We start from the raw sequence: 51,493 nt of genomic DNA, 5'->3' as shown, positions 1-51,493 counted from the left end.
AAGCCTCCACTTTGCATATCTGATATTGTTATTTTTTAAGGTAATAGGCTTCTTGACTAAACTTGTGTGAAGGGACAGCAAACAGGCAGTGCCTGGCTAGCCTATGTGGACGAGATGAGGAAATCTTGTTCTATCAGACACTCGCGCACGTGTGCACGCACTCACACAATTGAGGCACAATCTCTGTTAAATATTAACCAATACCAAAACCAAATCGGGAAAGATAGGTAGGAGCAAGCCCATGTAATGCTTTGTAGGTTAGCAGTAAAACCTTGAAATCAGCCCTTGCAGGAAGCCAGTGTAGAGAGGCTAGCACTGGAGTAATATGATCAAAGTTTTGGGTTCTAGTCAGGATTCTAGCAGCCGTGTTTAGCATTAACTGAAGATTACTTAGTGCTTTTTCCGGGTAGCCGGAAAGTAGAGCATTGCAGTAGTCTAACCTAGATGTGACAAAAGCATGGATACGTTTTTTCTGCATCATTTTTGGACAGAAAGTGTCTGATTTTTGCAATGTTACGTAGATAGAAAAAAGCTGTCCTTGAAACAGTCTTGATATGTTCGTCAAAAGAGAGATCAGGGTCCAGAGTAACGCAGAGGTCCTTCACGGTTTTATTTGAGACGACTGTACAACCATCAAGATTAATTGTCAGATTTAACAGAAGATCTCTTTGTTTCTTGGGACCTAGAAGCTTCTCTGTTTTGTCCGAGTTTAAAAGTAGAACATTTGCAGCCATCCACTTCCTTATGTCTGAAACACAGGCTTCCAGCGAGGATAATTTTGGGGTTTCACCATGTTTCATCGAAATGTACAGTTGTGTGTCATCTGCATAGCAGTGAAAGTTAACATTATGTTTCCGAATGACATCACCAAGAGGTAAAATATATAGGGAAAACAATAGTGGTCCTAAAACGGAACGTTGACGAGCACCGAAATTTACAGTTGATTTGTCAGAGGACAATCCATCCATAGAGACAAACTGATATCTTTCCGAGTCAGGTTTGTAGGCCTCCTTGCTCGCACGCGCTTTTTCAGTTTTGCCCACACATTTTCTATGGGTTTGAGGTCAGGGCATTGTGATGGCCACTCCAATACCTTGACTTTGTTGTCCTTAAGCCATTTTGCCACAACTTTGGACGTATGCTTGTGGTCATTGTCCATTAGGAAGACCCATTTGCGACCAAGCTTTAACGTCCTGACTAATGTCTTGAGATGTGGCTTCAATATATCCACATAATTGTGCTGCCTCATGATGCCATCTATTTTGAAAGTGCACCAGTCCCTCCTGCAGCAAAGCACCCCTAGAGCATGATACTGCCAACCCTGTGCTTCACGGCTGGGATGGTGTTCTTCGGCTTGCAAGCGTCCCCATTTTTCCTCCAAACATAACGATGGTCATTATGGCCAAACAGTTCTAGTTTTCCAAAAAAAGTAGGCTCTTTTTTGGGGGGGGGGGGGTTGGAGCAGTGGCTTCTTCCTTGCTGAGCGGCCTTTCAGGTTATGTCGATATAGGACTCGTTTTACTGTGGACATACAAACGTTTGTACCTGTTTCCTCCTGATATCTTCACAAGGTCCTTTGCTGTTGTTTTGGGATTGATTTGCACTTTTCGCACCAAAGTACATTCATCTCTGGGAGAGAGAACATGTCTCCTTCCTGAGCGGTATGACGGCTGTGTGGTCCCATGGTGTTTATACTTGTGTACTATTGTTTGTACAGATGATCGTGGTACTTTCAGGTGTTTGGAAATTGCTCCCAAGGATGAACCAGACTTGTGGAGGTCTACAATTTTTTTCCTGAGGTCTTGGCTGATTTCCTTTGATTTTCCCATGATGTCAAGCAAAGTTTGAAGGTAGGCCTTGAAATACATCCACAGGTACACCTCCAATTGACTCAAATTATGTCAAATAGCCTATCAGAAGCTTCTAAAGCCATGACATCATTTTCTGGAATTTTCCAAGCTGTTTAAAGGCACAGTCAACTTAATGTATGTAAACTTCTGACCCACTGGAATTGTGATACAGTGAATTATAAGTTAAATCATCTGTCTGTAAACATTGTTGGAAAAATTACTGTCACGCCCTGGCCTTAGTTATCTTTGTTTTCTTTATTATTTTAGTTAGGTCAGGGTGTGACATGGGGGATGTTTGTGTGTGTTTGTCTCGTCTAGGGTGTTTGTATTGTCTAGTTTTTTTTTGTAGAGTTCATGGGGTTGTGTTCAGTGTAGGTGTTTATGTAAGTCTATGGTTGCCTAGATTGGTTCTCAATTAGAGACAGCTGTCTATCGTTGTCTCTGATTGGGAGCCATATTTAGGCAGCCATAGTCATTAGGTAGGTTGTGGGTAATTGTCTATGTGTAAGTTGCCAGTGTCTGCACTTATTTGTTTTGTATAGCTTCACGGTCATCAGTTTGTTGTTTAGTTTGTTTTAGTGTTCTTCCTCTTTTTTAAATAAATACAGTATGTATTTATATCACGCTGCGCCTTGGTCCTCTCTTTCACCCGAAGACGATCGTGACAATTACTTGTGTCATGCACAAAGTAGATGTCCTAACCGACTTGCCAAAACTATAGTTTGTTAACAAGAAATTTGTGGAGTGGTTGAAAAACAAGTTTTAATGACTCCAACCTAAGTGTATGTATACTTCTGAGTACATCTGTGTCAATTTAGGTGTAGGAATGCAGCTCGTACTTTCATTTTATAGTGGATATCAAGGCGGATTTAGGCGGTCCATAGCAACCTACTCACCTGAGTTTTGCTGAGCACATTATTTGCCTGGAATAGCCTAGGCTTACATGACATTTTATGGAATTTCTAAATTTTGAATATGACTAGGCCTATAGTTAACTTTATTTCACATTCATTACTTTGTAAGTACGTTTTCATGGTAGGCTATTTAAAGCTCTGAGCACATCATGGACATCAATAGGAAGTGGCAGGAGATGACTTTCAGCAGATTGCCAACTACAACTATACTTGAAAGGGCACGCAACTCAAACTGACAGCAGCGCGCTAAATGAAACAATTTTGACAGGTACGTTTCTACTACATCTGAATTATCGAAGTGTGCCTATTCGATGGTAACACTTTAGACTATTAGACTATGCTACTTTAAATATGTCCATTCCTTTTTGCGACGTTCAATGTGTTTGCATCACATTTTCAACTCTACGGATATGTTTTATTTTTTTAATGTTGCCCTAAATAAGAAATGTTTATGTGCGCTCTAGGCAACAGCTGGTAGATACTGGTAGGCTGATCTACAAGAATAAATAATTATAGATAAGAGAGATTTTTATTTGTCAAAGCTGTCAAGAGTCGATTATCATGTCACCAGAATCAGACTCTCGATGTTTAGGCTGTTGGAAAGGATCATCAAGATCACCGTGCACTTTCAACACCCTGTGAAGTTCATTATAAATGATTTCATTAATAAACTGCATGGTTTCCCAAGTCGTAGAGGGAGGACTACACAATATATCATAGCGTGACTTCAATTTTACTTCGATATTATGGTTATTATATCAATATTTGCTCATAAAGGCGTTTCCACCGCCGTTTGTTGCATAAGTCATTTTATCAATAGCAAAAGATCTCAGTATTTCGAACGAACAAACAGTCGCAGCCGTCATGTTTTTTTATATATGGGAAGACTTCACTCGCATAAAAACTGGATGGATACGTGGTTATTGAGCCGATATTGAACAAAGATATTTCTCTCCTGTCACACTGTAAGATATTACTTATTTGTTTTATTTTATCTTGATTGACAATTGATCAACTAAATTTGACCAGTTGTTTAAACATTGACAACGACTATTATTACAATAAGATTAAATTGCATGTTTTGCTCCATTATGCCTTCTTGAGTCTTAGGTGTACTACACTATACGCGTGTGTTTGAGTGTAGATAGGCCTACATTCAAGTGTTATATTTGGGTGCGTACTGACTCTCTTCTAGTCCACTATACAAACTACATTTGTTATCTGTAATAGCCTACGGCACAACTGTCGTAATGTCACGTTGACACTGCCAATGTCATACTATATATGTAATTTCAAATCCTATCATTCCCTGTAAAATATGATGACCCTTTCCCATTAGAAGTGACAACACCAGTGACAGTTTATTTCTGATACAAATACTAGTGACTGTTAATGTCAGGTGTCATTATTTCTGAGAAAAAAATGTCTGTGTAATCGACAGATCTTTATTCAGTCAAGCTCTAAAACAGAATATAATAAAATAGCAAATGAACTGAACAGAGTAGGCACATGCAGGTAAAACAGTATTTAGGCTAAGCTCTAATTAAGCATTTAATAAGTAAGTAGCCTTGAGCCGGAACGGCTCATAGGTATGGGTAACAGTCTATTTAGCTATCATGCCACTCCTTGCCACCCCTGTCACGCTAAACATTTTTGGCATATGACAAAGAGTACAAGGAGTGGAATGTTAGCTATATCCTGTTTCTGTATGGTTGATTTTGCAAAGACGCGCACTTTTGGATGTTCAATGTTTTGGAAAATGAAACCTTGAAACTGCTTTTTATCTATCTGAATATTTTCTTCACTCTGTCCGGAAACAAGATCTAATAGTGGCTGAGACCATACTATTTAAGAATATCAAGATATTTATCGGTTTCCTCAAATACCCGAGGGGATATGTCATTACCACCAAGTCATACAATTAGCTTTTTTAGTTTGAAAGGAAATTACAGAAATATAACATTTAATATGAATTGTATTTTTTAATGTATTTTTTTACTATTTCGAATTTTTCTTAATTATATGCATTCATCATTGTCATGTCTAAATGTCCATAAATGCCTTGATGATGCTCAGAAACATGTATTTACCACATCAAAATCGTAATATGTTACATTACTTTAGAAATTATCTTAAGAACTAGCATATAAGGTTCACATATGGGAAAAATCATAAATATCAATTGTAATTTAATACACCTTTGCCTCAAAAATATGTACCATTGTGGTAATGGCAGAGTGTAGTGGAAATTATATTTCATATAAAACAAATGATGAAAAATACCATTAAACATTTTAATATAATGTTTGTACATGTTTAATTTGATTGAAGATATATTCATTCCATCCAATTCCATCCATCCAATTCATACCAAAGATTTTTTATGGGGTTGAGGTCAGGGCTCTGTGCAGGCCAGTCAAGTTCTTCCACACCGATCTCAACAAACCATTTCTGTATGGATCTGGCTTTGTGCATGGGGGTATTGTCATGCTGAAACAGTAAAGGGCCTTCCCTAAAACTGTTGCTACAACGTTGGAAGCACAGAATAATCTAGAATGTCATTGTATGCTGTAGCGTTAAGATTTCCTTTCACTAGAACTAATGGGCCTAGCACAAACCATGAAAAACAGCCCCAGACCATTATTCATTCTCTACAAAACGTAGGAAGATGATTTTTATGCGCTACACGCTTCAGCACTCAGCAGTTCCGTTCTGTGAGCTTGTGCGGCCTACCACTTCCTGGATGAGCCGTTGTTGCTCCTAGGCGTTTCCACTTCACAATAACAGCACTTACAGTTGACCGGGGCAGCTTTTGACGAACTGACTTTTTGGAAAGATGGCATCCTATGACGGTGCCATGTTGAAAGTCATTGAGCTCTTCAGTGTGGACCATTCTACTGCCAATATTTGTCTATGGAGATTGCATAGCTGTGTGCTCGATTTTATACACCTTTCAGCAACGGTGTGGCTGAAATAGCCGAATCCGCTAATTTGAAGGGGTATCCACATACGTTTGTATATGTAGTGTACGTCCTTGTCCTCTCCTTGTTTGATTTATGGGACATCTTATAGAAACATTTAAAATAAACAATTAAAGTAAGTACTAATCATTGTAAGTCACATAAATAGACATCAAAATCACTCAATCACCCGAACATAATATAACATTTAATGGTCTTATTTAGCAAATAAGTGTTCATTTTGTAATTTGTTTGTGTTTTCATGTCTTAAGGTAAGTAAAAATGTATAAACTAATACATTTTGTCATTACCACCACATTCTGTCCTTACCATCACAGTTCATTATGTGGTGGTAATGATGTGTGGTGGGAATGACATTTTAACAGTATTTGGTCATAAATAGCAGGGATTATAGCATGCTAACTCCAGTTGAACAGCTAGAATACAATGTATCCTAAATACACATAATTAAAACATAATTTAAAAAATCTAACATCATTTGATGAAATTATAGCCTATTTGGTAATGAAGTACAATATTTTACTTATTTTATTTTCTGTCATTTCCTGACAGCAAAATTGGAATTCCCCTCCATATGCTCCACTGTCACTATTCATAGCCATGGTGACCAAGTACAATAACTTTTGAAAAGGTTATTATTATGTAATGTGCTTGTCGTGGTGGTAATGACACAATACTTTGAGATGACTGTGTTTTGTGTACAAAAAAGTATCAAATAGAAAATGGCTTATGCACATCTAATATGTATATAGTTTCCATTTATTTGACTCTTTTTTTTAAACAGGTGCATTCAATATTTTGTAATTATCAAGACTTTTGTAAGTGTAATACATAGAATAATGTCAAAAGTCTGGATGTGAGACAGGACAAAAACAGTGAAAAACAGTTTAATCCAGACATGAAATGCTTTAGAAAATAAAAACATTTTGAAAGCTGAAAAAACAGTTTACGGTTATTTTAGTCTCTACTTAATGTATGTGAAATAAAACATGTAAATTAAAATGTTATCTTAAAAATCTAACCCTGCGACACAAAAAGGCCCGTGTTTGCAAAATCACCCAAATACTGTTTGAAGAAAAATAAACTGAATGTCAAACCAATATCAAATCATGTGAAACAAGTGTAACATAGTAGCCTAAGGAAGTAAATATTATTATTATTATTATATATTTTTATTCACAAGTAGTTGAATATTGGAATGTAGGCTTATTTGGAAATACACTTAAAGTATTAGCATATATTTGAAAATACATATTGCCTGTTTTGGTATTCGAAATAATCTATTTGAACATATTTTCAAATAGAAGGCCATCATAGGAAGTTAATTGAAAATACTTTCAAATACTTCCAATAGAAGCAGTGGTTTTGTGCCACATTATTTGAAATGACTCAAATACATAGAAAATAAGTATTTCAAAAGCAAATAATAATAAAATACCCATGTATTTCAACCCAGGTCTGAAACACATGACTGACTAGTGTCTTATTGGTCTGATCTGTTCTTTAGTGACATCGATCTGTGTCTGACTGTGTCCATGATGCGCTGCCTCGTTCAGAAGAAAACATGCCTCATCATTTTATCTTCACTGCTACTGTTCCCCCTCCTCCGCTATTGGACTCGAAGGGCCACCACCACTGTTGACGTCGGACCAGGTCAGAGCTACAAGGCACAGAAGGTTCTGAAGGAGAGGCTGCAAAATGTCCAGAATAGTTATGACAATATCCCATATGTCCTGAAGGAAAGTGTGGCAGGGTGAGTTCATATGGGCAAATGGTATAACACATGTATAACACATTCATAAATGGCGAAAATGACAGTCAAAAAATAAAAAATACAAAACAAGGTTTTGAAGTGTGTCCTAAATCTAGAAGATATAAGAGAACTCGGGAAATAAATAAATACATATATATATATATATAGTGGGGCAAAAAAGTATTTAGTCAGCCACCAATTGTGCAAGTTCTCCCACTTAAAAAGATGAGAGAGGCCTGTAATTTTCATCATAGGCACACTTCAACTATGACAGACAAAATGAGAAAAAAAATTCCAGAAAATCACATTGTAGGATTTTAAATGAATTTATTTGCAAATTATGGTGGAAAATAAGTATTTGGTCACCTACAAACAAGCAAGATTTCTGGCTCTCACAGACCTGTAACTTCTTCTTTAAGAGGCTCCTCTGTCCTCCACTCGTTACCTGTATTAATGGCACCTGTTTGAACTTGTTATCAGTATAAAAGACACCTGTCCACAACCTCAAACAGTCACACTCCAAACTCCACCATGGCCAAGACCAAAGAGCTGTCAAAGGACACCAGAAACAAAATTGTAGACCTGCACCAGGCTGGGAAGACTGAATCTGCAATAGGTAAGCAGCTTGGTTTGAAGAAATCAACTGTGGGAGCAATTATTAGGAAATGGAAGACATACAAGACCACTGATAATCTCCCTCGATCTGGGGCTCCACGCAAGATCTCACCCCGTGGGGTCAAAATGATCACAAGAACGGTGAGCAAAAATCCCAGAACCACACGGGGGGACCTAGTGAATGACCTGCAGAGAGCTGGGACCAAAGTAACAAAGCCTTCCATCAGTAACACACTACGCCGCCAGGGACTCAAACCCTGCAGTGCCAGACGTGTCGCCCTGCTTAAGCCAGTACATGTCCAGGCCCGTCTGAAGTTTGCTAGAGAGCATTTGGATGATCCAGAAGAAGATTGGGAGAATGTCATATGGTCAGATGAAACCAAAATAGAACTTTTTGGTAAAAACTTAACTCGTCGTGTTTGGAGGACAAAGAATGCTGAGTTGCATCCAAAGAACACCATACCTACTGTGAAGCATGGGGGTGGAAACATCATGCTTTGGGGCTGTTTTTCTGCAAAGGGACCAGGACGACTGATCCGTGTAAAGGAAAGAATGAATGGGGCCATGTATCGTGAGATTTTGAGTGAAAACCTCCTTCCATCAGCAAGGGCATTGAAGATGAAACGTGGCTGGGTCTTTCAGCATGACAATGATCCCAAACACACCGCCCGGGCAACGAAGGAGTGGCTTCGTAAGAAGCATTTCAAGGTCCTGGAGTGGCCTAGCCAGTTTCCAGATCTCAACCCCATAGAAAATCTTTGGAGGGAGTTGAAAGTCCGTGTTGCCCAGCAACATCCCCAAAACATCACTGCTCTAGAGAAGATCTGCATGGAGGAATGGGCCAAAATACCAGCAACAGTGTGTGTGAACCTTGTGAAGACTTACAGAAAACGTTTGACCTCTGTCATTGCCAACAAAGGGTATATAACAAAGTATTGAGATAAACTTTTGTTATTGACCAAATACTTATTTTCCACCATAATTTGCAAATAAATTCATTAAAAATCCTACAATGTGATTTTCTGGATTTTTTTTTCTCATTTTGTCTGTCATAGTTGAAGTGTACCTATGATGAAAATTACAGGCCTCTCTCATCTTTTTAAGTGGGAGAACTTGCACAATTGGTGGCTGACTAAATACTTTTTTGCCCCACTGTATATATGCATATATATATATATATATGCATTTACATTTTTTACACATATTTAACTCGTTTTTCGGGGTAGGCACAAAACTGCCTTCATACTTCCATTACTTGTTTTAAACGGGTACTTGTTTTCTTCAGAGTCGTGTGACACTTATGGGGGTCATAAAGCGGAGAACTGCATCGTGTTCGTGAGAATCTCCCCTTTCCATAGTGGTGTCCCATTAGTTTGCAGGCCAAAACATTCGGACGCTACAGACGTTTTCGCGAGAGGACTGATTTTCGGGATGGTCTGACAAACACCCTCTAGCGCTGCCACCTTTCATCGCAGATGCGGAAGTGCGACATCGGCGGATGTGGTAGATTGAGACGCATCCAATGCAAATAACAAAAAACAGATATCTCTAGATAAAACTGACGTATATTTGTATATATTTTGTTATTATGTAACTTAGTTATTTAGTCAATCGACTATAGGTGGTTAATATATAGTTCCATGGGGGGGCAATTCCATTTGAATTCGGTCAACTGAAATTCCAGGTCCAATTACAAGGTCCAATTTCCTCATTGCGTTTCTGATTTCGAGCTACTTCCTGATTCGACTCAATCAAATCAACCTGCATGGTTTCCATTGCACTAATAGTGACTTATTTTGTCCCATACTCTTACCAACCGTCCACAACGTTCTTCATTAATCTCAATCAGGCGTCTGGCACTGAACGAGTGTGTGTGTGAGGCAGATAAGAAGCCTGCCATCGACCTGCCTTTTGCCCAAGTGCTGTTCCCCCGTGTCTGGGCCCAGGATGACTTCCACACAGCCTTCCAGGAGGCAGAGCTGGCTCAGGTGAAAAGTCGCAGGCAGCAGGAGTACAACAGCTTCCAGCAGAGGTAACTGTACAGTACACAGAAGTGTTGTGCTTTGCTTTGCAGTGCATTGGAATTTAGTGATTTGCTTTGCTGTGCACCTTGCGACTATATACTGCAACTCCCCACTGTTTTCAAGTTATGGGCCCACCCTTCTTTCTCTTCTCTCCATCAATTGAGGCCAACATCCAACATAAAATATGTGACGTACATGACGTGTTTACAATGCTGCTTTTAGTTTTAATGCACCATATTGCTGGAACAAAATTCAAAATACATTTCAACTTGATGTGTGTATGTGTGTGTGTGTGTGTGTGTGTGTGTGTGTGTGTGTGTGTGTTGTGTGTATACAGGGCGCATTTGTAAAGGAGACCTTGGTCTCAATATGTCTTCCTGTTAAAATAAAGGTACAAAATAAAAAGTACATTACACCATCATACTTTAGCTTGAGTTTATTTCTAGTCTGGCTAACTTCTCCATGTTGGCTGCAGGTACCAGACTCCCGCAGACCTCCTTGTTATAGCAGAAGCCAACAGTCCCCTGCAGTACCCTACCCAGGGGGTGGAGGTTCGCCCTCTCAAGACTATCGTTATCCCTGGTAAGACTAAACAAAGTAGTTATTCCACTGAAAAGATTTACACACTGGGCAGAAGGGATTTTTGCAGCTTTGTTGTAAATATGACCTTTGCCCCAACCATAACTGTAGAACAGTTAAAACTAAACTAACCTTATGACTGAAGGTGGAATTCTCTTCTCTTTTTTAAGGGTTGGGTCTGAAAGAAAAGAATAGACAACTTCATACAGTAAGTTTATCTCCATTTATAATACTACATTGAACAAAAACATAAACGCAACATGCAACAATTACAAAAATCTTACTGAGTTACAGTTCACATAAGGAAATCAGTCAATTTGAATAAATAAATTAGGCAATAATCTATGGTTCTCACATGACTGGGAATACAGATATGCATCAGTTAGTCACAGATACCTTGAAAAAAAGGTAGGGTGCGTGGAACAGAAAACCAGTCAGTATCTGGTCTGACCACAATTGTGACTCACCACCTGGATGTGGTCCTTTGTAGCAACATTTGAAATGGTGTTTTTTACATTGGATAAAAGTAGAGACTCAGAGCTGCAAAATGGTATGTCATACACTGCATTTTTAAAGAACAATGGGAAAGTAATTCTGCTTTGAAAGTTGATGAACTTGTGAACTCACTTTTGAGAAAATGGCCTTTGGATGTTTTGGTATCTAGTGAAGAGCTCTTCTATGTTCATACCCTATTAAGCTCTAGCCCCACCCATTACGTTTCACTCTCGGAGCGTTCAGAGCGCACACTTGAGGCTCTGGCCGATTGTTTGTTTACCTCTGGATAACATGAAAACAGCCTAACCAGCTCTGCTGCCAACAATTTAATTATGCTTTTTTGCCAACGTTTACTGACACTGGCTGTATTCAACAGGTGTTGTACACTTTATCTTAAGACATGTAGCTAGTCAGCTAGGTAAACAATAAACCTAGCTTGGTAAACAACGTGTAAGATCATACACGTCACATAATGTTAGCTAATGAGCCTTCCAGCTAACGTTTGCTAGTTAAACAACAATGAACATAGTGCCAAATCATGTCGTTACTACCCTGCATGAATCTGCTGGGAGCTAACCAACCGGGTTCAATGTTAACTAGCTAACATTAAGCTCTAACTAGCCAAGCAAACGGTTCTGGGATACGAATGATAATGTTATACACATAACGTTAGCTAGGGAGCCAGCCAGCTAACGTTAGCTTGAAATGAAACAGCTTTCTGCCAAGATTAGAAATGTGTAATATCTGAAAATGTAGCTAGCTAGACTATCTTACATACATCATCATGTATGATGGACGCATCTCCCTGTCACGGATGCCATGCCACGGTTGCTCTTAGTTTGAAGATGTAATCCGGAGACAGGTGTTTTCTCCATCTCTTTAGCTATCATACACTAATTCCACTGATTTCGATCCTCCAGAAAGTGGAGGGCAACACTTATGCAGCTCCACTACACTATACATTTAAAAAAGCTGTGTTTTACAGGATTACCAACACAGACTGACCAACTCAAATAGACAGAAGCCTTCTATATGGCAGACCAATCTGAACTCCTCTCTCGGCATGTCTAGCCCACTCATTATCTCAGCCAATCATGGCTAGCGGGAAGGTTGCTGGCTTTTTCTGTGGCTTAACAAAAGAGGCTCGTAATTGAACAATTTTATTCGTACTTACAGATGGCATATAAGTTTGTTATTAAGGCACATGAAAGTTCACATGTTCCAGAAGGCATTTCTGCCAAACAATGCATTTGATTAAAAAAATAAACGTTCAAATGGCTCTCCTGTGAAATCGTGACTTGCCACATATGCCTAGTTTCATGAAATGAGGAACAATTTGCCTCTTGCAGCACGACACTTCTCCTTTACATAGAGTTGATCAAGCTGTTGATTGTGGCCTGTGGAATGTTGTCCCACTTCTCTTCAATGTCTGTGCGAAGTGGCTGAATATTGGCGAGAACTGGAACATGCTGTCGTACATGTTGAACCAGAGCATCCCAAACGTGCTCAATGGGTGCCATCATGTCTGGTGAGTATTCAGGCCAATGAAGAACTGGGACATTTTCAGCTTCCAGGACTTGTGTACAGATCTCTTCTACATGTGGCCGTGCATTACCATGCTGAAACATGAAACATGAGGTGACGAATGGCACAACAATGTGCCTCAGGATATCGTCACGCTGTGCATTCAAATTTACATAGATAAAATTAAACTTTGTGCATATGGAACATTTCTGGGATCTTTTATTTCAGCTCATGCAACATGGGACCAACACTTTACATGTTGCGTTTATATGTTTGTTTCAGTATATGTTTGTTGTAGTGGCAGGTAATCTAGCGGTTAGAGCGTTTAGCCAGTAACCGAAAGGTTGTTTGTTGTCGGCTCAGGGAGTCGAACCATCTTGTCGGCTCAGGGAGTCAAACCATCTGTCTATGTGCCCTTGAGCAAGGCACTTAACCTGTAAGTCGCTCTGGACAAGAGTGTCTGCTAAAATATAAAATGTTGATTCATGTTTAACATAAAGGGATCTACAGTAATTTTGTGACCATTGTAATTGCCCCAAGCAGACTCGTTTTTTGAATGAAACTGAATCCTCCCTATCATGTCCTATAGGTGAATCTGACTGCTACCCTGGGGACATTTGATGTGTTAGCCACCGTAGACGGGGTCTCCATTAGAGGACAGGGAGTGATGCACATGACTTTGTCCAGTAGACTCCTCTCCACTCTGAACAGACAGCTACAGTTTGTCACCTACACCAACACCTTGTTCCACCCTAGGACGGCTGATACAGGTTGGTCAGCCCCTCTGTGTGTGTCTAGTCCTGAGTCCTGATACTGCAATACAGAGTTTTGAAAACTAACTTTTTAGTGCCTGCAGCTGTACAGGAGCTGTATGCCATACTATACAATACAACTTTATTGTCCATTTAGTAACAGCAAACAACAGAAATGTGTATTTTGTGCCGTTCTCAACCCCCGCCACTCAATTCCCCATTATCATGCCACTCCCTGTCATTCCACTCCCTGTCATTCCACTCCTTTTCCACTCCCACTCCTTTTTACTTCAGTACGTCAACACAGAGATACACAACACTTCATTTCCTGCATGTCTCAAATTCTTTATAAACCTGTCTATTATTCCCTGGAAGGGGCACACAACTGGCCTACACTATAATTACACAGTCCGTGTTTAGGGAAGAGAGCATGAGAGAAAAAGCAACTGGAGAAAAATAAGTGGTTGCTGGTATTTGACATTCCATGTTACAATGTAGGTGTGGTAGACTATAGACTACAGCTTGTTTGCTGAACGAGTCTTTGAGTCTAGAGAGCGATTCTAAGTAAGTTTAGCTGTTTGGGGAAAGAGATGTTAGCACAGAGGCAGAGCAGTGTTTTGTGTACAACAACAACCGTGTTGTCACTATCCATATGTTAACGTGGATGTTATAAAAATAACAAGTATCTGTAAAACTGTTAAACAAGTTTGATCTCTTATTGCCCATTAGGCATTGAATGTAAAGTGAAGTACATTTTTGTTTTGTTCATTTGATTATATTTTATCAAATTAACTATACTGTACTGTGATATACTTGAGATATTAGAGTGATGAAATGTGTTTCTCTGCTCTATTCCAGTGCAGTTTGAGACTGATGGACACCAGTCCGTTTTTACCATAAAGGTTGGACATGCTGTTATTCCCAAGCTCTATCACTCAGGTTACACTGGAGGTACGTACTGTATGGGTTGTTAATTTGGCATTTGACCACTGTACAGTTATTTGTATCTGTACAGTTATCGTAGGGATCCAAGGTCCTAAATTTTGCAATGTTGTTTAAGGCCCAGTGAAGTCAAAATTCATTTTTTCCTGTGTTTTGTATCAAATTGTATAACAGCTCATGCAAGTGTGAACAAATTTGATCAGTTTTATTTCTTGATAGTTGCTGGTTGAAAATTCAATCTACACAGGAGTTTCGGGCTTTCCATGGTGACATCACCATGCTGTAAATTGGTTAAAAGAGTTCCAAATCTCTCTACCAATGACAGCTAGTGTTCAGTTTTGCTCTCCCCACTCAGACCACTCACAGACAGTCCTAGCAAAATTCTTGCTTGAGAAATATATTTTTTTGCTAAAAAAGCTATTTTGGCCCATTTGATAGGAAATCTATTACGTTAAAGTACTTATAGGACAATTCCACCCCAAAACTAACTTTTGGTATTTGTTTTATTAGTCCATTGTTGACATAGTCCCAAAATGTTTTGCTTGTCAGCAATAAAGTTTTCAAGATATGTAACTTTCAAAATATAGAAGTCATCACGTACGGCTCCCGAGTGGCGCAGCGGGCTAAGGCACTGCATCTCAGTGCAAGAGGCGTCACTACAAACCTTGGTTCAATTCCAGGCTGTATCATAACCGGCCGAGATTGGGAGTTCCATAGGGCGGTGCACAATTGGCCCAGCATCGTTAGGGTTTGGTCGGGGTAGGCCGTCATTGTAAATAAGAATTTGTTCTTAACTGACTTGCCTAGTTAAATAAAAAAAGTATGCATTTTGCATCATATGGGGGATGATTTCTGTATTATGAAAGTAACTGAAGTTAAGTATAAGTATGAATATTCATAATTGGGTACGAACACGCCTTTCCTTTTTCCTCAGAATACAGCATAAGCTCACTTGTCACCATAGCTACCAAGACATTTCTGCGTTATGACAAACTGCAGGATCTGATTGACAGCATACGGGAGTTCTACCCCACCGTCGCCATAGTGATAGCAGATGACAACGAGCACCCCCAGCCAGTGATAGGTCCACACATTGAACATTACATTATGCCGTTTGGGAAGGTAAGCAAACTTTATTTTAGGAAGTGTAGCTCCTGTTTCATCACAGCAATCGTCTTCAGTTCTGGTCTTGGGGGACCCACAAGTTGTCCTTTTGTTCCAGCCCAGTATTTCATTTACTTGTGATTCCCTCCTGATACTCTGAGGGTCTCCATGTCCAGGATTTAAGAACACCTTGGCTATCAAATGTTCGGCTATCGCCAAATTGGTAATTAAGTCTTTGTCCTGTCTGTCCACCTCTGTGCAGGGTTGGTTTGCAGGGAGGAATCTGGCTGTCTCTCAGGTGACCACCAAGTATGTGCTGTGGGTGGACGATGACTTCCTCTTCACCTCCAACACCAGGCTGGAGAATATGGTGGAGATCCTGGAGAAGACCAACCTGGACATGGTGTGTGTTTGTGTGTGTGTGTTTGCGTGTGTGTGCTCATAGATCTGGACCTGGTGAGTGATGAGGGTGAGGCCTCTCTGAATGACTAAAACCAGGGTAGAATCAGGTTAGAACCATAGTAGAACCTGGGGTGGAATTGGGGGGTGGGGGGGGGGGTCGCGCATGGGAACCGAGTTCTCAAAGTGAAAGTCATATTGACATGTACTGTACGTATAATGTTTTTGAGGCTGGATTAAAATGTTTGTGGTGAGTTCCCAAAGTGGTTTCATACAGTAGCCTAGGCTAGGGGGGTGACTTTCTATCCACGCCAAACTTGGTACAAAACCACGCCCACGAGTAACCTAGCAACATTCAAAACTGCATGAGAGCGCTGACTGGATGGTCGAAGAGCCTCATCCTGGCAGGTGAAAATGTGATCGAAGTCCAAAGTTATTTACGATGTTTTAGCTTTGAATTTGGCCCAATATTACTGGATAAAGTAGAAGCATAATTCATGTGTGGTAACTGTTGTTTACTGGCTTGCAAAACTTCCTTGCATAACTTGATTTTAGCAAGGAAAGGCTTGCTTGCAAAACATGATTTTAGGAGATCAAATATCTACATTTTAAATATCAAGGCTGTAACACAACAAAATTAGGAAAAACTCTAAGGGTGTGAATGCTTTCTGAAGGCTGTCACGCCCTATGTTTCCTGTATTATTTTTGTCAGGTCAGGGTGTGACAAGGGTGGATATGATTGTTCTGTATTGTCTAGGGTTTTTGTATGTCTAGGTGTGTAGTCTAGGCATATGTAGGTCTATGGTGGCCTAGATTGGTTCCCAATCAGAGGCAGCTGTTTATCGTTGTCTCTGATTGGGGATCCTATTTAGGTTGCCATTTTCCAGTTTGGTTTGTGGGTTATTGTCTATGTGATGTTGCATGTCTACACTCGTGTCATTTAGCGTTCACGGTCGTTTTGTTATTTTGTATAGTTTGTTCAGTCTTCTTCGTTATTAAAAAGAAGATGTATTATCATCACGCTACGCCTTGGTCTCCTCACTACGACGATCGTGACAAAGGCGCTGTAGTTATGGTGGGAGAATCAGTTAGTCAGGAAATACTGCTTTTGAGCCGGAAGTGTTGTAATCTAGAGCTGTGCAAACTTGAGCAACTTGTTTGGTCTGTTTTTTGACAACTTGCCAGTTGTGGTTTAGTTTTCCACTTTGACATAAAAAGAGGGTTTTCTACCAACTCGGTTCCTGTACCAACTCGGTTCCTGTACCAACTCGGTTCCTGTACCAACTCGGTTCCTGTACCAACTCGGTTCCTGTACCAACTCGGTTCCTGTACCAACTCGGTTCCTGTACCAACTCGGTTCCTGTACCAACTCGGTTCCTGTACCTTTGGAATGTAGATCTTCTGGTTTTGAAGTGGTTAAACAAACCAGAAGTTCAGCTGGTTAATCAGGTCAACGGTCTATGATGGGTGCAACGGCTGTGCGCGTGTGTGTGTGTGTGTGTGTGGTGTGTGTGGTGTGTGGTGTGTGGTGTGTGGTGTGTGGTGTGTGTGTGTGTGTGTGTGTGTGTGTGTGTGTGTGTGTGTGTGTGTGTGTGTGTGTGTGTGTGTGTGTGTGTGTGTGTGTGTGTGTGTGTGTGTGTGTGTGTGTGTGTGTGTGTGTGTGTGTGTGTGTGTGTGAGATCACAGGTGGTAGGTGCTGTGAGGGAAGCTACACTGACACCCTGAACTGGATGATTTTACGTTGTGGCAACTCATTTGTGGTGACTCGTATTATCTTCCCACTCATTTAGTTATTTTTGTGTCTGTTACCCCAGGTGGGTGGTGCTGTGAGAGAAGCTACAGGCTACACTGCTACTTACCGCCACACCATCTCAGTGGAGGAAGGGGGTGAGGAGGGGGACTGTATACACATCAGAAATGGATACCATCATGTCATTGAGGGCTTTCCTAACTGTGTCCTAGCCGACGCTGTTATCAACTTCTTCATGGGGAGGACAGACAAGATGCAACAAGTGGGATTCGATCCTCGTCTGAACCGTGTGGCTCATCTAGGTGAGTGTCTTTGTCTCATCACTAGAGCCCAGAGGTTTTCCTTATTTCTGATCAAAATATTGCTTTTATTTTAATTGTAACACAAATCAAAGGGACAGCAAAATACCAACATACTTTAGGTGTAATACCCCCAGGGGTGTGTGCTTAGTCCCCTCCTGTGCTCCCTGTTCACCCACAACTTCCTGGCCACGCACAACTCCAACACCATCTTATGTTTGCTGACAACAAAACGGCATTAGGCCTGATCACAGACGACGATGAAACCACCTATTTGAGAGGAGGTCAGAGACCTGGCAGTGTGGTGCCAGGACAACAACCTCTCCCTCAATGTCAGCAAGACAAAGGAGCTGATCACGGACTACAGGAAAAGGAGGGCCGAGCACGCCCCCATCCACATCGACAGGTCTGTAGTGGAACGGGTCGAGAGCTTCATGTTCCTCAGTTTCCACATCCCTAAAGAATTAACATGGTCCACACACATGTGGGGTGGCAGGTAGCCTAGTGGTTAGAGCGTTGGACTAGTAACCGAAAGGTTGCAAGATCGAATCCCTGAGCTGACAAGGTACAAATCTGTCATTCTGCCCCTGAACAAGGCAGTTAACCCACTGTTCCTAGGCCGTCATTGAAAATAAGAATTTGTTCTTAACTGACTTGCCTAGTTAAATAAAGGTTAAAATAAAAAACACACACACACACCAACACTGTTGTGAAGAAGGCACGACAACACCTCTGCCACCTCAGAAATCTGAAAGGATGTGGCATGGGCCCTCGTATCATCAAGAAGTTCTACAGCTGCACCATTGAGAACACCTTGACTGGCTGCATCACCACTAGGTATATATCAATGATGTCGCTCTTGCTGCTGGTAGTTCTCGGATCCACCTCTACGCAGACGACACCATTCTGTTACATCTGGCCCTTCTTTGGCCACTGTGCTAACAAACCTCCAAACGAGCTTCAATGCCATACTTCCGTGGCCTCCAACTGCTTTTAAATGCTAGTAAAACTAAATGCATGCTCTTCAACCGATCGCTGCCCACACCCACCTGCCCGACTAGCATCACTACTCTGGACGGTTTGGACTTAGAATATGTGCACAACTACAAATACCTAGGTGTCTGGTTAGACTGTAAACTCTCCTTCCAGACTCACATTAAGCATCTCCAATCCAAAATTAAATCTACACCTCGGCTTCCTATTTTGCATGCTGTATAAGATCTGTATAAGATCAATTGTAAATGTTCAGCATTTTGCCCAAGGTGTAAAACGGGGATGGGCACACTGATGCATATGTTTTTGTCCTGCCCTGAACTAAGCAATTATTGGAAAGACATTATTCAGATCTTATCACAGGAGAGACATTATTCAGATCTTATCACAGGTCACTAATATGATGGTACAGGTTAGGCATTATATTGCCACTCAGCAGGGAGGTAGGATTCAGCCCATGAGTAAACCTATAACTGATTAACTGTGGCTGGAGAGGAAGGAGGTAAAAGGTCTCATTTCTTACATGTACTCTAGGCTTCAAGCTCTGTAGGGAAACGATGAACCTCCGAAAGCTTGCACGAAGTGGCATGATGACCTTGGTCTCATTGTTGAGGATGAGAAATGGGGAAAACTCTTTTTAGATGCTCAGCGTCTTTCATCTAACACAAGGCACAAGTTGATGCAATTCAATATTTTACATAGAGTCTACTTTACACCAGATAGAGACTGTATAAGATCAATTGTAAATGTTCAGCATTTTGCCCAAGGTATTAAACGGGGATGGGCACACTGATGCATATGTTTTTGTCCTGCCCTGAACTAAGCAATTATTGGAAAGACATTATTCAGATCCTATCACAGGAGAGACATTATTCAGATCTTATCACAGGTCACTAATATGACTACCACTAGATCCTTCCCTTATTCTTCTTGGAGATGATTCTGTTCTACCAGTTAATATTGGTAGCAAAACCAGATTCATTAAATTGTCAGTCATTGCAGCCAATAAATGTACAGCTATTACATGGAAGAGTGACACTCCACCAAGCAAGCAGATGTGGCTAAAAGAACTTCCTATATTCCATCTGAAAGAATAACATACAATTTACGTAATAAACCCTTTGAATTTACTGATGTCTGGGGCGACTTTCAGTAGTTTCTAGAGACGTCACCTTAGCTGCCTCATTACTACTTTCTTCATTCATGTATTATTATTTGTTTTTGCGTTGAATAATTTATTTTCTAGCATGGAATGTGAAGGTCATTCTGTTTCTTTTTGTTGTTAATCAGTGAAGCTAATACCGGGAGGAGGTAGTTCATGTGTTGGTGAGGGAAGGGTTTTGTGCCCCCGTGAGGGAAGGGTTTTGTGCCCCCATGTAGCATGGTGTTTTGTGTAGGTGGAAGGAATAACGGGGCATTATGTGTCATATTTTGCTGATTTGTAAAATTGTTAAAAAATATATATATATATTGAAAAAAAAAAAAGTTTTTTAAAGTTAATGTAATTCCTAAAATATACACTACTGGTCAAAAGTTTTAGAACAACTACTCATTCAAGGGTTTTTCTTTATTTTTACTATTTTCTACATTGCAGAATAATAGTGAAGACATCAAAACTATGAAATAACACATATGGAATCATGTAGTAACCAAAAAAGTGTTAAACAAATCAAAATATACCCTGGAGACGAGAAGCAAGTACAGGGAGTGACCATTTGATGAAACAGTGGACATATAACAAAACAAGAACAGCGTCAGGACAGGGGGAACAAAACGACATTACGACAATAATGCTGACACGGGGAACAAAAATGAGGAACAGACAGATGTAGAGGGAGAAATCAACAACGTGAAGGAGTCCAGGTGAGTCCAATGAGTGTAGTTGCAGGTGTGGGTACTGAAGGGCAGCCTGGCGAACCTCGAGCACCAGAGTGGGGAAGCGGGAGCAGGCACGACCGTATCCCCCCCCCCCAGGGTGGGCCAGCCTGACGGGCGCCCAACAATCCGGCTGAGGCATGGGAGCCCGGCGGGCCGGCTGAGGCATGATGTGCGATGAGGCATGGAAACCTCTTGAGCCAGCTAAGGCGTGGAAGCCCAACAAGCCAGCTGAAGCATGGGAGCCCGGCGGGCCGGCTGAGGCACCGTCGGTTCCATCGGCAGTGGCACCCGGACCGACGTCACCAACGAAACAAAAACCTCCCTGATGCTTCAAATATTGATGTCAGCATTCTGTAAGGACAGACGCTGGAGACGAGGCAAAGATACCTCTCGAGCCAGCTAAGGCATGGAAGCCCGACAAGCCAGCTGAGGCACCCCCGGTTCCATCGGCGGTGGCACCCAGGCCTGACGTCACCACCAAAATCAAAAAACAAGAACTGGTGAGTTACCAGCCTCAGAAATTGCTTCACAATAAATGCTTCACAGAGTTCAAGTAACAGATACATCTCAACATCAACTGTTCAGAAGAGACTGTGTGAATCAGGCCTTCATGGTTGAATTGCTGCAAAGAAACCACTACTAAAGGACACCAATAAGAAGGGACTTGCTTGGGCCAAGAAACACAAGCAATGGACATTAGACTGGTGGAAATTTGTCCTTTGGTCTTGAGATTTTTGGTTCCAACCGCCGTGTCTTTGTGAGACAGGGTGTGGGTGAATGGATGATCTCCGCATGTGTATTTCCCACCGTAAAGCATGGAGGAGGAGGTGTTATGGTGTGGGAGTGCTTTGCTGTTGACACTGTCGGTGATTTATTTTGAATTCAAGGCACACTTAACCAGCATGGCTACCACAGCATTCTGCAGCGATCCCATCTGGTTTGGGCTTAGTGGGACTATCAACAGGACAATGACCCAACACACCTCCTGGCTGTGTAAGGGCTATTTTACCAAGAAGGAGAGTGATGGAGGGCTGCATCAGATGAATTGGCCTCCACAATCCCCTGACCTCAATCAAATTGACATGGTTTGAGATGTGCTCAGCATATGTGGGAACTCCTTCAAGACTGTTGGAAAAGCATTCCAGATGAAGCTGGTTGAGATAAGGCCAAGTTTGCAAAGCTGTCATCAAGGCAAAGGGTGACTGTTTGAAGAATCTCAAATTGAAAATATATTTTGATTTGTTTAACACTTTTTTGGTTATGTCACGATCGTCTATAGGAGAGAGAGATGACCAAGGCGCAGCGTGTGCAAAATACATATTTTTATTATAAGAAGGAAAACGAAACAAACCAACAAACAGACGAACGTGAAGCTATTAAGGAACTAGTGCACACATGCAACATAGAACATAGACAATTACCCACAAACACATGATGCCCATGGCTGCCTTAAATATGGCTCCCAATTAGAGACAATAAACCACAGCTGTCTCTAATTGAGAACCAATCTAGGCAGCCATCGACATACAAACACCTAGACAAGACATTTCCCCATTAAACCTACAAACCCCTAGACAACCCAAAACACATACTTCCCCATGTCACACCCTGACCTAACTAAAATAATAATGAAAACAAAGATAACTAAGGCCAGGGTGTGACAGGTTACTACATGATTCCATATGTGTTATTTCATAGTTTTGATGTCTTCACTATTATTCTACAATGTAGAAAACAGTAAAAAAAAAAACTTGAATGAGTAGGTGTTCTGAAACGTAGTGTACTAAAGTATAAATCACTTAAAATTGCTTATATGAAGCAAAGCAGACAGAACCATTTTCTTGTTTTAAAAATGTATGGATAGCCAGGGGCACACTCCAAAACTCAGACATTATTTACAAAAGATACATTTGTGTTTAGTGAGACCGCCAGGACAGAGGCAGTAGGGATGACCACGTGTTCTGTTGATAAGTGAGTGAATTTGACAATTTCCCTGTCCTGCTAAGCAATCAAAATTAACGAGTACTTTGTATGGAGTAAAAAATACAATATTTTATTTAGGAATGTAGAGAAGTAAAATATTTCAAAAATATAAATAGTAAAGTAAATTACAGATACCCCCAAAAACGACTTAAGTAGTACTTTAATGTATTTTTTACTTAAGTACTTTACACTACTGCTAAAATGTATTGAGTCAATAAGTGATGAACCCCTTTGTTATGGCAAGCCTAAATAAGTTCAGGAGTGTGCTTAACAAATCGTATTAGTTGCATGGACTCATTCTATGTTTAATAATAGTGGTAAACGTGATTTTTCAATGACTACCTCATCTCTGTACCCCACTCATACTAGTATCTGTAAGGTCCCTCAATCTAGTAGTGAATTTCAAGCACAGGTTCAACCACAAAGACCAGGGAGGTTTTTCAATGCCTTGCAAAGGGCACCGTTTGGTAGATGTGTTAAAAATAGTGAAGTTATTCATTAGGCTTTGGATAGTGTGTCAATACACCCCATCACTACAAAGATATAAGTATCCTTCCTAACTCAGTTGCCGAAAAGGAAGAAAACTTCTCAGAGATTTCACCATGAGGTCAATGGTGATTTTAAAATGTTTTAATGGTTGTTGTGATATGAGAACTGAGGATGGATAAAAAAAAAAAGAATTGTAGTTACTCCACAATCCTAACCTAGTTGACAGAGTAAAAAGAAGGAAGCCTGTACAGAATACAAATATTCCAAAACATGTTTGCAACATGGCACTAAAGTAAAACTGCAAAATAAATGTGGCAAAGCTATTGAGTTTGTCCTGTTTGGGCAATACAATACAACACATTACTGAGTACCACTCTCCATATTTTCAAGCATGGTGGTGGCTGCATCATGTTATGGGTATGCTTGTAATCATTAAGGACTGGGGAGTTTTATTATAAAAATGAAATTGGATGGAGCTAAGCACAATCCTATTGGAAAACTAGGTTCAGTCTGCCTTCCTACAGACACTGGGAGATTAATTCACCTTTCAGCAGGACAATGACCTAAAACACAAGGCCAAATCTAAGCATTTCACTTTTAGTTTACACCTGTTGTTTACGAACCATGTGACAAATACAATTTGATTTAATAAGTAAATCCTTCTAGACTGAGAACATAAACTATGACTTGTCACTGAAAGTCTGCAACAAGAAAACAAGACATTCCTTTTGTGATCAAATTGTAAAAAGCTTTTATTGCATCCTCAGAGTTCTTCATCGACGGGCTCGGGATTCTCCACATAGCTTCCTGTGACGACATCATCATAAACCATGCATCTAAGATCAAGTTGCCATGGGGCAAGTCGGACAGTGAGAAGGCCTACGCCAAGTTCCGCTACTCCTCATCGGATGCTGCCCAAATCAAAAATGCCCTTTTTTACTTCAAGAACAGACTCAAATGCATGTCTAGTAACTGAAACAGGCTCTACAAGCTATCACTTGAGGTTTTAAAACTGAGGTTTTTATTTTTGTTACACTGAGCAGCCATTTTTTGTCATCACCAGAGGTGTCATGCCCATAGGGGGCATAGGAGCACGTCCCCCCCTCGGATTGTATTTTTTGTATGTCATTTTTGTTGTTGTTTCTCTACTACTAGCCACCAATGATTTTTATGAGGTTGGCTTTAGCTAATCCAGATTGGGAACCTCTCCAACCTCATAACTAGCTAACAACAAGAAGCCATTTCAGGATATCAATCAAGCTAGAGTAGCTAGCTTGTCTATCTTAGCTGGAATGCCTGCTGACAAGGTTTGTATACTTTAGAAAAGAACGCAATAACTAAATGCACTGAATAAGACTCACATTCCTTTCAATCTTTTACCCAGGTTTTAGCAGAGATGCAGAGAAGCATATTTATCACCAGTCAGGAGGATACAGACCGCTCAAGAGGGTATGCTAAGTAACCAGTAAAATATACATATTTTTTAAAATATATTAAGCGTAATGATTACGGCTATAGATGGCAGGAAAAAGCTGTTTCGGGTTTTTGGAACAAATGTAAAATCTCCAACTTCCAGACGAGGAACATAACCCCCCCCCCCCCAGCCATCCTCATGTACTTTGTGCCCACTCTGATTTTTGGGGTGCATGATGCCCCTGGTCACCACCACAGCATTTGTTGTGGACACAGTGAATGTGTGGAAACAAACATTGAAAGTGAAGAACCAAGCCAATGAGCATCTCCTTTGTCTGTGCGGATCAGGCTTTGGTCAAGGTGTGTTTCCACCGTAGAGAATGATAGAGACGTCACCTTTCTATATGTCCCATTATGACATCTGTGAGCGCACGGGCAGCGTCATTTATTTATATATTTTTTGGTCTTTATGAAACTGGTATGCTTTTTTATTTATTTTCTTTAACCAATGTTGGTCTTTAATGCAGGGACGACAGACAAGTTCCTTACTTTTCCCCCCTTCCACTTGCCTTTTCCATTTTTGCAGTAATGCTGCAATTAGTTGGTTGTAATTTTGGGTTGAGCAGACATATTTTTGTTAGCTGCATGTGTGACAACTCCACCAGTCCTATTTATGATATAATTGGCTATTTACGGATAATTGGCTATCCGTAAATAAAATAAAAATTACATTTACTTTTGATAACTAAGTATATTTTAAACTAAATACTTTGACTTTTACTCAAGTAGAATTTTACTGGATGACTTTTACTTGAGTCATTTTCTATTAAGGTATCGTTACTTTTAGTAATGTATTGGGTACTTTTTCCACCTCTGCAAACAGAAAGGGTGCATACTGCGAACGAATGTTTGCTCATGAGTATAATTCATTGGCTGAGCCCTCCTTGTGACCTGGATATAATTATGTGAGCCTTCCTTAACCCATTAGAAGTCCCACCTAGTTGACTGCTTTTAAAATGGTGGAAGCCCTCAAGGGCAATGTCCATGCCAAAACAGGTTTTATCAATCTAGAGTCCTCTAACTAACTATGGTATTAACAGACTGTGCCAGTGTGAGTCATGCCATAGTACTGAAGTGCAAGGTCTTCTCCCTCCTGATTACTTTAATTACCTGACTTAAACCCTCTTGCTCTTTGAGGAGCATATGATATCCTCCCACTCATACTCTGGACAAAGTTATCACTGTTCAATGTTTACGTGGCAAACCTGTCTATCATGGGGTTTGCCACATAAATGGGGCGGCAGGTAGCCTAGTGGTTAGAGCGTCGGTCCAGTAACTGAAAGGTTGCTAGATTGAATCCCGAGGTGACAAGGTAAAAAAAACTGTCGTTCTGCGCCTGAACAAGGAAGTTAACCCACTGTTCCTAGGCCATCATTGTAAATAAGAATTTGTTCTTAACTGACTTGCCTTGTTAAATAAAAAATCATGGTCTGTTTATGGCTCCCTATATAGTGCACTACTTTTGTATAGGGAATAGGGTGCTATTTGGGACACACCCATGGTCTGAGATCACAATATGAACTTTACTTTATGGAGACTGACATTCTGAATATTGTCCTGAATTCATGCCATCCAAACATATTTTCATCTAGCTGCAGCTCTTCCAACCAATCAAACACTTCCTTTGAAATGAAATGTAGGTTTACCTATAATATGCTTTTCTATATTTGCACTCTTCATGAAAAGCATTTTGATTGATGAATTTCATTAACTTGCTGTCACTTTTCTTTATACAAAGAACTGTAATGATCTGTTTGTATTGCATAATCATGGACACCTACCTGTCCTGCCAATGTAATAATGATATAGCCAGGCAGGTCACCCGTGATACAAGTCAGTAATCAACGTGATATAGATTAATGTATTCTCTTCATGACGAATTCAAGCAGTCATACTTTTTGTATTATTTTGCATGAATGTTACTGAGACTGTGATATCTCGTTACATGCTGCCGTTATACTATTTGACCACAAGGTGGAACCAGAGACCTGAATAATGATTGTCTATAGAAATCTAATACTGTTTTGTTCCTAATGTCAAGTTCAGTTTTCTACAGTTTAATGATGAAAATGTATTTTTTATTATTAAAATGTAATGTTTAAGTTTATGGATCTGATTTTGAGGAATTGCATTTTCCGTTTCTCCTGTTATACTGTAGGCTGCAAACTGTATGAATTCTTCTCGACTAAGTAGAGTAATGACCAAGAGGTGCATGGTTTCTATTCACTGTTAGAACATGCTGATTTGGCTGACAGCCGTATTATAGCAGACTGTATACCACAGGTATGACAAAACCATTAATTGTTCTGCTCTAATTACTTTGGTAACCAGTTTATTAATAGCAATAAGGCACCTTGGGTTTGTGGTATATGGCCAATATACCACGGCTAATGGCTATATCCGGGTACTCCGCTTTGTGTCTTGCGTAAAAACAGCCCTTATCTGTGGTATATTGGCCATATACCACACCCCCTCTGGCCTTATTGCTTAATTGTATATCATGTCACAAGTCTATACGCTGTACCATTGGCAAAATGGGCAACATCACTTGTGGTTAGTTGGTGAATAGTTGCTCCTTGTACTATTGAATATGATACTGGGTGCGATAGGCCTTCTGTTCTTTTATTTGAGGTCCTTATTTGCGGTCTTATTTCCATTGTACGATGAATGGTGTGTTATTTGTAATGTAGGGTCAGACAATCACCTGTCTTTGTGATTGTCTCCACCCACCTCCAGGTGTCCCCCATTTTCCCCATTAGTCCCTGGGTATTTATTTCTGTGTTCCCTTTTTGTCTGTTGCAAGTTCATCTTGTCAAGTCAACCAGCGTGTTTTTCTGTGCACCTTCTTTTTCTTATCACTCTTTTGCTAGTCCTCCAGGTTTTTGACCCTTGCTTGCCTTGACTCTGAACCCGCCTGCCTGACCTTACTGCCTGCCCTGACCTTGAGCCTGCCTGCCACTCTGTACCTCCTGGACTCTGACCTTGTTATGATCTTTTGCCTGTTACGACCATTCTCTTGCCTGCCCCTTGGATTATAATAAATATCTGAGACTCGAACCATCTGCCTCCCGTGTCTGCATCTGGGTCTCGTCCTGTGTCCTTAATGTTCGAACTGGGCATGACAGACCCATGACAGACCCAGCAAACTTGGACTAGCTCCGCCATGCTGTCTCCCTGCAGGGAACCACCATTGGGAGGCATGAGGAGCTATTGCTGGACCTTTTGGAAGGGCTTCGTTCCCTCTTCTCCAGGGTCTTCCTGGCCTTCTCTCCCTCTTCTCCAGGGTCTTCCTGGCCTTCTCTCTCCCTCTTCTCCAGGGTCTTCCTGGCCTTCTCTCTCCCTCTTCTCCAGGGTCTTCCTGGCCTTCTCTCTCCCTCTTCTCCAGGGTCTTCCTGGCCTTCTCTCCCCCTCTTCTCCAGGGTCTTCCTGGCCTTCTCTCCCCCTCTTCTCCAGGGTCTTCCTGGCCTTCTCTCCCCCTCTTCTCCAGGGTCTTCCTGGCCTTCTCTCCCCCTCTTCTCCAGGGTCTTCCTGGCCTTCTCTCTCCCTGTTCTCCAGGGTCTTCCTGGCCTTCTCTCTCCCTCTTCTCCAGGGTCTTCCTGGCCTTCTCTCTCCCTCTTCTCCAGGGTCTTCCTGGCCTTCTCTCTACTGGAGATCCTCTCCCAGGGGAGACCCAGCATAAGACTCATGTCCTCTCTGAAGAAGCTGCGATTGCCGTAGTAGATGAGCCCATTGTACATCAGGATCTTCAAACCAGGAACCTCGTAGCACTAAGGAGAGAGAGAGACGCAGTAGTTATGTTAACAGGACACTAGGGAAAGGGGAAATATTATAATGACACAGGGCGAGACCCAGATGCAGACACAGGAGGCAGATGGTTCGAGTCTCTATTTATTAAACAACAAGGGGAAGGCAAGAGGCAGGTTGAGGACAGGCAAAAGTTCATAAACCAGGTCAGTCCAAACGGTACAGGGCGGCAGGCAGGCTCGAGGTCAGGGCAGGCTGAATGGTCAGGCAGGCGGGCTTAGTGTCAGGGCAGGCTCGAGGTCAGAACCGGGAGGACTAGAAATAACAGATTAGGAAAACAGGAGCTCGGAAAAACATGCTGGTAAGCTTGACAAGACGAACTGTCAGCAGACAGAGAACACAGGAATAAATACACTGGGAATATTGAGGAAGATGGATGACACCTGGAGGGGGGGGTGGAGACAATCACAATGACAGGTGAAACAGATCAGGGTGTGACAGACATGCAGTAATCAGGTTAACAGGACACTAAGGAGAGGGGGGAGAGTCAGGTTAACAGGACCCTAAGGAGAGGGGGGAGAGTCAGGTTAACAGAGCACCCATCCCAAACCTCACTTGTAAGGTGTTTCTTTTTTTTAAAGGGAGGGCAGATGGAACAAGTCACTGCATAAAAAAACACAACACTTTAATAACTTAGCAGACGCTCTTATCCAGATTGGCTCACAATAAGCTCATTCAACTGAAGTTAGTTAGCAGGTGTGTGTTCAAAGGGACAAGGTGACAAATCAACATTGATCACTGTCTGACACTATGGTACTGCGTCAAGCATACCTGGAATTACTGCCTTGTGATTAATATTACAGACAGAAAGGTCTCTTCAATGTGTACAGAAGTCCACTCACCTTGTGGTTCTCTAAAGGTCTGTAGAGCTGTGTTGCTCACCCTGTCCAGCCCTAAGGAAAACAATATTATTGTGCGAATGTTTACATATATTGTAAGTCTACCAACTTTATGTTTACAATATTGTGAGCTTACTTGGTTATAACCAGTCATATACTGTTTATCTATCTCTCTCTATGACTCTGGTTATAACAATTCTACCTCTCCCTTTGGCGAGTGTATTAAGCAAGGCAGTCGACCCCCAGCAACAACTGATGATGTGAACGTCGATTAAGGCACCCATCTGATTCAGAGGGGTTGAGTTAAATGCGGAAGACACATTTCGGTTGAATGCATTCAGTTGTGCAACTGACTAGGCATCCCCCTTTAACCTACTAAGTTCATATCATATCCTACAGGACCAACAGGCAGATGAGAGCTACTAATTCATCCCTATGAGAGGTAGTAATTAACACTGCTCTGCTCTAGAGGCCTCAATCCAGGGCGTTGCATCACGTTATTGAAAATCATAATGAACTGGATTATAGTGTTGCTGATTATTATTTTTGCTGATAAATGTACAAATCGAATTAATATAGATGTAATAAAAATAGCTAGATGTACAGTGCATTCGGAAAGTATTCAGACCCCTTGACTTTAAAGCCTTATTCTAAAATTGAAATAGTTTCCCCCCCCCCTCATCATTCTACACACAGTACCCCATAATGACAAAGCAAAAACAGGTTTATAGAAATTAAGCAAATTTATAAAAAAGCAACAACTGAAAACACATTTACATAAGTATTCAGACCCTTTACTCAGTACTTTGTTGAAGAACCTTTGGCAGCGATTACAGCCTTGAGTCTTCTTGGGTATGACGCTACAAGCTGGCACACCTGTATTTGGGGAGTTTCTCCCAATCTTCTCTGCAGATCCTCTCAAGCTCTGTCAGGTTGGATGTGGAGCGTCGCTGCACAGCTATTTTCAGGTCTCTCCAAGGATGTTCGATTGGGTTCAAGTCTGGGCTCTGGCTGAGCAACTCAACGACATTCAGAGACTTGTCCCGAAGCCACTCCTGCGTTGTCTTGGCTGTGTGCTTAGGGTCATTGTCCTGTTGGAAGGTGACCTGTCGCCTACTCCGGTCCTGAGCAGGTTTTTAAATCAAGGATCTCTGTACTTGGCTCCGTTCATCTTTATCCTCGATCCTGACTAGTCTCACCGTCCCTGCCGCTGTAAAAACATCCCCACAGCATGATGCTGCCACCACCATGCTTCACCATAGGGATGGTGCCAGGTTTCCTCCAGACGTGGCACTTGGCATTCAGGCCAAAGAGTTCCATCTTGCTTTCATCAGAGCAGAGAATCTTGTTTCTTCCAGAAGGACAACCATCTCTGCAGCACTCCACCAATCAGGCCTTTATGGTAGAGTGGCCAGACGGAAGCCACTCCTCAGTAAAAGGCACATGAAAGACTGCTTGGAGTTTGCCAAAAGGCATTTAATGACTCTCAGACCATAAGAAACAAGATTCTCTGGTCTGATGAAACCAAGATGGAACTCTTTGGTCTGAATGCCAAGAGTCACATCTGGAGTATACCTGGCACTATCCCTAAGATGAACCATGGGGTGGCAGCATCATGCTGTGGGGATGGTTTTCCGCGGCAGGGACTGGGAGACTACTCAGGATTGAGGGAAATATGAACAGAGCAAAGTACAGAGAGATCCTTGATTAAAAACCTGCTCCAGAGCGCTCAGGACCTCAGACTGGGGTGAAGGTTCACCTTCTAACAGGACAACGACCCTAAGCACACAGCCAAGACAACGCAGGAGTGGCTTCGGGACAAGTCTCTGAATGTCCCTGAGAGGCCCAGCCAGAGCCCGGACTTGAACCCAATCTAACATCTCTGGAGAGACCTGAAAATAGCTGTCCAGCTACGCTCCCCATCCAACCTGACAGAGCTTGAGAGGAGCTGCTGAGAAGAAATGTGAGAAACCACCAAATACAAGTGTGCCAAGATTGTAGCGTCATACCCAAGAAGACTCGAGTCTGTAATCGCTGCCAAAGGTGCTTCAACAAAGTACTGAGTAAAGGGTTTGAATATTTACGTAAATGTAATATATATATTTTTTTTATATATACATTTTCAAAAATGTAAAAAAAACTGTTTTTGCTTTGTCATTATGGGGTATTGTGTTTTGATTGATTAGGGGGGGAAACAATTTAATCCATTTTAAAATAAGGCTGTAACGTAACAAAATGTGGAAAAAGTAATGGGGTCTGAATACTTTCCGAATGCACTGTATCCTGCTGGGATGTGGCCAACTATCTCACCATCATAGGCAGACTCGAGGAAGGAGGCATAGGCCATTCCTGTAGCTACTATCACCTGTGAGAGAAAAAACAATATCACATTTAGCTAGAACACACCTAGAAACACATCATCAAAATGACATTATAGCTACATAGAGCTACTTAGAGCACTATAACAGCTAGTAACTATTAACTGTTAATAATTCATTGTGACTGACCGTGAGGATCTCAACAGGGATGTGTGTGCGTGTGTGTGTGTGTGTTTGTTTTCGTTGTGACTGACCGTCAGGATCTCTACAAGGATGGGTGTGCGTGTGTGTGTGTGTGTGTGTTTGTTTTCATTGTGACTGACCGTCAGGATCTCTACAAGGATGGGTGTGCGATGGCGCTTTCGGAACCTCACGGTGACCGTTTTTACCGGCACCAGGATGGACAGACACCAGGGAGATCAGTAGCTCGGCCATGTTGGTGTGGCGAAGGTTCCCTATGACGGACGCCAGGGTCTGGAGGACACAGAAAGGGGGGAATGTATTACATCAAATCGTATTGGTCACATACACATGGTTAGCAGATGTTATTGCGAGTGTAGTGAAATGCTTGTGCTTCTATTTCTGACAGTGCAGTAATATTTAACAAGTAATCTAACAATTCCACAACAACTTCCTAATACACACAAATCTAAGTAAAGGGATGGAATAAGAATATATACAGTTGAAGTCGGAAGTTTACATACACTTAGGTTGGAGTCATTAAAACTCATTTTTCAACCACTCCACAAATTTCCTGTTAACAAACTATAGTTTTGGCAAGTCGGTTAGGACATCTACTTTGTGCATGACACAAGTAATTTTTCCAACAAATGTTTAGACAGATTATTTCACTTAACATTCACTGTATCACAATTCCAGGGGGTTAGAAGTTACCATACACTAAGTTGACTGTGCCTTTAAACAGCTTGGAAAATTCCAGACAATGATGTAATTGCTTCAGAAGCTTCTGATAGGCTAATTGACATAATTTGAGTCAATTGGAGGTGTACCTGTGGATGTATTTCAAGGCCTACCTTCAAACTCAGTGCCTCTGCTTGACATCATGGGAAAATCAAAAGAAATCAGCCAACACCCCAGGAAAAAAAATGTTAACCTCCACAAGTCTGGTTCATCCTTGGGAGCAATTTCCAAACGTCTGAAGATGCCACGTTCATCTGTACAAGCTATAGTACGCAAGTATAAACACCATGGGACCACGCAGCCGTCATACCGCTCAGGAAGGAGACGCGTTCTGTCTCCTAGGGGTGAACGTACTTTGGTGCGAAAAGTGCAAATCAGTCCCAGAACAACAGCAAAGGCCCTTGTGAAGAAGCTGGAGGAAACAGGTACAAAAGTATCTTCATCCACAGTAAAACAAGTCCTATATCGACATAACCTGAAAAGCCGCTGAGCAAGGAAGATGGGAAGTTTACATACACCTTAGCCAAATACATTTAAACTCAGTTTTTCACATTTCCTGACATTTAATCCTAGTAAAAATGCCCTGTCTTAGGTCAGTTAGGATCACCACTTTATTTTAAGAATGTAAAATGTCAGAATAATAGGAGAGAACTTCTGACCCACTTGGAATGTGATGAAAGAAATAACTCAATTAGCCTATCAGAAGCTTCTGAAGCCATGACATCATTTTCTGGAATTTTCCAAGCTGTTTAAATGCACAGTCAACTTAGTGTATGTAAACTTCTGACCCACTGGAATTGTGATACAGTGAAATAATCTGTCTGTAAACAATTGCTGGAAAAATTACTTGTGTCGTGCACAAAGTAGATGTCCTAACCGACTTGCCAAAACTATAGTTTGTTCACAAGAAATTTGTGGAGTGGTTGAAAAACTAGTTTTAATTAATCGAACCTAAGTGTATGTAAACTTCTGACTTCAACTGTATATTAATATTATTATAGGTCTTCTGATCTTGTCCTCCAATCCTCTCCTCGCTTCCCTCTCCTCGCAAGGAATCTGTGGAATATGCTTTTGAGATTCAACCAGAGAGAACTCTGCAACTGCTTCAACATGGGGTAACCAATCAGTCGCTCTAGGGACCTCTCACCATCATGATCCCTGAGAGCAGGGCTACAGCGGAGGTCACCCCAATCCTATGGGCCTCAAAGTCCGCAGCCTCTGGAGTGGAGGAGTTGAGCTGTAGATGGGTGGGCACCAGCTGTTTCACCACCGCAAAGGTACCTGGGACACAGATACATAAGCTCTCTTGGGTTTCCAACCTCACCTGCACACCTTTTTACCTTGTTTTTATCTGCACTGTTTGTCTTTCACTTGTCCTTTTGTGAATAAATAAAATGAAAACAATAAAACTAAGATGAGTAACTTTGGCTTTAGCTCAGGTGGCTAACACAGTCTTATGGGCAGAGGAGACCCGGATTCAAAGCCAGTCTGTCACAAAGCCGCCCTGTGTGTTTTATCCACATACATTTTTCAGGCTCCAGTCCTGGATTAACAATATCAGTGTGTATTACCAGTGGAGACATGTATTCCTTTGCCAAACAGCATGTAGAGGACTACAGGAAAGAAGCAGGTGTAGAGGCCGTAGATAGGCACCATTGATGTCAGTAAGGCAAAGGGCTACAACAAGTTGCCATCACATAGGCTTATACCTGTAACTACATTTGTAAGTGTTGACATTTTCAGATAAAATGGCTTTGATATTGTTGCAAGTAATTCTGCTAATTTTACTACTGTTTTACTACTACTGCTTTCAATGCTGCTATTTTCTTGACCCCATTATCTGAAAAGCCTGGGGGTGTTACATCCATCAAGATTAATTTTTTGCTGTCAAGCTCAGCTGAGAATACATTGTTCATTATGTGTGTGTGAATGGCATATTCACAGAGGGTAAAATATATATTCAAGCTCATCAATTATCTGTTGTGGACAAAAAGTCCATATTTTAAAGGTAATCAAAAAGAAAGGAGGACCAAGGCACTCTTCCTACAATTAATTCAAATGTCTTTATTTGTATGGCATGTTCAAAGGGAACAAAGTTTTAAAACTCTGACGCATTTCGGCTGCATGGCCTTCGTCAGGGTATACAAAGAAATGCTAATACAATGTCCTCTTTTGAACAGCTTTTTCCAATCAGCCCTGATAAATGGGAGGCTATTCACAACAAGTGTTCTTTTGACCTAATGCTACTTCTAAATAGAGCACAAGTAGTTCAAACAGAAATTTAAGAAGTAAAAAGGAAAATCACAGAACACAGTGATAATTCTAACAAAGTACAATGTGATGAGATCTTGAAAGAGAAAATAGACACATTCACTCTAACATTGAAGCAAGACAAGCTAAGAAACTTTAGAAGAGATGAAGTAGACTATAGAAATGGCAAGGTCTTTGCCTTAAGAAAACCAACCTCCAAGAATTCAGAATCACATCCGCAGAGGAGGAAGCCTAGATCTGTTTCTTTCAACTTTACAAGCAGTGACGATGAGGATTACCCCAGACACTCAGAGGCCAGCTCCTCCCAATATTTTTTAGATCAGGAAGAGGAGCCACGCAGGTTCCCCAACAAGAGAGGGAGAGGACGCAGAAGAGGCCAACGCGGAGGGGGAGGAAGAAATCAAGACTATCCAACCACACGGAGCAGGACCAGAACAAGGCTGTGATCAACATTTCTGGAGAACCCCTTTCTGATGATTGTGTAAGGGTCTTGTCTAAAGGACTGTCCTTTGCCCCCACATACTCAACTAATGAGTTCAATACAAAGATGGACCTATTTAGTTTCTACAGGAATCTACATCTGAAGGCCTGGTACAAGCAAAACATCTCTCCAACTACAGACACCAGTGTCTCAGGTCAGGCAGTTTCTGTTCCCTCAAAAACACCTTTTAAGCCCAAGTCCACCTTTTGTCCCATTGTCCAGAATGCCACACTAAATACATTTGCCAAGAAGGTGAATTTTGTGATGGAGAATCTGTTTAAGGGTAAATTGACTCTAACCAAACACGACGTAACCTTTTAAAGACAGAGAGGGATGCAGTTGAATCATTGTACAAAAATGGAGGGATTGTGGTTAAAAAAAGCAGACAGGTGGCGCTACAGTAGTGTGGAGTAAAGACAAATATGTGACAGAAGCCTACCGTCAATTAGACAATGAAGAATTCTACCAATCTCTTACCTTCAACCCCACAGAAGACCTAAAAACATAATTGAAAGGGATCCTCACTGTAGCTAAGGAGAATGGTTACATTTCAGACAATGAGTTCAAATTTCTTTTTAATGACAGTATGGCTTCGTTTTATCTTCCAAAAGTCCACAAGAATCTTAAATCCCCCAGGCAGACCAGTCATTAGTGGTAATGAAAGTCTGACAGACCCCATTTCTAAGTACATTGATTACTTTATTAAGCCTTTTCTGACATCACTCCCAGCCTTTCTTCAAGACACCAAAGATGTGTTGAACAAAATTAAGGAATTGAACAATATACGTATAAGCTTCCTTTTTAGTCACCATGGATGTGGAGTCTCTATACACCACCATTGAACATGAACAAGGAGCAGCTATGCACCATTTCTTGAGTACCCAGCCTGAGACTGAGATGCCTCCCACATAATTCATTGTCTCACTGACTGAATGGACTCTTGATAATAACATCTTTGTCTTTCAGGACGGCTATATTGATGATGTTTGCCTGTTCTGGTCTGGCTCAGAAGATTAACTTATTACCTTCCACCAATACCTTAACAGCATTAACCCTAACATCAAACTAACTATGGAGTACAGCAAGGATAAAAATACTTTTTTTGGACCTTGACATCAGTAAAAATGACAAAAGTATTTTGCACACATCAATCTTTAGAAAGCCTACAGATGGGTATACCGTTCTGAGGGCAGACAGCTTTCACCCCAAAAGGCTAAAAGAGAACATTCCATATGGCCAATTCCACAGTCCGCAGAATTTGCGACCAGGAAACAGACTGCAGTGTCAAATCTGCTGAATTGGAGAATCGCTTCTTGAATCGGGGCTACATCGCTCAGGTCCTGAATGATGCAGGTATAAGGGCCGGACGACTTGACAGAGAGAACTTGTTGCGAAGGGGAGTGCCTCCTGATACATCAGAGAGAGTGTACTTTGTTACAAAATACTGCACTGAAGCAGAGAACATTAAAATTATCATTAAAAAGAATTGGGGAATCATCCAAAGCGATACGCTACTACTCCAAGTCTTCCCAGAGCCACCAGTCATAAGCTCAATTAGAAAAGGGGACCGTCTTAAACAGCTAAACCAAAGGGAAAGTATTGGGATTTACAAACTACAGGCCACTAAGTAGCCAGGTTTAAATTAAGATATGGATTTCTCACCCTTCCTGTAGGGTTTTGATGGGTCCATTTGTTGTCATCTAGTGGACATTTTGCTCAATTGCCCTCAGCTATGTTTAGACTGTTGTCCATGTTGGCTGTGTTCTAGTGTACTATGGAATAGATGGCTCTCCTATTCTTGACACTTCTCCCAGTCATGTTTAAGGTTAGAACTACCTTTCTAAGTGTCCTGATGCTTCTAGCTTTGTGTTGATTTTCTTGATAACATATCTAGAGTATTTCACTTTTGAATGTGTATAGTATTGCTTACTACACTAGGTGTTGTCCAACGAATTCTGTAACCACTCCCTCTTCAAATCAGGGCTGATTGGAAAAAGCTGTTCAAAAGATTTCTTTGTATACCCTGATGAAGGCCATGCAGCTGAAACGCGTCAGAGTTTTTAAACTTTGTTTCCATTGAAGATGCCATACAAATAAAGGCATTTTAATGAATGATATGAAGAGTGCCTTGGTCCTCCTTTCTTTCCGATGATGATACATTTACCCCTTTTACCAGAGAGCACCTTCTGTCTAAAAATCTACTATTGTGTACCTTAGCAGCTTCTGTCTACCAACATCTACTATTGTGTACCTTAGAAGCGCTTCCCTTCCTCCTCTTTTCTTCCATCTTTAAAGATCTTTATTTTGTTTACGTTACCAAAGCAATTTGACACTTATCTTCTTCAGCTCAATCAATTACATGATTGGTTAGTAGGCTACATGTGAGAAATAAAATGTCCTCACCATAGCCACGGGAAGTGGAGCCTGTAAAATCCCACCATATTATAGGCTACTCTATTCAATTACGGAGTGGGAGTACTGTAAAATCCTACCATATTGTAAGCTACTCTATTCAATTACGGAGAGGGAGGCCTTTAAAATCCCACCATATTATAGGCTACTCTATTCAATACGGAGCGGAGGCCTGTAAAATCCCTCCATATTATAGGCTACTCTATTCAATACGGAGCGGAGGCCTGTAAAATCCCACCATATTATAGGCTACTTACTCTATTCAATACGGAGCGGAGGCCTGTAAAATCCCACCATATTATAGGCTACTTACTCTATTCAATACGGAGCGGAGGCCTGTAAAATCCCACCATATTATAGGCTACTTACTCTATTCAATACGGAGCGGGAGGCCTGTAAAATCCCACCATATTATTGGCTCCTCTTGTCACGACTTCTTCTGAAGTCGGTTCCTCTCCTTGTTCGGGCGGTGTTCGGCGGTCGACGTCACCGGTCTTCTAGCCATCGCCGATCCATTTTTCATTTTCCATTTGTTTTGTCTTGTTTTCCCACACACCTGGTTTTCATTCCCTCATTACGTGTTGTGTATTTAACCCTTTGTTCCCCCCATGTCTTTGTGTGGTATTGTTTGTTGTAAGTGCTTGTGCACATTGTGATTGGTGTGCGTCGGGTTTTGTACCCATATTTTGTATTTTCTGGATGCTGTTGGTTTGGTTTATTAAACTGCTCCGGTTATATCCCAGTTCTGCTCTCCTGCGTCTGACTTCCCTGCAACCAGTTACGCACCCCTTACACCTCTATTCAGTTACGGAGCGGGAGGCCTGTATAATCCCACCATATTATAGGCTACTCTGTTCAATTACAGAGTGGGAGGCCTGTATAATTCCACCATATTATAGGCTACTTACTCTATTCAATTACGGAGCGGGAGGCCTGCAAAATCCCACAATATTATAGGCTCCTCTATTCATTTACGGAGCAGGAGGCCTGTACAATCCCACCATAGTGTATAGGATACTCTATTCAGTTACGGAGCAGGAGGCCTGTAAAATCCCACCATAGTGTATAGGATACTCTATTCAGTTACGGAGCGGGGGGGCCTGTAAAATCCCACCATATTATAGGCTACTACTTTCTTCAATACGGAGAGGGAGGCCTGTAAAATCCCACCATATTATAGGCTACTACTTTCTTCAATACGGAGAGGGAGGTCTGTAAAATCCCACCATATTATAGGCTACTATTTTCTTCAATACGGAGAGGGAGGTCTGTAAAATCCCACCATATTATAGGCTACTACTTTCTTCAATACGGAGAGGGAGGTCTGTAAAATCCCACCATATTATAGGCTACTATTTTCTTCAATACGGAGAGGGAGGCCTGTAAAATCCCACCATATTATAGGCTACTATTTTCTTCAATACGGAGAGGGAGGCCTGTAAAATCCCACCATAGTGCATAGGCTACTCTATTCAATATGGAGAGGGCGGCCTGTTAAATCCCACCATATTATAGGCTACTCTACAGTAACAGTCAAAGATTTGGACACCTACTCATTCAAGGGTTTTTCTGTAGTTTTTGTAACGGCTGTTTGAAGAAGAGGAGCAAGGTGCAGTGTGGTACGTGTTCATGATTTTTAATACAGCTGAACACTAGAACAAAAAAATAACAAAGCGGAACAAACGAAAACGAAACAGTCCTGTCAGGTTCAGCAACACAAATCAGAAAACAACTACCCACAAAACCCATGTGGGCAAGAGCTACCTAAGTATGGTTCTCAATCAGAGACAACGATAGACAGGGCGTGACAATTTTACTATTTTTTACATTGTTGAATAATAGTGAAGACATCAAAACTATGAAATAACACATATGAAATCATGTACAGTAGTAACCCAAAAAATTGTTAAATAAATCAAAATATATTTTTGATTTTAGAATCTTCAAAGTAGCAACCCTTTACCTTGATGACAGCTGAGCACTTGTTGGCTGCTTTTCCTTCACTCTGCGGTCCAACTCATCCCAAACCTTCTCAATTTAGAACACTGTGTTAACAAACCTCCAGACTAGCTTCAATGCATTACAACACTCCTTCCGTGGGCTCCAACTGCTCTTAAATACAAGTAAAACTACGGTTCTGACTTAGAATATGTGGACAACTACAAATACCTAGGTGTCTGGCTAGACTGTAAACTCTCCTTCCAGACTCACATTAAGCATCATCAATCCAAAATTAAATCTAGAATCGGCTTACTATTTAGCAACAAAGCCTCCTTCACTCATGCTGCCAAACATACACTCGTAAAACTGACTATCTTACCGATCCTTGACTTCGGCGATGTCATTTACAAAATAGCCTCCAACACTCTACTCAGCAAATTGGATGTAGTCTATCACAGTGCCATCCGTTTTGTCACTAAAGCCCCATATACTACCCACCACTGCGACCTGTATGCTCTCGTTGGCTGGCCCTCGCTACATATCCGCCTCCAAACCCACTGGCTCCAGGTCATCTATAAGTCTTTGCTAGGTAAAGCCCCGCCTTATCTCAGCTCACTGGTCACCATAGCAACTCCCACCCGTAGCACGCGCTCCAGCAGGTATATTTCACTGGTCATCCCCAAAGCCAACACCTATTTGGCCGCCTTTCCTTACAGTTCTCTGCTGCAAATGACTGGAACGAATTGCAAAAATCACTGAAGCTGGAGACTTATATCTCCCTCACTAACTATAAGCATGACCTGTCAGAGTAGCTTACCGATCACTGCACCTGTACACAGCCCATCTGTAAATAGCCCACCCAACTACCTCATCCCCATATTGTTATTTTTTTTGCTCTTTTGCACCCCGGTATTTCTACTTGCAGATCATCTTCTGCACATTTATCACTCCAGTGTTAATGCTAAATTGTAATTATTTTGCCACTATGGCCTATTTATTGCCTTACCTCCCTAATCTTACTACATTTGCACACACTGTATATAGATTTTTCTATTGTGTTATTAACTGTATGGTTTGTTTATCCCATGTGTGACTCTGTGTTGTTGTTTTTGTCGCACTGCTTTGCTTTCTTGGCCAGGTCGCAGTTGTAAATGAGAACTTGTTCTCAACTGGCCTACCTGGTTAAATAAAGGTGAAATAAATACATTTAATAATCATTGGGTTGAGGTTGGGTGATTGTCTGATGCAGCACTCCATCACTCTCCTTCTTGGTCAAATAGCCTTTACACAGCCCAGAGGTGTGTTGGGTCATCGTCCTGTTGAAAAACAAATGATAGTCCCACTAAGTGCAAACCAGATGGGATGGCATATCGCTGCAGAATGCTGTGGTAGCCATGCTGGTTAAATTCTAAATAAATCACAGACAGTGTCACCAGCAAAGCACCCCCACACCTTCACACCTCCATGCTTCGTGGTGGGAACCACACATGCAGAGATCATCTGCTCACCTACTCAGCTTCTCACAAAGACACGACGGTTGGAAACAAAATCTCAAGACCAAAGTGTCAGGATTTGGCCAGGATTGTTCAGGTTTTGGTCACTAGATGCCCCCATTGCGCCTTTTTTGAACCTTTTGTTTTTCCCTTGTTCTAATTATTATTTGCACCTGTGTGTCATTTCCTTGTTGGTATTTAAACCCTGTGTGTTCCTCAGTTCTTTGCTCAGTGTTTGTATGTTAGCACCCAGCCATGCTGTGAACATGTATTTCTCCAGTTGGATTTTCCTGAGGTACTCTGGTTTTGTTCTTGTTTGTTTTTGATTATTCTTTTGAGGTTTGTTTTTTCCCTGCTGTTCTTACCACTTTGTGGATTTTCTTTGTAGCTTGGTGGATATTCATTTTTTCTCTTGGCATTACTTTTTGACCTTGTGGATTTTTATTTTTGCCTGAAGACTTTTTTCCCTTTATTAAACCACCATCTCTAGTACTGCTGTGTCTGCCTCATCTTCTGGGTTCTGCCGACTATTAGTGACTGTTTCTCACACCGGGTCCTGACACAAAGGACAAATTTCCACCGGTCTAATGTCCATTACTCGTGTTTCTTGGCCCAAGCAAGTCTCTTCTTATTATTGGTGTCCTTTAGTAGTGGTTTCTTTGCAGCAATTCGACCATGAAGGCCTGATTCACACAGTCTCTTCTGAGCAGTTGATGTTGAGATGTGTCTGTTACTTGAACTCTGTGAAGCATTTATTTGGGCTGCAGTTTCTGATGCTGGTAACTCTAATGACATCCTCTGCAGCTGAGGTAACTCTGGGTCTTCCTTTCCTGTGGTGGTCCTCATGAGAGCCAGTTCCATCATAACGCTTGATGGTTTTTGTGACTGCTGTTGAAGAAACTGACTGACTTTCCCGGATTGACTGACATTCATGTCTTAAAGTAATGATGAACTGTCATTTCTCTTTGCTTATTTGAGCTGTTCTTGCCATAATATTGGCTTGGTCTTTTACCAAATAGGTCTATCTTCTGTATACCACCCTTACATTGTCACAACTGATTGGCTCAAACGCATTAAGGAAAGAAATTAAACAAATTAACTTTTAACAAATCAAATGTTATTAGTCACATGAGCCAAAAACAACAGATGTAGACCTTACAGTGAAATGCTTACTTACCAGTCCCTAACCAACAATGCAGTTTAAAAAATATGGATAAGAATAAGAAATACAAGTAACAAGAAATTAAAGAGCAGCAGTAAAATAACAATAGCAAGACTATATATGGGGGGGTACAGGGGGGTACAGAGTCAATGTGCAGGGGGCACCGGTTAGTTAAGGTAATATGTACATGTAGGTAGAGTTATTAAAGTGACTATGAATAGATGATAACAGAGAGTAGCAGCGGTGTAAAAGAGGGGGGGGGGGTAATGCAAATAGTCTGGGTAGCCATTTGATTAGGTGTTCAGGAGTCCTATGGCTTGGAGGTAGAAGCTGTTTAGAAGCTTGGACCTTGGACCTATACTTGGCACTCCGGTACCACTTGCCTTGCGGTAGAAGAGAGAACAGTCTATGACTAGGGTGGCTGGAGTCTTTGTCAATTTTTAGGGCCTTCCTCTGACACCGCCTGGGTTAGAGGTCTTGGATGGCAGGAAGCTTGACCCCAGCAATGTCTTGGGCCGTACGCACTACCCTCTGTAGTGCCTTGTGGTCGGAGGTCGCGCAGTTGCCATACCAGACAGTGATGCAACCAGTCAAGATGGTGCAGCTGTAGAACTTTTTGAGGATCTGAGGACCCATGACAAAATGTTTCATTCTCCTGAGGGGCAATAGGCATTGTCGTGCCCTCTTCATGACTGTCTTGGTGTGTTTGGACCATGATAGTTTGTTGGTGATGTGGACACCAAGGAACTTGAAGCTCTCAACCTGCTCCACTACAGCCCCGTCGATGAGGATGGAGCGTGCTCAGTCCACCTTTTTCTGTAGTCCACAATATTCTCCTTTGTCTTGATCACATTGAGGGAGAGGTTGTTGTCCTGGCACCACACTGCAAAGTCTCTGACCTAGAGGCTGTCTCATCGTTGTCGGTGATCAGGCCTACCACTGTTGTGTCGTCGGCAAACTTAATGACGTGTTGGAGTCGTGCTTGGCCATGCAGGCTTGGGTGAACAGGGAGTACAGGAGGGGACTGAGCACGCACCCCTGAGGGGCCCCTGTGTTGAGGATCAGCGTGGCAGATGTGTTGTTACCTACCCTTACCACCTGGGGGCAGCCCATCAGGAAGTCCAGTTGCAAAGAGAGGTGTTTAGTCCCAAGGTTCTTAGCTTAGTGATGAGCTTTGAGGGCACTATGGTGTTGAACTCTGAGCTTTAGTCAATGAATAGCATTATCATGTAGGTGTTCATTTTGTCCAGGTGGGAAAGGGCAGTGTGGAGTGCAATAGAGATTGCATTCTTTATGGATCTGTTGGGGCAGTATGCAAATTGGAGTGGGTCTAGGGTTTCTGGGATAATGTTGTGGATGTGATCCATGACCAGCCTTTCAAACTGACTGACCCCCTTCGTCATACCGGAGTGTGCTGTTCTATCTTGCCGGTGCAGCGTGTATCCCGCTAGCTGAATATCCATGTCGTCATTCAGCCACGATTCCGTGAAACATAGGATATTACAGTTTTTGATGTCCCGTTGGTAGGATATTCGTCATTGTACCTCTTCTAGTTTATTGTCCAATGATTGCACGTTGGCGAGTAATATTGACGGTAACGGCAGCTTTCCTACTCGTCTTCTGCGGATCCGGACGAGGCATCCGGCTCTACTTCCTCTGCGTCGCTTCCTTATGCGAATAATTGGGATATCTGCCCTGCGGGGTGTTTGGAGAATATCGTGTTAGTCCTGCTTGTTGTTGTTGTTGAAAAAATCTTTGTCTAATCCGAGGTGATTGATCGCTGTCCTGATATCCAGAAGCTCTTTTCTGCCATAAGATATGGTTGCAGAAGTATTATGTACAAAATAATTTACAAATATCACAAAAAAAACACATAATAGCACAATTGGTTAGGAGACTGTAAAACGGCGGCCATCTCCTCCGGCGCCATTTTGAGTTTTGAGCTTTCTATGGGGATCTAGATTTCCAAGGCACTTGCTTGCAGTTCCTATCGCTTCCACTGGATTTCAACAGTCTTTAGAAATTGGTTGATGTTTTTCCTTTGAGAAATTAAGTATGGCAGTTCAGAACAAGGGTCGAGTGAAGTGTACTGTTGTGGTTGGGGCGCGTGACCTGAAAGCTCGCTCCAATTTGTTTTTATCCGCTATTGAACGCAGTTTATCCCGTCTTAAATTGTATCGATTATTTACGTAAAAAAATACCTAAAGTTGTATTAGGAAAGTTGTTTGAAATGTTTGGACAAAGATTACAGGTAATTTATTAGATATTTTGTAGTCATGTTGCCCGAGTTGGAACCAGTGTTTTTTTGGATCAAACGCGCCAAATAAATTGACATTTTGGAGATATAACGACGGAATTAATCGAACAAAAGGACCATTTGTGATGTTTAAGGGACATATTGGTGTGCCAACAAAAGAAGATCTTCAAAGGTAAGGCATGACTTATATCGTTATTTCTGAGTTTTGTGTAGCGCAGGGCGCAGCAGGTGTTTATTAGTAAAGGACCACATGAGGAGGCAGGTAGCTGGGTCCAGGGGCAGGCAGAAGGTCATACACAGGGTCTCCAAAAAAGGTAACAGTACGGGCAAGAGGTTGATGACAGGAAATCTGATAGGCAAAAGTACATGCAGGGAATAGGCAAAAAGGGGTCGTTAGTGAGGATGGCCAAAAATTACAATACACAGGAGGACTAATATGGACATAAACATCGGTCTGAATAGAAATGTGTATCAAAACAAACAATACCTCACAATGATAGGGTGCAAAGAACTGAACTAAATAGTGTGTGATAATGACAAACAGGTGTGTGAACAGGTGATCAGAAGTCAGGTGATTGGGATCTGGAGAGTGATCTGCGTTCAGGGGATCTACAGTATGTGTTTGAGAGTGTGAGCTGGAAAGTGGGCTGGAAAGTGAGCTGCGTTCAGGGGATCTACGTGTTTGAGAGTTGGAAGCAGACTTTACAAATACGGAGCGGGAGGCCTGTAAAATCCCACCATATTAGGGTCTACTCTATTCCATTACGGAGCACGAGATTGCAATCTAGTAAGAGGTGAAAATAAACAATCATACAATGTAAAACCAAGGGAGAATTTGTTTTGGTTAGAGCCCAGTATCGGGCAACATGAATAAACGAGCGCCACACTACCAAAGTGGAAATTGGTGCTGGGCTCCAAGTCTGTGCAGAGTAGGGCAGCAAAGGGTTGGAAACTTTCCTGTAAATTTCCGGAATTGTTAAGGACATTTTCCATGGGAAGTTAATTCCTGGAATTTGGGGAATTTTGCTTAAATTCATAAGAAATCTAGTTTATAACAGTGAACCTTTTTTGTGGGATACACATAAGGCAATTCTAGGTCTTGTGGCATACTTTGGTTGAACTATCCTCAATTCAATGGACTTGCAACCCTCTGCATGCACAGTGCATTCTTCCATCACATGTACAGCTGATTCTCAAGATCTTGCACAGTAATGAGATGCTATTGAGCCCACACTACTTGACTGTCTGAGCCAAGGACTACATGCTTTCTGGTAAGTTTTGATTACAATACTGGGTGGGGTGAATATATTGTATATGACATACATCATTTTTTTGTTAACTAGTAAATAGTAGCCGACAGCAAAATCATTTCTAACTTGTTAACAATTTCTGCTATTTAGTTTTTGCTACCATGTGGGTTTTAGCTTGCTTGAGCATGCTAACTGAGGAGTGTTAATTCACCTGTTTCCAAACATTTATCTTACAAAGGAGTTGTTTAATCTAACTGCTTAACTATTTATCTGTACATGGAATTGTATTTATTTATTTTTACTCATTTTTTTCTAATCTTTACAGGAAAATGCCACGGGCACTATCTGATGTGTGGAGATATTTCACTGCAGCTAATGTTCGAAGGAAAAGCTGTGTACATTTGGAAATACTGTGCCAAATCATGTGTGAAGAATGCAACAAAGATGCAGAATCATCTGGCCAAGTGGATAAAGTTCCCTCAGCGCTCACAACAAGCAACCTCTGACAAAAGTCCCTCTACTTCTATTCAAGGTGAAAATGATGAATCAAACACCTTATCGATAGCAACAGCTCATGGTCCTCCTGGAATCAGAAGTTTTTTTGACTCGATGGAGGAACGTAGTCAGAGAAATGCTGATGAATGTCTTGCTCGAGCTGTGTATGCAACTGGTTCACCTCTGATGCTCACAGGCAATGTGTATTGGAAGAGATTTCTGAATGTTCTTCGCCCAGCATACACCCCTCCTACCAGACATGCTTTATCTACTCATTTGCTCATTTGAGTTCAAAAGAGTTCAGGTGAAGGTCAAGCAAATCATAGAGAAAGCAAACTGTATTGCAATCATCTCGGATGGGTGGTTGAATGTTTGTGGGCAAGGAATAATTAACTACATCATCTCCACCGCTCAACCAGTATTCTACAAGAGCACAGACACAAGGGACAACAGACACACCGGTCTCTACATTGCAGATGAGCTGAAGGCAGTCATCAATGACCTTGGACCACAGAAGGTTTTTGCACTGGTGACAGACAATGCTGTGAACATGAAGGCTGCTTGGTCTAAAGTGGAGGAGTCCTACCCTCACATCACACCCATTGGCTGTGCTGTTCATGCATTGAATATGCTTCTCAAGGACATCATGGCACTAAAAACAATGGATACACGCTACAGGAGAGCCACGGAAATGGTTATGTATGTGAAGGGTCATCAGGCAGCAATCTACCTCACCAAACAAAGTGGAAGGGACTTTGTGGATCTGAGGCTCTTTCCCCTGTTGCCTCCACCATCCTTCAAATCCCACCAACATCAGCCGCCTCAGAGCGCAACTGGTCCCTGTTTGGGAACACAGACACCAAAGCACGCAACAGGTTGACCAATGCAAGGGTAGCGAAATTGGTGGCCATCTGGGATTTTTTTTGTCTTTTTGAGCCTGACAAATAGCCATCCTCAACAAGGTTGGAAAGTGACAGCGAAGATAAGGCCTCAGAGTCTGATGTTCAAGAGGTGGACATTGAGGAGGTCCAGAGAGAAGACATGGAAGCCTGAGAGGAAGACAACCAAAACTTTAGTTTCTAGACTATTTTACAGATGTGTGTTGAAAATGTTTTTGGGAGATGCGATGGATCATTGGGGATCCTTAATACCCATATATTCCCGTTAATTCTGACGAAAAGTTTCCACCTCTGAATATTCCCCAAATGTGCTACCCTAGTGCAGAGGCACACACATCCAGGGCAGTCACCAGGCACAGGCCACGACTTCTTTCTGTCATATGTTCACACAGACCAGGCCAACACACAGTAATGACTCTGGTGGGGGAAAAAAGTTTGGGCTTCAACTCGGACAGACGTTCAGCAATGGCACAATGATCCTAACATTCTGTGGGGGAGAGCCAGTCTAACCCAATATAGTGTGGCGTACAGCAGGTCAGCCACCAGGAGGAGACTGGACATGCCAGGTCTCAATGGGCTTTCCGGCCAGGACTAATTGGGGCTGATTGTGGTTGGTGAGTAATCAAGGGCTGATAAAGCTGCCAGAAGGGCAGCACACGGGAGAAGGGACTGGGGGAAGAAAGGTTACTCCTGTATAGTTGGGGACGTTCCGGAGAGGGTCTCATGGGGGAGACCTAGTCTTTTCTTTTGGTTTGTTATTCAAATAACACCCTTGAAACCGACCTAATCCTAATCTGTCCGTGTCTGATCTGTGTAAACGTTTTGACCAAACCCCCTGGTCTGCCACAAGTGGTGGAGAATATGGGCATTCTGATAACGTGGTCAGATCAGGGTTGACGTTTACGCAGCATCAGCATGGGCGAGTTGATAGCTCAGTTCGTTCGGGCCCAACAAGCACAACAGGCGGTTCAGGAAGAAAATTCTGGAGGAACAGCGGCTACAAAACGTCCGCCTCGTTGAGGAAATCAGGAAGCTACACGGAGGAGCCAGTTTTTAATCAAATCTAACGGAAGACGACGCCATCGAAACATACCACTGTACGTTTGAACGCACAGCACTATGGGAAGGATGGCCAAGGCCGAAGTGGGGAAGTCTGCTGGCCCCGTTCCTCTCTGGGAATGCCCAAAAGGCATATTGGGACCTGAACGACGAACAGGCGGCTAACTGCGACGGACTCAAACGGGAGATACTCAGCCGCTACGGATACAGCCTGGCCCATCGGGCTCAACTGTTCCACAACTGGAGAATCGTAGCCGACGCATCCCCCCCCGAGCCCAGATGAGCGACCTACTGCGCGTCACCAGGACATGGCTCCTAACCAACCAATCCACCCTCTCCATCCTAGACAAAGTGGTCCTGGATCGCTTATTACGAGCGCTACCCCACGACATGAAGAGGGCAGCGAGTCTATGCGCGCCCCAGACCATGGAGGGCCTCCTGGAAGCAGTGGTGCTTCCTTCCTGTAGTATAGCAGCTGGCCGTGCAGGTGCCTCCTTCCTGTAGTATAGCAGCTGGCCGTGCAGGTGCCTCCTTCCTGTAGTATAGCAGCTGGCCGTGCAGGTGCCTCCTTCCTGTAGTATAGCAGCTGGCCGTGCAGGTGCCTCCTTCCTGTAGTATAGCAGCTGGCCGTGCAGGTGCCTCCTTCCTGTAGTATAGCAGCTGGCCGTGCAGGTGCCTCCTTCCTGTAGTATAGCAGCTGGCCGTGCAGGTGCCTCCTTCCTGTAGTATAGCAGCTGGCCGTGCAGGTGCCTCCTTCCTGTAGTATAGCAGCTGGCCGTGCAGGTGCCTCCTTCCTGTAGTATAGCAGCTGGCCGTGCAGGTGCCTCCTTCCTGTAGTATAGCAGCTGGCCGTGCAGGTGCCTCCTTCCTGTAGTATAGCAGCTGGCCGTGCAGGTGCCTCCTTCCTGTACTATAGCAGCTGGCCGTGCAGGTGCCTCCTTCCTGTAGTATAGCAGCTGGCCGTGCAGGTGCCTCCTTCCTGTAGTATAGCAGCTGGCCGTGCAGGTGCCTCCTTCCTGTAGTATAGCAGCTGGCCGTGCAGGTGCCTCCTTCCTGTAGTATAGCAGCTGGCCGTGCAGGTGCCTCCTTCCTGTACTATAGCAGCTGGCCGTGCAGGTGCCTCCTTCCTGTAGTATAGCAGCTGGCCGTGCAGATACCTCCTTCCGGTAGTATAGCAGCTGGCCGTGCAGGTGCCTCCTTCCTGTAGTATAGCAGCTGGCCGTGCAGGTGCCTCCTTCCTGTAGTATAGCAGCTGGCCGTGCAGGTGTCTCCTTCCTGTAGTATAGCAGCTGGCCGTGCAGCTTCTCCTTCCTGTAGTATAGCAGCTGGCCGTGCAGGTGCCTCCTTCCTGTAGTATAGCAGCTGGTCGTGCAGGTGTCTCCTTCCTGTAGTATAGCAGCTGGCCGTGCAGGTGACTCCTTCCTGTAGTATAGCAGCTGGCCGTGCAGGTGCCTCCTTCCTGTAGTATAGCAGCTGGCCGTGCAGGTGTCTCCTTCCTGTAGTATAGCAGCTGGCCGTGCAGCTTCTCCTTCCTGTAGTATAGCAGCTGGCCGTGCAGGTGACTCCTTCCTGTAGTATAGCAGCTGACCGTGCAGGTGCCTCCTTCCTGTAGTATAGCAGCTGGCCGTGCAGCTTCTCCTTCCTGTAGTATAGCAGCTGGCCGTGCAGGTGACTCCTTCCTGTAGTATAGCAGCTGGCCGTGCAGGTGTCTCCTTCCTGTAGTATAGCAGCTGGCCGTGCAGCTTCTCCTTCCTGTAGTATAGCAGCTGGCCGTGCAGGTGCCTCCTTCCTGTAGTATAGCAGCTGGCCGTGCAGGTGTCTCCTTCCTGTATTATAGCAGCTGGCCGTGCAGGTGCCTCCTTCCTGTAGTATAGCAGCTGGCCGTGCAGGTGCCTCCTTCCTGTAGTATAGCAGCTGGCCGTGCAGGTGTCTCCTTCCTGTAGTATAGCAGCTGGCCGTGCAGCTTCTCCTTCCTGTAGTATAGCAGCTGGCCGTGCAGGTGCCTCCTTCCTGTAGTATAGCAGCTGGCCGTGCAGGTGTCTCCTTCCTGTAGTATAGCAGCTGGCCGTGCAGGTGACTCCTTCCTGTAGTATAGCAGCTGACCGTGCAGGTGCCTCCTTCCTGTAGTATAGCAGCTGGCCGTGCAGCTTCTCCTTCCTGTAGTATAGCAGCTGGCCGTGCAGGTGCCTCCTTCCTGTAGTATAGCAGCTGGCCGTGCAGGTGTCTCCTTCCTGTAGTATAGCAGCTGGCCGTGCAGCTTCTCCTTCCTGTAGTATAGCAGCTGGCCGTGCAGGTGCCTCCTTCCTGTAGTATAGCAGCTGGCCGTGCAGGTGCCTCCTTCCTGTAGTATAGCAGCTGGCCGTGCAGGTGCCTCCTTCCTGTAGTATAGCAGCTGGCCGTGCAGGTGCCTCCTTCCTGTAGTATAGCAGCTGGCCGTGCAGGTGCCTCCTTCCTGTAGTATAGCAGCTGGCCGTGCAGGTGTCTCCTCTGCGTCTGAGTAGGGGTTGTTGACACTGCTCCTTTTTCACAGGGCTTTCTGAGACTCTAGGACCATTTGAGCACCTGGATGTGTTCCTACATGAGAGTCAACTGAGCTGTAGCAGTTGGAATGAGGAAAGAGAGCTCTATGTGCTCTAGCCACTTGGAAAGTTAGAAACGGCTATACTGGGTTAATAACTATATGTATTGTTTCCGTAAGAACAGCCCATGTTCTGAATTCTGTCGCTGTACATTTCAAAAGTGCTAAACAAACAGTTAAATTGACTACGTCCGTCCTAGCTCGCTCATTAATGTCTTAATCGGAATTACGGATTGCCTCTTATCCACTTGTCGTCCCCTTATGCCATTGTTTGTACATCTCAATTGTCATTAGAAACCACATTTGTTTAAGCAAGTCAGCCATATCAGCTCTGTATTTTTAAAAGGCAGTAAATTAGGCTGAATGAACTGTTTTGTGCCAGACAAGGCTCTGTTTTGTGCCAGGTGTAGCAGTGGTAAGATGTTGGGACTGCTGTTAGGACAGCTTTATGTAGGCCCTAACCATTTGTGGGCACCGTTTGTCATCGTTATAATGCAATGAATGTATTGTTTAGTG

At 42.5% G+C, this 51,493-nt stretch overlaps 1 protein-coding gene across 5 annotated transcripts; it reads left to right on the top strand.

Annotated features, from left to right (window-relative positions):
• Window positions 1–2,610: 2,610 nt before the first annotated feature.
• On the top strand, window positions 2,611–27,854 carry LOC139557735 (beta-1,4 N-acetylgalactosaminyltransferase 1-like). 5 transcript variants are annotated; one of them, XM_071372876.1, is made up of 11 exons: window positions 2,611–2,632; window positions 7,253–7,498; window positions 9,963–10,145; window positions 10,613–10,719; window positions 10,887–10,924; window positions 13,325–13,505; window positions 14,346–14,438; window positions 15,364–15,551; window positions 15,796–15,936; window positions 17,747–17,984; window positions 24,092–27,854. In XM_071372876.1, exons 2-11 carry the CDS (start codon window positions 7,281–7,283, stop codon window positions 24,298–24,300), a joined length of 1,596 nt encoding a protein of 531 aa, XP_071228977.1. In that variant the 5' UTR covers window positions 2,611–2,632; window positions 7,253–7,280; the 3' UTR covers window positions 24,301–27,854. The 5 variants fall into 5 exon arrangements, with proteins under 5 accessions (XP_071228977.1, XP_071228976.1, XP_071228975.1 ...); XM_071372875.1 differs by lacking the exon at window positions 2,611–2,632 and adding an exon at window positions 2,696–3,032; XM_071372874.1 differs by lacking the exon at window positions 2,611–2,632 and adding an exon at window positions 3,098–3,729.
• Window positions 27,855–51,493: the final 23,639 nt, after the last annotated feature.

The sequence above is a fragment of the Salvelinus alpinus genome, chromosome 28 (assembly GCF_045679555.1).
Source record: "Salvelinus alpinus chromosome 28, SLU_Salpinus.1, whole genome shotgun sequence".
NCBI classification, from domain to species: domain Eukaryota; kingdom Metazoa; phylum Chordata; class Actinopteri; order Salmoniformes; family Salmonidae; genus Salvelinus; species Salvelinus alpinus.
This window is presented reverse-complemented; position numbering and strand designations above follow the sequence as displayed.

What these genes read in the sequence shown, in the direction of transcription:
- LOC139557735 (XM_071372876.1), top strand. Translation starts at nt 7,281, where the DNA reads ATGATGCGCTGCCTCGTTCAGAAGAAAACATGCCTCATCATTTTATCT. An exon ending in AGAATAGACAACTTCATACA is followed by an intron (nt 10,925 to 13,324) that starts GTAAGTTTATCT and finishes CATGTCCTATAG; the next exon opens with GTGAATCTGACTGCTACCCT. An exon ending in TCACTCAGGTTACACTGGAG is followed by an intron (nt 14,439 to 15,363) that starts GTACGTACTGTA and finishes CTTTTTCCTCAG; the next exon opens with AATACAGCATAAGCTCACTT.